Genomic DNA, 72,089 nt, shown 5'->3' with positions numbered 1-72,089 from the left:
ACTGTGGCAATGACAGGTCATGCAAAGGATAAAGGGGTTCAGCTACCGCAGCAAGTAACAGATGAATCGTTGTTGTCCTAATGCAGTAAAAGAGAGCAGGAGCGAGAGAGTGGGATTGTATCAGAATGAACAAGGGGGTTTTGCTTGCCTGGCACTTCTGAAGATAACATTGAGTCTTCATCAGTGTCAACGATCACATCGTCGGTACCACGTCTACCGAGGGGGAACAACACCGGCAAACACAGAAGAAACACAATCAATGCAATGCACAATATGATGCATGATCATGACATGGCAAAATGAATGTGTTTTGAGCTAATGCAACTAGCAACAGATTAAATGAAGTTGGTTTGAATACAAGATTCAAATTCAAACTCCATATGTGATTATTCAAATGCCATTTAATTGATTTGTGCTAAACAGCAGCTATAAGTTGTTCTAACATGCATGAAAGTGGTACAGATGGATTCCTTGAATTTTTCTGATAATTTTTTATATATAATTTATTTGATTTGGAGCTACGGTTGATTTTCTATGAATTTTAGAAGTTTTGGACATTTTCTGAAAATAATAAATCATTTAAGATTTATTTAAATTCCAGAAAGGAATTATTGCGTCAGCATGACGTTGGCATGACGTCACAGGTCAACAGGGGCTGGTCCGGTCAAACCTGACGTGTGGGGACCACACGTCAGTGACACAGTTAACTAACCTAAGTTTAATTAGAGCCTGGGCCCGCATGTCAGTGTCAGCAGGGGGGGTAATTAGTTTAACTAATTCGATTAGTGCTAATCCTAATTAGCTAATAGGGCTGGGCCCACCTGTCATTGAGTCAGGGCGTCCAACTGGGGTCAAACTCGCCGGACTTGGTCCACGGCTCGTCGCCGGTGAAGCCCGAGACGGCGGAGGGGGTCGGAATTCCTCCTCCGGCGACCAAATGGCCGGCGGAGGGCAGCTACGTGACGCTGAAGATCCCGCGCGTCGAGTGGTGCGGTCAGTTAGGCCGGGGGCGACCTATATCGATGGCGGCGAGCTCAAAGGCGGCGGCCGGAGTTCGGGCCAGCACGACGCGGTGGCTGCAGCGCGTTAGCCGGAGAGCAGAGGAGCGCGTCGGGACCCTGGGGACCTGGAGAGCACGCGGGAGCTACTGGAGCGAGCGGAAGAGCTCCGGGGCGCGAGGTTCGCCGGCCATGGCGATGGCCGGAGCTCGGTGCTTGCGGGGACGGTAGCTACGGCACGAGAACGAGCAGGGGGTCAGAGGGGAAACAGAGAGGAGCTCACGGGGGTTGCGACGGTGGCCTCGGGGAGCTCGGGGAGGCGTCAGGGAGGGCACACGGTCGCCGGCGATCTCGGCGGCCGAAGCTTGAAGAAGAGGTCGGGGAAGCAGCTGCCGGGCGCGTCCGCTCGTGTGGCTTGGCGGGAACGGTGTAGAGGTCAGCGGCGGAGCTTCTGGAACTGGCGGAGGGGCGAGGGAGGGTTGGTGGCTGCGACTATGGCGAACGGCGGCGACGGCTGCGCTCGGGGATCACAGGGAAGAGAGGGAAAGAGAGAGCCAGAGGAGGGGGAGCGGTCCAGAGGGAGAGGAAAGTGAGAGGGGGGGTCGAGGAGGCGCGTGGCGTCTCCGGGGCGTCGAGGAGGAAGCAGGAGGTGGCCAGGGGGAAGCAGGAGGTGGCCGAGGCCTCTCGGGCGCGCGCCATGCCTCGCCTCTGTTCGTCCTCCTGGCAGAGGAGGAAGATGACAAGGGGGAGGAGGTGGGCTGGGCCGGCCAGATGGGCTGGCCAGCTGGGCCAGGTAAGTGGCGCCAGGTAGGCTGCACGTAAGTGGCCCAGGTAGGTTTCCTCTCTCTCCTGTTTTATTGTTCTGTTTGTTTTATTTTTATTTAATTCTTTTGCCACTGTTTTGAATTTAAAAAAATAATTCAAACAATGCCAAAGCTCCTCTGAATATTTTTATTTTGCTAGATGGACTTTTCCAAAAGCTCATAAAATATTTCAGGGATATTTGAAATTATATTCTAATTATATGAATATAATTCAAATTCAAATAGCTAATGAATTAAATTCAAAGTCCCAAAAATAAATCCTTAAAAATGTTCAATATTTTGGTTGGGACCAGAACCCTTGCCAAAATTATCAAACATTTAGGAAGAGCATTTTGGAACAATGAATGAGATTTTTAGGGTTTTTGCCCTTCTTTTATTTAGGATTTTGAGGCTTCCAATTTTCCTCAGTTCAAGTTTCAAAATTTAAACATGATGCAAACACCAGGCAGCACCAGAAGCTAGGGATGTGACAACTCACCACCACTAAACAAAAATCTCGTCCCGAGATTCAAGCGTAGGGTAAGGTGAAGGGGAAACGCAAACTAGTACAATCTTCACGATCCAGGTTGCACTTCAAATGAACGTTGATTTGAACACCATCTTTGTCTTGTCGTCTTGCTCTGAGAACTCCAGCTAATCATGACAAGAAGAGGAAAGGAAAACTCTAGAAGGATCGGTCTTCTCGAAGGTCGAACAACTCAGGATTAACTCCCGGAATGTGACATAACAACATCTCTCGAGCTGAGAGACGAAGCACACCTCTAGAGGGATGGAGTGGAACAGATGACGAGGGTTCACTAGGTAGACAACAATTTCACGCTTAAGAGGGTGGTGAACGGTTGTCAACGTAGCGAGGAGTTGAGTTTCCATAATACCATAATGATGCACCTTAGGGAAGGTGACTCATAGAAATATCCCCTTAAGTGGCAAAAAGAATTACCTTTGATTCAGAGATCATTGAGACTCTTTAAACCAACCTAAGGCAATTCTCGACCGATCGTTTGGAGGGGGGTCGGTAGAATGGCATACTCGGACTTGGATGATGTGGATTACCTTGTTGAAGACAACGTAATGGATGAATTTGCTTACCACCGGAAATGGAAGAGACCCATGGTAGAATGGCACATTGGCGGTGCAAGCTGGGAACAAAATGCAAATGCTGGGAATGATTCTGGTAACTGGGGAAGAACCCAACACTAGAGAGTTAATTCACTGGTTGAAAAGGTCATAGCATTGCCGAGGAAACTGAGAGGAATCCCAGTTAGCGTCGATGATAACACCTAGCGCTTGAGCGTGCTCTCAAGAACTTGAGCATTTCCATATTCATCAAGGTTTTACCAACATCCGTGTCAAGGATCCTGGCAACACAACTTGCTACCATGATGAATGATGATGGATGATGCAGATGCAAAGAAAGATAACACTTTCTCAGATTTCACCTTAGCGAGGCCAAGGAAATAAAATCTGGATGATCGACCGAGAGACATTTAGCACTCCGCTTCTAATGTTCTCCTTGATGTGCTAGTGTATCCCATTCATAGATATGGTTTGATAACTAGAACATCAAGTAAAAGGTCGGACTTCGGGAGCAATAGAATCCATAAGGAACAGTTACGGAGGTAAATCCTACGAAATCCTTATGGGGAGGTGGCCAACTTCTCCAATCAAGATACTACAACATTAGGTCTCCCGGCGGGGTGTGTTGGCCACGACATCCACTTTACCGGTTTCCGAGGGACCGATATTATAGTTCTTGGGAAATGTTCCAACCATCATATCTGCCTGAGATTCAGATCTGGTTGGTGTCAGGATATTCCAGACTCATCGAGTCTAGGAAGAAAAATGAAAGTTTGCAACACAAATCGACTAAACGACGTTGCGAGAATCTCGGGGAATGAACTACGATAGCAAGCTCCAAAAACACGAGCCGGTTCTGCTACAACATGTGAACATGTTGTCCAAGACAAACATGACCACAAAGTAGTCTTATAATAAAACACTACCGAGTTCAGGAGGGGGAACCATCAACGAGGGTATCGAAATCCCTACATAAGTCCGGATTAGCTCTTATGAAGGAACTCCTTCTCCTTGAACAAATCAATCAGTGGCTTGGTGTGCTCGGGACACATATAGATTGAAGGTTGCAAGTCTTCAAACCACAGCATTCTTCGCACGTATGCATGACTGATTTGGGATGATTCCAGAGGAACCAAAACTAACTTTCTCAAATTCACGGCGGCAACTTTCACCAAATGCACGTGTATAGGAGGAAGTCACTTCTTACATCCGAACATATGCTTCATGAGCTAGCATGAACAAATGCTTTCAAAAGTTTCCAACACTAGCTTAATGTTCAACAAAATCATGGAGGAGATAAGGATGTTGTCAATGGGCTCAACAACAATTCATCTAGGTTTCCTTTTAAAAGGAATTCCATAGTTAGGTGAACACGGTGATCGCATTGGTCAGACCAAAGATGTAATGGTGTATGCTCGAGGGATCAACCACGAATAAGACAACATTACGAGCATCGTTGGTACTGATTTGATTTGACGATAGCCCACACTCAAATCAAAGGATTGATAAGACAATAGGTCCAGCAACTGATCACAAGGACCAATCGATGAAGATATCATCTTTCTTCAACACACACTACACAAGAATATCCCTTTGGAACGAACTAAGTCAGGCAAGCTTTTATCTTCCAACTCTCCAAGTTGTTGTCTAGCTTAACCAACTAGCTCAGGGATATCTAACACCGATTCTTGGAGAGAAGGTGGTTCACAAGAAACCAACTTGATCACGAGTTCAACATAACAGTCAGGGAACAACCTGGTAATACTTCCAAGAAGATATTCGGAAAATCACGAACCACCGGTATGTTACTAAGCTCGAGAACAATCTCGCTTTTGAGGGCAAGACGATATGATCAAATCAGTGAGGACTTGACAAGATCCTAACTCATCAATCGAAGGGTGCACCGAAATAAGGACTAGGTAGCACGATCAGTCTTAGAAGGATGATTCAAAAACCAACACGCTAAGAATGAAATTATTATCCTTTAACTACCAAGCAACGAGGTTGCTGGGAGTATTGATTTCACACATCACAATTCATTTGTCGGTATTCCGGTTGCATCAACACGAGGGCCGAGGAATGACTAATGATGGTGAGAAGTATCACTACGTCAAAATTCATGAGAGTTGGTGCAGTTCTCATGACAATTCTGACATAAAGGGGGTAATACTCCAAGGTAGAACAGAACCAAAAGCTGAATTGGCATTTGATCTGCGGAATACAACTACTTTGACCCAATCCTAGATATGGATGAGGTACTGGAGTTTGTTTCTCCAAGTCATTCAGGACAGAATGGCTTGACGGACCACAAGGGTAATAGGCATCGATAAACGAATGCATGCATACCCTTGACTATCAATTGATAGACGAAGGTCAGTAGACAACTAAAGAGGGACAACTCAAAGGAACATATAATTTTCTGAGTTGTGGATGCATAGATTAGTATGTCGAGCGAGATCAACATTTCTTCCAGATAACCCATGCAGAGAGGTAGGACTGGCAGAGTCACAATATAGCATGGAGAACTCATCAAGAGCACTTGGTTGTGATCGTTCAGTTCAACGAGGAACTTCTGCCATAAGTAGTTCATGGTATTTGGAAGAAGAAGATACCACGGACTTCAAGGACTATCGCAAAGGTTACTAATATCCTAAAGGCACTAGCAATTACTATTAACATGAAGTAGGTAGAGTGAATCTCGGGTTCAGAAGCCAGGAATAGAATACCTACTAACTAAATGGCATCGCGGGATGCTTTCGATAATGACGGCCAGAATCATCACACTGGGAACACAAAACATGGCTAGACTACTAGATGATCCCCTGAGACACCTAGGGTCGTAATAATTATTCCAACATAAAGGTCGAGGCAGTAGAATACCTCAACTCAACAATTAGTGTGATTGAGCTGGCATAAAGGAGCATCGAAACCAGAGGGAAAGGATTTTGCAAATGCATCAGACTATTTAGAAACCTGGAATGACTCGGACAGCATAACGGCTGTAAATGCTCAGAAGAGATTTGAGACATTCACAAAAATGGTGGCATAACCACTCAGAAGCACAATATCAAGGTTTGGAGATCAACAGTTAACATACAGAGGTAGTAGGAACTGAAACGAGGCTTAAGTCCAACAATCTTATAAGTCTACAGATTAGCAACACGTGATCCTAATAGAAAGAAGAGATAGCCTAGTTCTTAATCCCCGTAGAAGAGAAGATGATGACTCAGATCAGAAGGCCATGAGGTATAAGGAGTAAAAAGAGCCTTACGTTCCATCCCACAATCAATTCCCTTATATAACTAAAGAATTTCTAGACTCAACTTCGACCAGTTTGGCTTGGTAATCCTACAGGCAGTCAAGCTCTGATACCAACACTGTCAGGACCCCGACTCAATGCCACATCGATCTAGCATGTAACACCTCATATCACTTTGCGGCCTCACGCACGGTATTCCCACGGGTGTCGCCTTACCTTTGCCCGGGACCGTTTGCGCCTTTTGGCACACGTATATGACAGTGTCGCTAGCATCCATATGATAAGGAGCCCGGGCTGACATGGCTAGTCGTAAACCCAAAGTGGCACAGACTTACAGGGACAGGCATCCATGACCCAGCATCGAACGTGTCGGTCATCAGCGAGTGAATCCAGGTTGTAGCACTGGGCTAGCAGGACTCTGGTATTCATCGCGTGACATTTCCCCGAAGGGACAGACACAGGAACGAAGAAGGACACATGCCGGCCAGCCTAAGTGTTCCGGAGCAGTAGCAAGCTACCATGGCTCAGTGAAACACTAGGAGACATTTCCCCGTAAGAGAGGCTACTAAAGATAAACAACTAGATGGTCAGATCCCACACATACCAAGCATTTCAATAACATACACACAATATGCTCGATATGTGCAAATACAACATGGCATCACAACATGACTCTACGACTCAAGTATTTATTCAATAGGCTCCGAGGAGCGAGATATTACAAACATGGGTCTCATGACCCAACACTCAGAGCATACAAGTCAAAGCACAAGCGGAAGCTATCATGTCTGGGTACAGACATCTATAAATGAAAAAGGCTGAGAAGCCTGACTATCTACCAGATCATGCCGAGGCACAAGATCGTAGCTGAGGTAACAAGCTAAACGTCGAAGTCCACGCGAAACTACTAGTGAGACCGAAGTCTCTCTGCAAAAACATAAAATAGGCAAACGTGAGTACAAATGTACCCAGCAAGACTTACATCAGAACTAACTACATATGCATCATTATCAACAAAGGGGATGGTGGGGTTTAACTGCAGCAAGCCAGCTTTGACTCGGTGGCTATCCTAAACTACGACTGCAAGCGACTCTTTTGAGGTGGCGCACACGAGTCCACATATTCACCAACCAATACACCACTATGGAACCGCTCCCGTCTCCCTACGAGAACGCCATCCATAGCACTCACGCTTATCTTGCGTATTTTAGAGTATCCACTTTCACTTGTCTATGAACTGATATAAGCAACCCAGAAGTCCTTTTTCGCGGACACGGCTATTCGAATAGATGATGATAACCCTGCAGGGGTGTACTTCTTCACACACGCTCTCACCACTTACCGCCGTTTACATGACATGTACTCGGCAACCTTCAAGCGGAAGCCCAATGTGGGTGTCGGCCACGGCCTACCTAAACACTCGAGTCTCTAGTCCAGGTTTATCGCCTATTCGGGTTCCATCCATGAGGAGATCCGGCCGGAGTTTCGCTCACAGCCCCAAACGATGTGAACAGGGTTCCCGAGACACCAAACGGGCGCCCGGTACACCGTGCCACGTGCCTACCGCATCACAGCCCACCCCTACGGTCAGCGCTGCGCATGGCCTCCAGCATACTACAAACACCAGAAACTACTTGCAACTCCTGGACAGAGGACAAGGGTGATCAAGAAGCCGAGAGGGTCCATTGGTTTCGGGCCCAATGCGTGGTAGTAGCTGAATCATGGATCACAAACACAGAACTCAGTTCCTGAGGACGGCTGCAATGAGACAACCCACCATGTACTCCTACATGGCCTCTCACCGCTACCTTTACCAAATCGTGTTCACACACTTAGCTCACACACAGTAGGACATGTTCACATGCCTCTGATTCATCCCCGATGAATCAGACCTGACTCGACTCTAGGCAGTAGCAGGCATGACAAACAAGCATAAATGAGTAGGCACATCAGGGCTCAAACAACTCCTACTCATGCTAGTGGGTTTCATCTATTTACTGTGGCAATGACAGGTCATGCAAAGGATAAAGGGGTTCAGCTACCGCAGCAAGTAACAGATGAATCGTTGTTGTCCTAATGTAGTAAAAGAGAGCAGGAGCGAGAGAGTGGGATTGTATTGGAATGAACAAGGGGGTTTTGCTTGCCTGGCACTTCTGAAGATAACATTGAGTCTTCATCAGTGTCAACGATCACATCGTCGGTACCACGTCTACCGAGGGGGAACAACACCGGCAAACACAGAAGAAACACAATCAATGCAATGCACAATATGATGCATGATCATGACATGGCAAAATGAATGTGTTTTGAGCTAATGCAACTAGCAACAGATTAAATGAAGTTGGTTTGAATACAAGATTCAAATTCAAACTCCATATGTGATTATTCAAATGCCATTTAATTGATTTGTGCTAAACAGCAGCTATAAGTTGTTCTAACATGCATGAAAGTGGTACAGATGGATTCCTTGAATTTTTCTGATAATTTTTTATATATAATTTATTTGATTTGGAGCTACGGTTGATTTTCTATGAATTTTAGAAGTTTTGGACATTTTCTGAAAATAATAAATCATTTAAGATTTATTTAAATTCCAGAAAGGAATTATTGCGTCAGCATGACGTTGGCATGACGTCACAGGTCAACAGGGGCTGGTCCGGTCAAACCTGACGTGTGGGGACCACACGTCAGTGACACAGTTAACTAACCTAAGTTTAATTAGAGCCTGGGCCCGCATGTCAGTGTCAGCAGGGGGGGTAATTAGTTTAACTAATTCGATTAGTGCTAATCCTAATTAGCTAATAGGGCTGGGCCCACCTGTCATTGAGTCAGGGCGTCCAACTGGGGTCAAACTCGCCGGACTTGGTCCACGGCTCGTCGCCGGTGAAGCCCGAGACGGCGGAGGGGGTCGGAATTCCTCCTCCGGCGACCAAATGGCCGGCGGAGGGCAGCTACGTGACGCTGAAGATCCCGCGCATCGAGTGGTGTGGTCAGTTAGGCCGGGGGCGACCTATATCGACGGCGGCGAGCTCAAAGGCGGCGGCCGGAGTTCGGGCCAGCACGACGCGGTGGCTGCAGCGCGTTAGCCGGAGAGCAGAGGAGCGCGTCGGGACCCTGGGGACCTGGAGAGCACGCGGGAGCTACTGGAGCGAGCGGAAGAGCTCCGGGGCGCGAGGTTCGCCGGCCATGGCGATGGCCGGAGCTCGGTGCTTGCGGGGACGGCAGCTACGGCACGAGAACGAGCAGGGGTCAGAGGGGAAACAGAGAGGAGCTCACGGGGGTTGCGACGGTGGCCTCGGGGAGCTCGGGGAGGCGTCAGGGAGGGCACACGGTCGCCGGCGATCTCGGCGGCCGAAGCTTGAAGAAGAGGTCGGGGAAGCAGCTGCCGGGCGCGTCCGCTCGTGTGGCTTGGCGGGAACGGTGTAGAGGTCAGCGGCGGAGCTTCTGGAACTGGCGGAGGGGCGAGGGAGGGTTGGTGGCTGCGGCTATGGCGAACGGCGGCGACGGCTGCGCTCGGGGATCACAGGGAAGAGAGGGAAAGAGAGAGCCAGAGGAGGGGGAGCGGTCCAGAGGGAGAGGAAAGTGAGAGGGGGGGTCGAGGAGGCGCGTGGCGTCTCCGGGGCGTCGAGGAGGAAGCAGGAGGTGGCCAGGGGGAAGCAGGAGGTGGCCGAGGCCTCTCGGGCGCGCGCCACGCCTCGCCTCTGTTCGTCCTCCTGGCAGAGGAGGAAGATGACAAGGGGGAGGAGGTGGGCTGGGCCGGCCAGATGGGCTGGCCAGCTGGGCCAGGTAAGTGGCGCTAGGTAGGCTGCACGTAAGTGGCCCAGGTAGGTTTCCTCTCTCTCCTGTTTTATTGTTCTGTTTGTTTTATTTTTATTTAATTCTTTTGCCACTGTTTTGAATTTAAAAAAATAATTCAAACAATGCCAAAGCTCCTCTGAATATTTTTATTTTGCTAGATGGACTTTTCCAAAAGCTCATAAAATATTTCAGGGATATTTGAAATTATATTCTAATTATATGAATATAATTCAAATTCAAATAGCTAATGAATTAATTTCAAAGTCCCAAAAATAAATCCTTAAAAATGTTCAATATTTTGGTTGGGACCAGAACCCTTGCCAAAATTATCAAACATTTAGGAAGAGCATTTTGGAACAATGAATGAGATTTTTAGGGTTTTTGCCCTTCTTTTATTTAGGATTTTGAGGCTTCCAATTTTCCTCAGTTCAAGTTTCAAAATTTAAACATGATGCAAACACCAGGCAGCACCAGAAGCTAGGGATGTGACACTTCACGCGATGTCTTCTCTTGTCATAGTCTTCAATGTGAATGTCTTCACATACCACCTTTGACTTCAATGTCTTCATACATTTTTAGGGGTCATCTCTGGTAGGAAAACCGAATCAATGAGGGACTTGTACCTGTGTTATCCTTCAATTCTCACAAACACATTAGTCCCTTAATCAGGTTTGTCGTCAATACTTCAAAACCAACTAGGGGTGGCACTAGATGCACTTACATGAGGGAGTCTGACGCAAGTGAGCATTCTTGGGAGGTGTTGAGTCAAACTTGAATCTTTCGGTGAAGCCGTCGTCTTGCAGATCAGCTTCAGCACTAAGCAATGTCAAACTCTTCCACGACCTCCGACAGGTTTCATGAGTGACAAAGGCATTCTTGGTGGCAAGATTGTGAATGCGGTTGACATCCACCAAGAGGCTTTGCATCTGACACTTAAGCCAGTCGTGATGTTTGTCCTATTTCTGGTGTAGCGCGACGAGAAGCTCTCGGTCATTTAGAACACGAGATCGCCTTCGAGGCCTTTGCGCAATGGTGCTACCAGTGGCGTCAGTTTGAGCGCGAGGGGCACGTGTGTTGCCAGCCAAGGGATAAACGCGCGAGACTGCCTGAACTCCTTCAATGGGCTGGGTGAAGCTTTGGTGATCAACATTGTGACGATAAATGGGATCCTTAGCAGGCTCTGGGTAAATAGCTTCAACAGACAGATCAACCTCTGGCAAGAAGACAAGATGATTGCGCACAGACGGCTGATAGTTAATGGCAGAGTGAAGCTTGATAAGTCGCATTACCCATGGAGCATAGAACTTCAGACCAAAAATGTCGTAGCCTGATGCAGCCAACTGCCTGATGAAGAAGTCTTGAGCATTGAAGCTGATGTCATTGAAGATATAGAAGACCAAAGTCTTCATTGCTCCTTCAAGCATCGCTGCAGATGAATGTCCTTTGACGGGCCATAGAGTTTTTCTGATGATATGATAAATGGTGCGAGGCAGATACTCTAGGTCTTCAACAAAGAATTCAGATGGATAGTCAGCATTGAAAGTGCTAGTGATCGACTAGAGGGGGGTGAATAGGCGATTTTTATGAAAGTCTTCAAAACATGTAAGTTTCGAAGACAAACGATAGAAATAAACCTATTACCATGCAGCGGAAGGTAGACTACACTAGGCAAACCATAGTCAAGTATTCAATGAAGTGAAAGCACAATGACTAATAGCAGCTAGGCAGTAAGGATCAGGTAGGAAGATATTGTGAAGCCAATCAGAACAAGTAATCACTCAGTGAAGCCAAATGGTGATGTAATTGTACAATGACTTCACAAGGACCAACAGTAAGTAAAGGGAAGGGAAGGATGAAACCAGTGACTCATTGAAGACAATGATTTGTTGGACCAGTTCCAGTTGCTATGACAACTGTATGTCTGGTTAGGGAGGCTGAGATTCAACTCAGAAGACCTCGTCTTCACCTTATTCCCCTTGAGCTAAGGACACCCAGTCCTCGCCCAATCACTCTGGTAAGTCTTCAAGGTAGACTTCCAAACCTTCACAGACTTCGTTCACCGGCGATCCACAATGACTCTAGGATGCTCAGAACGCGACGCCTAACCGGCTGGAGGATTCACAGTCCTCAAGTGTAATAAGTCTTCAGATCACACAGACAGGAAGATGTAAGTGATGCCTAACACTCTGTGGCTCTGGGTGGTTAGGGCTTTATCCTCGCAAGGAATTCTCTCTCAAAGGCTTCGAGGTGGGTTGCTCTCAAACGACAAAATTCGTGCTTTAACTCTGAGCAGCCAACCGTTTATGGTTGTAGGGGGTGGGCTATTTATAGCCACTAGGCAACCTGACCTGATTTGTCCGAAATGACCCTGGGTCACTAAGGAACTGACACGTGTTCCAACGGTCAGATTTCAAACACACACGGCAACTTTACTTGGGCTACAAGCAAAGCTGACTTATGCAACTCTGGACAAGATTTGCTCTCATAGTCTTCACTCGAAGACATTTGGTTAAGCATCACTTCAGTCATTCTGACTGGTTCTCTTGGACCCCACTTAACAGTACGGTGGTTCCTATGACTCAACAAAGAAAAACACAGAACGACGAAACTGCTAAGTCTTCGCGCTCCATAGTCTTCACGCGATGTCTTCTCTTGTCATAGTCTTCAATGTGAATGTCTTCACATACCACCTTTGACTTCAATGTCTTCATACATTTTTAGGGGTCATCTCTGGTAGGAAAACCGAATCAATGAGGGACTTCTACCTGTGTTATCCTGCAATTCTCACAAACACATTAGTCCCTCAACTAGGTTTGTCGTCAATACTCCAAAACCAACGAGGGGTGGCACTAGATGCACTTACAATCTCCCCCTTTTTGGTGATTGATGATAAACTAGTTGAAGTTTTCAACGGGGAATATAATATGTGAAATTGTAAAGGATAGGGGATTGTCTTCATAAGTTGTAAGGGCTCCCCCTGAAGATGTGCATATAAGTAATTTGCTTTTGGAATGAAAATGCACATGGCAGGTTGTACTTGTGGAGATCCTCTTCAACTTATGATGACAATTCATCATGCATGAAAAGTATGTGGAGATAATGACATGCATAATGAAAGATGGGCGTCTGCATAATGATCTAAGTGCAGAATTTATCGTCGCACATGCGGAATTTATCATCGCATCACAGAATAGCAAATAAGTAGCAAACGACCATCGAGTTTAAGTGTTACAACTCAAAGAACCAAATGTATCAAAACGAGAGTTGTAAACACTAGGCAAAACATAAAGCAACCGCCCATATGGACCCGCTTGAAGACTATCAAACTCATATGCTTCTCCCCCTTTTGTCAGTAAGGACCAAAAAGGTTTGAAGACAGAGAGCATCTACTCGTTCCCATGAGGAGTAGGTGAAGCAGCAAGGTCGTCGGTGTTGTTCGGCGGTGCAGACGAACTCGGGGCAGTGTCGATGCGTGCAGAAGTAGGGGGCCGTGAAGTGGCATCGTCTTCGTCATTGATCACTCTGGCATTCACAGTTGTCGCGGAGGAAGAGAACTCAGAGTCTTCAAGAGACGGAGTTCGTCGCAGCACAGTCCTTCTTGGAGGTGTGGAGTCAAACTTGAAGCGTTCAGAGAAGCCATCCTCTTGAAGATCATCCTCAGAGCACATAAGCATCAGTCCTTTCCATGTACACCGACAGGTTTCATGGGCAACAAAGGCATTCTTGGTGGCAAGATTGTGAATCCTGTTTACGTCCACCAAGAGGCTTTGCATTTGGCGCTTCAGCCAGTCATGATGCCTATCCTGTTTCTGATGAAGGGCAACCAGAAGCTCTCGGTCATTGAGAACACGAGATCACTTCTTGGGCCGTTGGGCAATGGTGCTTTCAGTGGCTTCAGTGAGGGCACGATGAGGTGCACGTGTAGTACCAGCCAAAGGATAAACACGAGTGACTGCTTCAACTCCTTCAATGTTTTGAGAGAAGCTTTGATGCTCAGCATTCTGAAGACTAAGAGGCTCCTTGGCAGGCTCTGGATAGATGGCTTCAACGGACATATCAACGTCAGGCAGAAAGATCCGATGATTGTGAGCAGAGGGCTGATATGAGACAGCTGAGTGTAGTTTGATTAGCCGCATTATCCATGGAGCGTAAAACTTCAAGCCAAAAAGATCAGATCCCGATGCAGCAAGTTGGCGGATGAAGAAGTCTTGTGCATTGAAGCATTTGCCGTGAAGAATATAAAAGACCAAAGTCTTCATTGCACCTTCCAGCTTTGCATGTGGAGAATGTCCTTTGATGGGCCAGAGAGTTCGCCTTATAATGTGATAGATAGTGTGTGGTAGATACTCAAGGTCTTCAACAAAGAACTCCTTAGGATATGCAGCATCTGGAGGCAAAGGCTTCATCATGCTAAGAATCTGACTCATGTTTGGTTCAGGCTTGTGAAAGATGCTCTCATAGCTGCACTGTGAAGCTGACAACCAGGTTCATAAAGATCTCCAGGAGTGGGCAGACCAGTGAGCTCAATGATATCAAAGGCTTTGGCTTCGTGATGAACATTGCCGGTCATCCACTCAAGGACCCAAGTCTTCAGATCTCTGTTGTAGCCACGAATGTGAAGAGTGGCATAGAATTGGAGCAGCAATTCTTTGTTCCAGTGCTCTTTGTCGGTGACGAATGACAACAATCCAGACTCTTTGAAGCAATCCAGAGCTTCTTCCAAGCAAGGCAGACTAGTTATGGCTTCAGTGTCAAGACGCATATGAGGGAAAATGTGACCTTGATTGTACAGAATGCATGAGTAATAACTTCGCTGCGGATAGCTCCAGAACCGATTAGAAGATATTCTTTCCCTTGAGTAGGGGTTCTTGGCACTATTGAAGAAGGTGTTGTCTGCTTTGAAGCCGTTGACATTAAAAGATCCGGGTGCCGATGCAGGACCTGGAAACCCAACCTTGGCATTGGCTTCTGTACCTAAGGCTTGTGCTCAATGTGATAGTCAAACTGAGGACTAGCAGCAGGTGCAGGAACAGGAGCAGTGTCAACAAAGGCGTTAGGCTGCACAACAGAGGCTTCAGGAGCAGTTGCATCATTGGCTTCATTGACTTCTGGCACATTGGTTGGTGCAGGCTCGACATTTGCTTCAGCCATGACTATGTCATTGGCTTCCTTTGTGTTGGGGGTAGCAGCCTCAAGATTCTCAACCTCCACTTGATGAGCTGGAGGGTCGGGCACAGACATGTTCTCCTCGAGAACAGCTTCTTCAGTAATGGGGGGAGTAGGGACATGTTCTTCTTCTTGTGTGTCGTCGGCTGATGCAGCCGGAATGTCTTCAGCAGCTTTAGCCTGAGACTCGGAGACATTCACAGTAGGAGTGGCATCTGGAAACACTTGACGTGCAATAGATTGGTGGGGCACTTCTCCTTCTGGAACGCTTGAAAGAGGGACTTGAGACCTTGGTCCTTTGCGAAGCCTGCGTAACGCTAGTGACGCCTTTGGAGATGGAGTTGGCTGGGCCTCAAAGTCATCTTCTTCTTCTTGCCGGGGTGGTGTGACTTGTTGTTGGGGAATACTCGGGGTGTCTTGTTGTTGTGGGTGATCAGCCCATGATGCATCCTGAGCAATTAGCGTCAGAGGACAACCAATGCTGATGAGTTCGCTGTGCGTAAGCACAGGCGATGATACCAGTTGGTGCTCAATCTGAGGAAGAACTACATCATCTTCAACATTGTCATGGTGACCAATGTCTACAGCAGCGGTGGGATCAACTGCTGGAGTGTCTTCAGCTTCATGAGCCTCTGTGCAAGCAGGCTCATGGACAATCAGTTGGCGCTCTTGATGTTCAGATGCAGGGCGAACCATTGAGATAGGTTCAACAACTAATGGCTCTGTGGGAGCAGCCCGATCCTTCTTGGTTTTGCGCTTCTTCTTGGAGGGAGCAGCATCAGAGGCTTCAGGATGTTTCCTCTTTCTCGCTTCAGCCTCAGTGAGGGAATCCTGGATTAGGGGGTGTTCGGATAGCTAAACTATACCTTCAGCCGGACTCCTGGACTATGAAGATACAAGATTGAAGACTCCGTCCCGTGTCCGGAAGGGACTTTCCTTGGCGTGGAAGGCAAGCTTGGCGATACGGATGATTAGATCTCCTACCATTGTAACCGACTTTATGTAACCCTAACCCTCTCCGTGTCTATATAAACCGGAGGGTTTTAGTCCGTAGGACAACATACACATCAACAATCATACCATAGGCTAGCTTCTAGGGTTTAGCCCCTCTGATCTCGTGGTAGATCAACTCTTGTAATACCCATATCATCAATATTAATCAAGCAGGACGTAGGGTTTTACCTCCATCGAGAGGGCCCGAACATGGGTAAAACTTCATGTCCCCTGCCTCCTGTTACCATCCGGCCTAGACGCACAGTTCGGGACCCCTACCCGAGATCCGCCGGTTTTGACACCGACATTGGTGCTTTCATTGAGAGTTCCTCTCTATCGTCGCCATCAGGAAGGATGCCTCGCCCTGTCTTCAAAGACGGCACTATTGCTAGGGGAGCTTTGGCTGTCGGCCAAACCCTCCGGCTAGGTGGTTTTCTTATGACCACCTGTTCGGCTTCTACGCCGACGATGACCTCTCGAGCCATCAAAAACAATCTTCATGTCAACTCGGAACTTGCCGAGCAGTTAGATCCAATAGAGCTTTCTTCCATAGATGAGCTCTTGGATCGCTTCGCCGCCCTGGGAGTCGCTACGGATTACGACCAGATTGAGCCTAAAACCGATCTGAGAGAGATTAACTCTCCCCAAGCCACACACATCACGTTGCCGTGGTAGAAGGACAGTGCGGCGACCCTTCATCTATCTTAAGGACTTGCTACATCCGGATTCCCGATCCCTCCAAGCCGGACGTTCGCGGAGGGGAGGATATCACTCAAGACCTGAACCTAGAATCAGGCGACGGACCGGATTCATTGGGCGACATCCAGCAATCCAAATTTTCGAGTTCGGAAATTCCTCGGCCTCTGAGCCTCAGAAGGGATAAGGCTTTGGATTTAACTCCACCCACCCACCCGAACATTAGCGATCTATCCCAAATCAGGCAAGAGCCCAAAGAAACAGTACATCATTACTGCGCCAGATTCCTCATGTTTATGAACAGGATAAAGGACTACCGTGAGGAAGACGCAATTTCATTCTTCTGCAATAATTGCACGGACAAGGGAATACTCAACGCCATAAGTCGCCGCGATATTACACGCTTCGTCGACTTAGCGTCCATAGTACGAAAGTACTGTGCGATGGAAAGCGCCCGGAGAACCGAAACAAAATTTTGGGACAATCCGGCCCTTAGGGCCAGGCCAGTCCGAAATAAAAGGGTGTATCAGCGCCAGACACCCGGGTCAAACACCAAAAGGCAAAAACCCTCTATAGGGCATGGAACCGTACTGGAAGGATGGCTTAATGGACCCTGTAAAATTCATAGCATAGAGGACGCCACACCAACTCACATCCTTAGAGCATGTTGGATACTCCGACAGGTGGCCAAGATCGGCGAGAACCTCCTAATCCCGGAAGCCACAGAAAGCCACCCCAGAGACACCAATACGGTACTAACAGTCTTCGAGACCTTCGCATCAAATAATATGCAAAAAAGGACACTCCGCAGCCTTGCCGAAGTCTACCAAGTAGCAACAGTAAACCCATGGAGTGACACGGCCATTACCTTCAACGCCAGTGATGAACCTAAATTCCGAACAGCCCGAGCACCAGCTGCATTGGTCCTCAGTCCAATAGTGAACGGCTTTCGTCTCACCAAGGTACTCATGGACGGTGGCAGTGGATTGAACCTCATCTATGAGGAAACTCTTCAAAAAATGGATTTAGACTGGAACCGCATCATGCGAAGCAGCACAACTTTTAGAGGAATAATCCCCAGTCGAGAAGCGTGCTGTACGAGAAAAATCACACTAGATGTGGTGTTCGGCACGCCGGACAATTACAGGTCCGAAGAAGTCACGTTCCATGTGGCCCCATTCAGCAGTGGTTATCACGCTTTGCTAGGGCGGGAAGCATTCACAATCTTCCAAGCAATACCCCGTTACGGGTACATGAAGCTCAAGATGCCCGGGCCTAACGGGATCATCACTCTCGCTAGTGATCCGGATGTAGCACTCCACGCCGAAAACAAGACAGCCGCACTGGCCCTCGAGGCACTATCCGAAGCCCTAGCGGCTGAGGAACTGATTGCGCTGTGCTCTACCCTGAATAGGGATGATGTGGTACTCGACAAAAGAGCCAAGTCCACCTCCTTTAAACCAGCAGACGAAATAGTCAAATTCCAAGTCCATCCCACGGACCCCAACAAAACATCTTCCATTGGGGCACAGTTAAACCTTGATGCCGACGCCGCATTGCGAGAGTTCCTACGAGAGAACTGGGACATTTTCGCCTGGCATCCTTCAGACATGCAAGGAATCCCACGCAGGCTGAACAGGATTCAAACCTGTCAAACAGGCTCTTCGGTGTTTTTCTGAACCTAAGAGACAGGCTATGGGAGAGGAGCTAGCAAAGCTATTGGAGGCCGGATTCATCAGAGATATAAAACATCCGAACTGGCTAGCAAACCTGGTGATGGTACCAAAGAAGGACAAATCCTGGCGCCTGTGTGTCGATTTTAAAGACCTCAACAAGGCTTGCCCAAAGGATCCCTTCCCTCTCCCCCGCATCGATCAAATTATTGATGCCACCGCAGGACACGATTCGTTGTGTTTCCTCGACACATATTCTGGCTACCATCAAATCAAGATGGCAGAATCAGACCAAGCCGCAATGGCATTTATCACACCATATGGGCCATTCTGCTTCAACATGATGCCCTTCGGGCTCAAAAATGCCGGCGCAACATATCAGCGCATGATTCAGACATGTCTGGCAAGCCAGATCGGTAAAACAGCGGAGGCATACGTAGATGATGTGGTCGTCAAAACAAGACATGTTGAATCTCTAGTAGACGACCTGAGGCTCACATTTGATAATCTCCACACATACGACATCAAGCTCAACCCGGAAAAATGCGTCTTCGGCGTTCCAGCCGGAAAACTCTTAGGCTTCATTGTGTCCAGTAGAGGAATTGAAGCAAATCCAGCCAAGATCTGAGCTCTGTCGCAACTGGATATCCCAAAGGACCTCAAACAAATACAAAAGTTAACCGGGTGTGTGGCAGCTCTAAGCCGCTTTATCTCCCGCTTGGAAGAAAAGGCCCTTCCCCTTTACCGCCTCCTTCGGCGCACCAAACACTTCAAATGGACGGACGCAGCCACGGCCGGACTCGATGAAATAAAAGTCATACTGGCAACAAACCCAGTCCTGGCCGCGCCAAACACCGGCGAACCAATGCTATTGTACATCGCAGCAACACATCAGGTTGTAAGCGCAGTGCTCATCATCCTCACTCCCTGCAAATCACGATACCCGCATTATCAAAAGTTTGCGTACGCGGTATTCATGGCATCCCGGAAGCTACGACACTACTTTCAAGAGTGCTCGATAACAGTAGCCTCGGAAGTACCACTTAACGACATTATAAACAACCGTGACGCAACGGGCTGGATTGCGAAATGGGCCATCGAGCTCCTCCCATTCGACGTAACTTATAAGCCACGACGAGCCATCAAGTCACAAGTTTTGGCCGATTTCGTCGCAGAATCGACGGAGGCCGAACTCCCTAAAGAGTACAGCACATATTCAAATTGGATCATGCATTTTGACGGCTCCAAAATGTTGGCCGGACTGGGGGCTGGCGTCGTTTTGACGTCCCCCACAGGAGACATAGTTCAATATGTACTACAGATTCTGTACGCGGACTCCAACAACGCAGCCGAATATGAGGCCCTTCTACATGGTCTCCGGATGGCAGTATCCATGGGCATCCAACGCCTAGAGGTGCGCGGGGACTCGAACCTCGCAATATCCCAAATAAACGGAGACTTCCATGCCAAGGATCCGAAAATGGCAGCTTACCGCAACGCCGTCCTAAAAATGTCAGCTCGGTTCGAGGGGCTTGAATTTCACCATATAGCCCGGGAAAATAATCAGGCGGCAGATGTCCTGGCATGCATCGACGCAAAACGCGATGTAGTCCCCCCCCCCAACATCTTCTTGGAAAGACTTTTTAAGCCATCCGTGGCATGGGAAGGGGAGCCAAACAATAACAGCCCGGACCCAACCGCACCACCCGACTCCGAACATTCTGACACAATCGGTGGCTCTGCCATTGAAGTAACACCTTCAGCCCACGTAATAATGGTCGTCATTGCCCCATGGACGGAACCATTCCTCGCCTACCTTACTAGGTAGGTACTCCCCGAGGACCATAATGAGGCACGCTGCATAGTGCGGCGATCCAAAGCCTACAGAGTCCACGAGGGGGAGCTTTATAAGAAAAGCACTACCGGAGTCCTTCAAAGGTGCATCTCCGAAGAGGAGGGGCGGAATCTCCTGGCTGAAATCCATGCCGGACTCGGCGGTCATCACGCTGCAGCCCGATCTCTGGTAAGCAAGGCCTTCCGTACATGCTTTTATTGGCCAACGGCCTGGGCAGACGCTTAGGACTTAGTCCAGCGATGCACCGGTTGCCAGCTCTTTGCAAACCAAAGCCATATGCCACCCACCGCCCTCCAAACTATCCCCATCACTTGGCCCTTTGCGGTCTGGGGGCTTGATATGGTTGGACCTCTTAAAGGCGGAACCCACAAGCACAAATACCTACTCGTCATGGTGGATAAGTTCACCAAATGGATAGAAGCCAAGCCTGTTAAGACGGCTGAATCCGGGCCTGTGATAGACTTCATATCCGGGGTTGTACACCGTTATGGCGTCCCCCACAGCATCATCACTGATAATGGCACGAACTTTATGGCCGACGAGGTAAAACTCTGGTGCAAAAACTTGGGCATCAAGCTCGATTACGCTTCTGTCTATCACCCACAGACTAACGGCTAGGTCGAACGTGCAAACGGTCTTATCATGAGCGGCATTAAACCCAGATTAGTACGGTCCCTCAAGGAATCTAACACACACTGGGTAGAGGAGCTCGACTCCGTATTCTGGGGGCTGCGGACCACACCGAATCGCACCACCGGATATACACCATTCTTCATGGCGTACGGCGCTGAGGCAGTTTTGCCTTGCGACATAATTCATGACTCACCTCGAGTGCGCATGTATGAAGAAAGAGAAGCCAAGCTCGATCGGCAGCACAGTTTGGACGCATTAGAGGAGGAGCGTGACGTGGCAAAAGCCCGTTCCGCATTTTATCAACAACAGGCTCAAAGATACCAAAGCAGAGAAGTACGGGCCAAAAATTACAACGTTGGCGAATTAGTTCTACGCCTGCCGGACAAGAAAAAGGACAAACTCAAGCCCAAGTGGGAAGGTCCCTTCATCATCGACCAAGTCCTGACTGGTGGTGCGTACCGCCTGCGAAGTGCATCGGATAACCGACTCGAGCCGAACCCATGGAATGCAGCCCGCCTCCGAAGATTCTATGCCTAGCGCCGGATCCTGTGTTCGTCTCCTTACTCTGTCCATTTTTTATATATACCTTCTGTCTTACATTTCTCTCCTTCTCTCTCTCTCTATTTCCCTCTTATAGCCTTTAGAGGCTCACAAAGTGATGCGCTATCCGCGCTCAGCAAACCTGGGGGCTTCTTTCAACAGAAGCTTATTTCTACGGGCTTCACGCCCAACACATGTGTCAAACTTCCGCATGTACCTTTCATTCACCACTATATGCATCGATATGACTTAAGTTTTGGCCAAGCTGGGTTGCCTGGCTCCTGTGCTTACCCCTACGTTCCCGATTGTTCGGCTAGGCGGTAAAGGGAGCACCTCTATGATTGTTACTGCCGGGTCAGTCGGACGTGTACCTCAGACTGGGTGAAGCCGAAAGCTAGCGTTCTTAAGGGAATATTCAGTCGGTGAACTAAAGACGATTTTTTTATTTTTTCCACGTGCCCCCAGATGTTTTTCCTGCGTTTCTCTTCGCAGCATGGACATGCAGTTTAGGGCATGCCTCCCAGGGAAAGGAACCCCTAACCGAACTATTCTCCCTGGAAGATGTTTCTTACTAGCCATGTAATATAACATAACTAGTCGGGCACTTGTCTGTTCACGCCATAATGACCCCTACGCCTGGTCTCCACGCATTCCCCGGTTCCTATATAACTGCATGGGAATTCGTACACACTCCGGACCGTCAGGTCCCGAGGCTGAAGCGAAAAGGTCGGCCATGACAAATGATCTACAATCCGGCTAGAAAAATTATAAATATCAATTAAATTACATAGTCATTTTGACTGATTGTACTCCTCTTCAATACCATCTAACAGGCTGTCTAATTTACAGTCCTGCTGGGAATACTTTGCGGCCAACTCTACTTGGCCGTATACTAAGCTCACAGGGATCTCCTTCCCATCGGGCCCTACTGGACCAACCTCGGCCATATGGTTGGGGTCGGCCTGTGAATACCGCGTCTTCACCATGGCCCAGGCCTCCCTAGAGCCTCGACGGCAGGCTGATATCTTCCACAACTGGAAGCGCCGCCGTGCTCCCCTCAGCTTCTCCGCAAGCTCTCCAAGACCTTCGGGCGTGGAGACGGATGGCCACAGGGCCTGGGCGACGCCTCGCCTCGCCCGCCGAACTCGATCGAGCAATTGCAAGAGCTCAAGAAGAAGGTCACCCGTAGAACCGGGCATCTCCTCTGCAGGATGACCTGTTAACATACCTACGGATATTGCTCTGTTAATCGACGGCACCGCCGAACTTTCTTTCAAAAGGTTCGCTCAAGCACTTACTAAATATGCCGCGCTGAAGCCGCTGATTCTCCTTCACGGAGTCTGACAGCTGGGCACAAACATCTTTTAGCTCGACGCCCAGCCGGGTGTTGGCATCTTGAAGAACGTTCTTCTCCCCCATCACCTTTAATAGCACCCTCTCACCAGCCTTTAGTTGGCGTACGAGGTGTTGCCTTTCCGGATTCAATCTGGCGCCATCTGCAATTTTATTTGTCAGATTCGCACCAAAGCCGTGCTTCGCCACATAATTATCTTTCGGAATGTATATTACCAGAGGGGGTCTCCTTAGGCTCCCCTGCCGCGGCTAGTGCGGCCTCCAGTTGGGCTTTGCACTCTTCCAGCTCCTGGGACAGTAGGGAATTCTTTTCTATAAGAACCTGCATTTCAAATTATCCTTAAACCAGTTATTCTAACTGTTTTCAGTCTTGGGGGCTACTGCTACATATATATTTACCAAAATTTTCTTACCCGTATGTCTTTTACATATTGCTCCGTGGCTCTGGATAGACCATTTTGAGCGGCACGGAGGTGTGCATCTCCCGAATTGAAGGCATCTAATGCCTCTTGGGAGAAGCAAGCGTCGCAAAGAATTATCCGGCGACGCCTGTGGTTCATGGCACTTTCCACCTCAGAGTTGGTGGCAGATAACCCGTCCGCATCCTCCGTCGAAGGAACGTCTGGCACACGCCTTGCGTTCGCTTCTGCCCCCGGACCAGGCTTTGGAGCCTAGCTGGTGGAGGCGCGATTAGCAGCCTCTCCGGATATAGTCCGTCGAGGTCTCTTTGTCCTAAAAAGGGCACGAGTGTCAAATGTGCCTCGAAGGTATAACAACTAGGATAAAGGGGCGCGCCATACCTTCGCGCTGATGCCTCGGTCCGGACTACACCTCTTTCCTGCCCATGGGGCCCTGCGGCCCCTGGTTGGTTTGTCGCGGCAGGTTCGGCCTTCCGCCTCAAAAACCTCCCCTGCAAAGTTCGGTTGCAATCAGGAAATTGAGCACGCGTGGACGGACCCCTGTCCGGGTTACAGGGACTTCGGTCTCAGGTACCTGGGGTGTTCGGATTAGCCCTGGGTAATCGGCCGTAATGGCCACCAAGGCGTTGTCCTCGCTCAATTGATGGAACACTCCATCAATCAGCTCCACAGATATGTCCGGATCCTCTTGAGAGGCCGGGTCGAGAGACCGTCCTGGGTCCTCGGGTTGTGGAGGCGGGCTGCTTATGTCCTTAACGGCCCGGCGCAGTTCCTGCGTTGAAGTCATCATACTAAGTATTTAACAATGGGAACACTAAACGGATGAGCAAGTAAATACGGCCCCTTACCCAGCTTGGGGGATTGTGCATAGAGAATCCACCCTGTGGGTTGACGCGGAGAAATTCCTCCTCTTCTCCCTTGTACAAAGTGGACAAGATCTTTAATAGAGCGCCAACTGAATCTGGCCCTTTACGGCCGTAGCGGGTGGCGTCGTCCTCCCCGTTGAAATCCCACATGGGGTGGCTTCTGTACTGAAGCGGCTGCACCCCCCGCGTGATGCATTCGGCCATAACTCCGATCATGGTTAGTCCGAAATGGGCCAACAATCTTATTTGGCCCATGAGATAAACGATGTCCCTGTCACTTTCCCTTTGAGGGCTCCGTGGACGCCAGCTTAGGCGCTTCTTTAAAGGAGCACTATCGAACTCTGGGAGGCCGATCCGGACAGGATCCGGTAGCGGGACGTCTTCTATATAGAACCATTCCGTGGGCCAATCTTCGGACGCCTTCTTTGGGGTTCCGGACAGATATCCAGTCCCGGTGATGCGCTATACTTCGGCTCCGCCCACTTGATACATTGACCCTTTCTTGGAACGGGGCACGAGGCAAAATAGCTCCTTCCACAGTCCGAAATGAGCTTCAATACCCAAGAACAGCTCGCAGAGGGCTACAAAGCCCGCGATATGCAATACTGAGCCAGGCGTGAGATGATGTAGCTGGAGGCCGTAGAACTCCAGCAGCCCCCGGAGAAATGGGTGGATGGGAAATCTGAGCCCCCTTATTAAGTAAGGGACAAGGCACACCCGCTCTCCTTTGGATGGATTAGGGGCATTCTCTGCTTGCTCTCCGCCATTGTAGACGGCAAGACCGGCTCGGACCGGGACCATATAGGCCGGGGGGAGAAATCCCTTGGTCTGGAGCGTCACTAGCTCGCTATGCGGAGTAGAATATCTCTCCCAATATCCAGGCTTAGGGCTAGAAGGGCGAGCGGAGGAGTTGCGGCGGCTGGCCATGGTGGAATGGACCTTTGCCGGATGCGCTCTGATGAACACTCGTGGAGGGGAGAAGGTGTGGATTGGATCTAAATCCTCGTCCCCTTAAAAAGGGCAACTCATTTACGCGGCTAGGGGTGTGAACATAAAAACACTCAGGCTTTTCATATTCGTTTGACACGTGGAAAATGGCCATTATTGGGCGTAGAAGCCAAGGAGCGCAACATCTACAAGAAACCGGACTTTATTCAAATAGGTACACGGAATTTGGAGGAGAACCCGCCTTGCAATGCCGAAGACAATCTACGTGCCGGATTCATCGTCATTGAAGCCTGGTTCGGGGGCTACTGAGGGAGTCCTGGATTAGGGGGTGTTCGGATAGCCGAACTATACCTTCAGCCGGACTCCTGGACTATGAAGATACAAGATTAAAGACTCCATCCCGTGTCCGGAAGGGACTTTCCTTGGCGTGGAAGGCAAGCTTGGCAATACGGATGATCAGATCTCCTACCATTGTAACCGACTTTATGTAACCCTAACCCTCTCCGGTGTCTATATAAACCGGAGGGTTTTAGTCCGTAGGACAACATACACATCAACAATCATACCATAGGCTAGCTTCTAGGGTTTAGCCTCTCTGATCTCGTGGTAGATCAACTCTTGTAATACCTATATCATCAATATTAATCAAGCAGGACGTAGGGTTTTACCTCCATCGAGAGGGCCCGAACCTGGGTAAAACTTCGTGTCCCCTGCCTCCTGTTACCATCCGGCCTAGACGCACAGTTTGGGACCCCCTACCCGAGATCCGCCGGTTTTGACACCGACACTCAGCATTCCTCGTCTTCTTCAGTTCTGAAGCGGTTGACCTGACCTTTGGCTTCGAGCCAGTCATGCTGGCTGGGAAGAGTATGCGAGGTTCTTCCTGCCTTGAAGGTGCAGATTGATCAGTTGAGAGCTTCTTCTTCTTTGCAGCCATTCTTGGGTCGATGCCACGACGACCAAGAGCCTTGCGCTTCTCAGCCTCATTGTAGGCTTGCACACACTTGTCAGCCAGGCTCTTCATGCGTTCACGAGAACCTTGAGCTTCTGCATGTTTTTTGAGAAAGGCTTCCTTGAGCTCGTGCAGCATAATCTTGAAGTTTTTCACCTCTTGCACGCTGACCTTGGCCATGTGCTTCTTGAACTGAGCTTTCGCAAAGTCGATCTTTTGCTTTAGTTCAATGATGCGCTGAGGTAGAGCTAGCTCTGAAGCAATGGCGCCATGGAAGGCGACACTGAGGCCAATTGGAAGTTGCAGATCTTCAAAGCTGAGGTTGGGCATGTCAAACCACTCATCAATGAAGTTGTGCATGATTGCCACGTCAAAGAGAGGCAAATCATTGAAGATTTTTGCTTCTTCTTTACTCTTGATCAGTTGCTCAAGAGCATCATCTGCAAGATCTTCATCGCTGGACAGATCAATGGCGTCGTTGCGCAGAATAGCAGCAGCAGTCAGTTCTTGGCTGGTGTGTTGCAAAGGCATCTTTACTCTCGAGGGCTTGGAGATGCGTGACAAATCTTCAGACTGCACACTGTCTTCAGGAGGTGCAGTAGCCAGTGGCTTCGCCCGTGAGATTTTTGGTGCTGAGGCGGGCTTTGAAGCTTTAGGCTTCTTCAGTTTCTTTGGCTTCGGCGGTGCAGGCGCTTCATCAGATTCAGGGTCATCTGCAGGCTCATCCACGGCTGTCCCTTGAACCATGATATGAGTGATGAGACCTTCCAGGTTGTATAAGGGCCCAACAAGATTGGGTTCAGCTTCGCAGGTGCCATCGGCACGGGGAGCAGAAGGACCAGGGTTGAAGTCTAGTCCCAATGACTTCTTGTTTTGCTTAGATAAATTCTTGGCAAACTAGAAGTTGCGTTTGAACAGATTGTCGTCACGACACCATAGCAATGACGATGGGTGTGCATCCGCAGGCTGTGCTCCACTGACCATGCAGGGATAGAAGCCTTGTTCAATGGCTTCATCTTTGGACCTAGGTTGAAGATTTCTGTATAGGATGTCTCCCCATGGTCGCTTGATGGCATTTTTCTCAGCATATTCCTGGGTCACAAACCGGTACTTGAACCATTGTTCTGCCCAATATCTTCGAATCCATTGGATTTGGGTCTTGCGCTGATTGTAATCCTCTTTAGGATCTGTCTTGTAAAGCTCTAAGAGGTCATCAGGCAAATCTCTTGACGTTCCCCCACGACGCTGTCTGCCACCCTTCCTTACTGATTTCTCTGCAGCCATGAACTTCAAACTGAATGGCTTCAACACGTTCAAAGGCTTCAAAGGCTTTCGCTTGCTGAACAAACAGGAACTGGCTTCGGGAGAATTTATATGATGCTATAAGAATTCTGCAAATGAATGCAGACTATGAGAACCAAGGGATTCTCCCACGAACATGTACCTGTGACAGCATTAAGGTGCGAGGGAAGGGGAAGAGGTCATATGCATTCTCAGAAGATTTTGAAGATAAATCAGTTTAGAGGACATTGACCTCATAGTGCGAAGACATTCACTCATAGATAGAGAGTTGGTTCCAGATTTGCACGAATCCACGAATAAGTACAAGTGAGGAATCTAACTACTTTGTGAAGCATAAGTGAACATACTAGGCATATTATGAGATGCAGTATGAAATAGATCCAACTTGTGTGAACAGAAACTGCTTGTGGTAGAAAGTGATGAATCTATAGGATCAAAGGGGCCGTAAAAAGGAAGTTTTATTTACCACATGAAGAACTGCTAGACGGAGAGGGAGATGAGGCCAAGCAGTTCGATCGTCCGTGCCCTAACTTGGCGACGGAGGACACCTACGGCGACGGCGGAGAAGACGATGTCCGCGGCCGGCGTGAAGACGGTGTCAGAGAGGTCACGTCAGCTAAGCGCTTCATCGTCGGCGTCGTCGAGGGCTAGCGGTGGGGCTAGGGTTTTTGCGAGAGTGGAAGAAAGGATAATGACTATGGTGAGGCGTGTATTTATAGGGACAGGGACGGCACAGTGTTATTACACAGGTGCCCCTGGCGATTCACATCTAAAGGACACGTGGCTGTCATGCAACATATCGGAGGTTGTTCCATGTTCCCACGCACGCCTGGATTGTCGGGTGGTCGTTCCCACTTCTCCAGGTTTCAGGTGAAGGAATTAGCATTGAAAGCGGACTTAATGTTTGTCTCTGTATCTTCCGCTGACAAGGACGCAGAGAAGACATTTGACAGTTTCAAGAGAATGCATATGATTTGGAGAGATAGAGTTTGAGATATAAAGCATAGAGAGGTTAGGGTCCGATCACATTCACTTAGTTCAAAAGATTCAACAAGAAGACATAGCTATAAGTGAATGCTGTAGAGGACAGAACACTAGTATATATATATATGTGAGAAAGACAATCAAACCAACATAGTGAAGATAATCATGAAGACAAGTTGAGAATGAAGACAAACAAAATGTGAAGACATAGCAAATGTAACTCATGGGTGAAACACTTCAAACAGAAGAATTTGGTGGTGGCATTACCCACCATATAGGAAGTATTAGACCCAGACACGACGCACAATTATTGTGGCGCTCCGAAGTCAAATTCCACATTAATGTATTCACACTTAGACTGTATGTCTTCATTGATTGAAGATATACTTTACTTCGTGTGTTGCACATCTAAGTCATCAATATGCATAAGTGTTAGGATGTGTGCCTGATCACAGGACATTCGAGGATTCCAAGATATTTAGCTCACACCATAACTTGCAAAATCTCTTCTCATCCAAGGGCTTGGTGAAGATATCTGCCAATTGCTCTTCAGTGTTGACGTGTATGATATCAATATATTCCTTCACAACATGATCTCTGAGAAAGTGATGACGAATTTCAATGTGCTTTGTCTTTGAGTGCTGAACTGGGTTGTTGGCAATCTTGATGGTGCTTTCATTGTCGCAGTAGAGTGGCACTTGCTTCAGATGAATGCCATAGTCTTTGAGTGTTTGCTTCATCCACAGAAGATGAGCGCAGCAAGATCCAGCAGCAATGTATTCAGATTCAGCAGTGGAGAGAGATACACAGTTCTGCTTCTTTGAAGACCAACATACAAGTGATCGTCCCAGAAAATGACATGTGCCTGATGTAGACTTGCGATCCACCTTGTCACCAGCATAATCAGCATCCGAGAATCCAACCAGATCAAACTCTGAGCCCTTTGGATACCATAATCCTAGTGTTGGGGTGTAAGCCAAATATCGAAGAATTCGCTTCACAGCTAAGTGATGCGATTCCTTTGGTGCCGCTTGAAATCAGGACGTTCTTGAATCATCAGGGCTAGGGTGTCAAACAAACTGTCAAGTGATCTCAGGAGTGTCTTGATGACTTCATGTTTGGTGATCTCAGTAGCGCCGAGGACTTGAAGCTCATTTGTGATGTCAGTGAGTCAATCAAACGTGAGCTGGACATTCTCATTGTCATTTCTCTTAAAGCAGTTGAAGAGGTTGCGAAGGACACTGATTCTCTGATCTCTCTGGGTCGAGACGCCTTTGTTGACCTTGGAGAGCCAGTCCCAGACTAGCTTAGATGTTTCCAAAGCACTCACGCGGCCATACTGTCCTTTGGTCAGATGACCATAGATGATATTCTTGGAAGTAGAGTCCAGTTGAACGAACTTCTTGACATCAGCAGCAGTGACACCTTCTCCAGCCTTGGGAACGCCGTTCTTGATGACATACCATAGGTCGACATCAATGGCTTCAAGATGCATGCGCATCTTATTCTTCCAGTAGGGATATTCAGTTCCATCGAAGACGGGGCACGCAGCAGAGAGTTTAATTATCCCTGCAGTCGACATAGCTAAAACTCCAGGTGGTTAAACCGAATCACACAGAACAAAGGGAGTACCTTGCTCTGATACCAATTGAAAGTGCTAGTGATCGACTAGAGGGGGGTGAATAGGTGATTTTTATGAAAGTCTTCAAAACATGTAAGTTTCGAAGGCAAACGATAGAAATAAACCTATTACCATGCAGCGGAAGCTAGACTACACTAGGCAAACCATAGTCAAGTATTCAATGAAGTGAAAGCACAATGACTAATAGCAGCTAGGCAGTAAGGATCAGGTAGGAAGATATTGTGAAGCCAATCAGAACAAGTAATCACTCAGTGAAGCCAAATGGTGATGCAATCATACAATGACTTCACAAGGACCAACAGTAAGTAAAGGGAAGGGAAGGATGAAACCAGTGACTCGTTGAAGACAATGATTTGTTGGACCAGTTCCAGTTGTTGTGACAACTGTACGTCTGGTTAGGGAGGTTGAGATTCAACTCAGAAGACCTCGTCTTCACCTTATTCCCCTTGAGCTAAGGACACCCAGTCCTTTCCCAATCACTCTGGTAAGTCTTCAAGGTAGACTTCCAAACCTTCACAGACTTCATTCACCGGCGATCCACAATGACTCTTGGATGCTCAGAACGCGACGCCTAACCGGCTGGAGGATTCACAGTCCTCAGGTATAATAAGTCTTCAGATCACACAGACAGGAAGACTTAAGTGATGCCTAACACTCTTTGGCTCTGGGTGGTTAGGGCTTTATCCTCGCAAGGAATTCTCTCTCAAAGGTTTCAAGGTGGGTTGCTCTCAAACGACAAAAGCCATGCTTTAGCTCTGAGTAGCCAACCATTTATGGTTGTAGGGGGTGGGCTACTTATAGCCACTAGGCAACCCGACCTGATTTGTCCGAAATGACCCTGAGTCACTAAGGAACTGACACGTGTTCCAACGGTCAGATTTCAAACACACACGGCAACTTTTACTTGGGCTACAAGCAAAGCTGACTTATCCAACTCTGGACAAGATTTGCTCTCATAGTCTTCACTCGAAGACATAGGATTTTGGTTAAGCATCACTTCAGTCATTGTGACTGGTTCTCTTGGACCCCACTTAACAGCACAGTGGTTCCTATGACTCAACAAAGAAAAACACAGAACAACGAAACTGCTAAGTCTTCGCGCTCCATAGTCTTCACGCGATGTCTTCTCTTGTCATAGTCTTCAATGTGAATGTCTTCACATACCACCTTTGACTTCAATGTCTTCATACATTTTTAGGGGTCATCTCTGGTAGGAAAACCGAAACAATGAGGGACTTCTACCTATGTTATCCTGCAATTCTCACAAACACATTAGTCCCTCAACTAGGTTTGTCGTCAATACTCCAAAACCAACTAGGGGTGGCACTAGATGCACTTACGAGCGTCGTGAGGCAAAGGCTTCATCATGCTCAACATTTGGCTCATGTTGGGTTCTGGCTTCTGAAAGATGCTCTCCAAAGCATTCTGGTGTTGTTCACAACCTGGTTCATAGTATTCACTAGGAGTGGGCAGGCCTGTGAGCTCAATGATATCAAGAGCTTTAGCTTCATGATGTACATTGTCTGTCATACACTCAAGGACCCATGTCTTTGGATCCCTGTTGTAGCCTCGAATGTGAAGAGTTGCATAGAACTGTAGCAGAAGCTCTTCCTTCCAGTGTTCCTTATCGGTGACAAACTGCAGCAGTCTAGCGTCTCTGAAGCAATCCAACGCTTCTTCAAGGCAGGGCAGGCCAGCTATAGCTTCAGTGTCGAGACACATATGTGGAAATATGCGCCCTTGATTGTATAAGACGCAGGAATAGTAGCTGCGCTGCTGATAGCTCCAGAACCGATCTGATGAAATGCGAGGTTTTGTGTAAGGGTTCTTAGCACTGTTGAAGAAGGTGTTGTGTGCCATGAAGCCATTCACATTGAAGACCCCAGGTGAAGTTGCAGTGCCTGGGAATCATGGAAGTCTTGGCTTGGGCTTCTGGACGGGAGGTCTGTGCTCGACATGATAGTCAAATTGTGGACCCGCAGCAGGTGGAGGAACCAGAATGGGCCATCGGACCATAATAGGCTGACCATGATCAAATGCCAGCTCAATTGTATGAGGTCTTGGAGGGGGTACAGGAGCATTGACATTGTCATTGATCCGGGCTTCAGGGGCCACATTGGCTTCAGGTGCTTCAGTATTGGCTTCGGGCGCGGCAGTGGCTTCAGGTGCTTGTACTTCTGGCACCGCAGTAGCTTCAGGCGCCACATTAGCTTTAGCCATGACAACATCATTGGCTTCAGTGTTGATGTTGGTGGCCGCCTCAGGATTGTTAACCTCCACTTCAGAAGCTGGAGGGTCGGACACATTCTCCTTGAGAACAACATCTTGGTGGGATGGGGGTGTAGCAACTCTTTCTACTTCAACTCTTGTTCTTCCTTGCATCGGCTGATGCAGTCGGAATATCTTCAGCGGTTTTGGCTTCAGACTCTGACACATGCACAGTGGGAGTGACTTGGGGCCTCGGACCTTTGCGAAGCCTCCGTAATGCTGGCGACGGTTGCGGAGATGGAGTTTGCTGGGCCTCAAAGTCATCGTCGTCTTGCATGGGTGAGGTGACTTGTGGTTGGGGAGAACTTGGGGTGTCTTGTCGTTGTGGGTGATCAGCCCACGATGCATCCTGAGCAGTTGGCGTTAGAGGACGATCAATGCTGATGAGTTTGTTGTGCGTGAGCATACGCGATGATACCAACTGGTGCTCGATCTGAGGAAAGACTTCATCATCTTCAACATTGTCGTGAGGACCAATGTCTTCAGGTGCGGTGGGGTCAACAGCTGGATTGTCTTTAGCTTCATGAGCCTCTATGAAAGCAGGCTCATGAACTACCACTTGGCGTTCTTGATGTTCAGATGCAGGACGAGCCACTGAGATTGGCTCAACCTCAAGGGGCTCTGTGGGAGCATCCCGATCTCTCTTCTTGGTTTTGCGTTTCTTAGTTGGAGGAGCATCATCAGTGGTGGCCTTGGTTTTGCGCTTTCTGGCTTCAGCTTCAGCTGCCCTTGTTTTCTTCAGTTCTGAAGCCACTGTGGGGACCTTAGGCTTCGAGCCTGTCATACTGGCTGGGGAGACAATTGGATGTACTTCCTGCCTTGGTGCTTCGGGTTCTACCACAGCTGGCTTCTTCTTCTTCTTGGCCGCCATTCTGGGGTCGATGCCTGGTCGCCCCAAAGCCTTGTAATTTTTAGCTTTGTTGTATCCCTGAACACATTTAGCAGCAAGATGCTTCATGCGCTCACGAGAACCTTTGGCTTCTTCGCGTTTGGTTCGGAATGCTTCCTTGAGCTCATGCATCATGACCTGGAAGTTCTGAATGTCTTCAACATTGAGCTTGGCCATATGCTTCTTGAACTGAGCCTTTTCATAATCTATCTTATGCTTCAGCTCAACAATTTTCTGAGCTAGACCCAGCTCAGCAGTAATGGCTCCGTGGAAGGCGATGCTGAGGCCAATGGGAAGTTGAAGATCATCAAAGCTAACATTTGGGATGTCAAACCACTTATCAATGAACTTGTTGATGATTTCAACATCAAAGAGAGGAAGGTCATTGAAGATTTCTGCCTCTTGCTTGCTCTTGATCAACTGCTCAAGAGCGTCATCGCCAAGGTCGTCGTCGCTGGACAGATCAATGGCGTCATTCATGTTGCGCAGAACAGCAGTAGGGGTCAGTGCTTGGCTGGTGGATTGCATGGGCATCTTCACTTTGGAGGGCTTGGAGATGCGTGACAGATCTTCAGACTGCACACTGTGTTCAGGAGGTGCAGTGGCCAGAGGCTTCGCCCGTGAAACCATTGGTGCAGGGGCAGGCTTCGAAACCTTAGGTTTCTTCAGCTTCTTTGGCTTCGGTGGTGCAGGCGCTTCATCAAATTCAGTGTCGTCTGTAGGTTGATCCACGACTGCCCCTTGAACCTATATGTGAGTAATGAGACCTTCTAAGTTATAGATGGGCCCAACCAGATTGGGTTCAGCTTCGGGTGTGTCGTCAGCACGAGGAGCAGAGGGGCCTGGATTGAAGTCTAGTCCCCATGACTTCTTGTTTGCTTTGGCCGAGTTCTTGGCAAACTGGAAGTTGCACTTGAACAGATTGTCGTCACGGCACCATAGCAGCGAAGATGGGTCTGCATCAGCAGGCTGTGGTCCACGAACCATGCAAGGATAGAAGCCTTGTTCAATGGCTTCAGCTCTGGATCTGGGTTGAAGATTTCTGTACAAGATGTCTCCCCACGATTTCTTGATGGCATTTTTCTCAGCATACTCCTGGGTCACGAACCTGTACTTGAACCATTGTTCTGTCCAATATCTTCGAATCCATTGGATTCGGGTTTTCCGCTGATTGTAGTCCTCCTCTGGATCTATCTTGTACAACTCATAGAGGTCAGGAGGCAAATCTCTTGAGGTGTTGCCACGACGCTGTCTGCCACCCTTCCTTGCAGATTTCTCTGTGGCCATGAAGTTTAGACTGAAAGGCTTCAAAACTGTCAAAGTCTTCCGTCTACTAGTCAGACAAGAACTGGCTTCAAGAGAATTAATATGATGTTGTAAGAACTCTACAAATGAATGCAGACTATGAGAACCAAGGGATTCTCCCACGGACATGTACCTCTGACAGCATTAAAGGTGCGAGGGAAGGGGAAGAGGTCATATGCATTCTCAGAAGGTTTTTGAAGATAAATCAGTTTAGAAGACATTGACCTCATAGTGCGAAGACATTCACTCATAGATAGAGAGTTGGTTCTAGATTTGTATGAATCCACGAATAAGTACAAGTGAGGAATCTAACTACTTTGTGAAGCATAAGTGAATATACTAGGCATGTTATGAGATGCAGTATGAGATAGATCCAACTTGTGTGAATAGAAACTACTTGTGGTTGAAAAGGATGAATCTATCGGATCAAAAGGACTGTAAAAAGGAGGTTTTATTTACCACTCGAGGAACTACTAGACGGAGTGGGAGAGGAGGCCGAGCAGTTCGATCGTCCGTGCCCTAACTTGGCGACGGAGACACCTACGGCCATGGCGGAGAAGACGATGTTCGCGACCGGCGTGAGGACAGCGTCGGTGAGGTCGCGACAGCTAAGCGCTTTGTCGCCGGCGTCGTTGAGGGCTAGTGGTGGCGCTAGGGTTTGTGCGAGAGTGGAAGAAGAGATAATGACTGGGGTGAGGTGTGTATTTATAGGGACAGGGGTGACACAGTGTTATTACACAGGTGCCCCTGGCGGTTCACATCTGAAGGACACGTGGCTATCATGCAACACATTGGAGGTTGTTCCACGTTCCCACGCACGCCTGGATTATCGGGTGGTCGTTCCCACTTCTCCGGGTTCCAGGTGGAAGGATTTAGCATTGAAAATGGATTAATGTTTGTCTCCGTGTCTTCTGCTGACAAGGACGCAGAGAAGACATTTTGACAGTGTCAATAGAATGCATATGATTTGGATAGATAGACTTAAGAAAGAAGCATAGAGGGCTTAGGGTCCGATCACATTCACTTAGTTTAAAAGATTCAGCAAGAAGCCATAGCTATAAGTGAATGCTGTAGAGGACAGAAACCAAATCAGTACATTGAAGATAAACATGAAGCTGTGTTAACATTGAAGACAAACAGAAAGCGAAGACTTTGCAAATGTAATGCCATGTGAGAAACACTTCTTAGGGAAGAATTTTGTGGTGGAGTTACCCACCGTATAGGAAGTATTAGACCCAGACACGGCGCACAACTTTCGTGGCGCTTCGAAGTCAAATTCCACGTTAATGTATTCACACTCAGAATGCAAGTCTTTATTGATTGAAGACATACGTTACTTCGTGTGTTGCACACCTAAGTCATCAACATGCACAAGTGTTAGGAAGTGTGCCTGATCACAGGACATTTGAGAATTCCAAGATATTTAGCTCAAACCATAACTTGCAAAATCTCTTCTCATCCAAGGGCTTTGTGAAGATATCTGCCAATTGTTCTTCAGTGTTGACGTGTATGATATCAATATCTTCCTTCATGACATGATCTCTAAGAAAGTGATGACGAATTTCAATGTGCTTTGTCTTCGCGTGCTGAACTGGGTTGTTAGCAATCTTCATGGCGCTTTCGTTGTCGCAGTAGAGTGGCACTCGCTTCAGGTGAATGCCATAGTCCTTGAGTGTTTGCTTCATCCATAGAAGCTGAGCGCAGCAAGATCTAGCAGCAATGTATTCAGATTCAGCAGTGGAGAGAGATACACAGTTCTGCTTCTTTGAAGACCAACATACAAGTGATCGTCCCAGAAAGTGACATGTGCCTGATGTAGACTTGCGATCCACTTTGTCACCAGCATAATCAGCATCCGAGAATCCAACTAGATCAAACTCTGAGCCCTTTGGATACCATAATCCTAGTGTTGGGGTGTGAGCCAAATATCTAAGAATTCGCTTCACAGCTAAGTGATGCGATTCCTTTGGTGTCTCTTGGAATCGGGCACATGCAAACACTAAGCATGATATCTGGCCTAGATGCACATAAATAAAGCAAAGAACCAATCATGGAGCGGTATACCTTTTGATCGAACTCTTTACCATTGTCGTCGGGACCGAGATGGTGTTTAGCTGGCATTGGCGTCGTGTAGCCTTTGCAGTCTTGCATTCCAAACTTCTTCAGGCAATCTTTGGGGTATTTCTCTTGAGATATGAAGATGCCATTGCGTTGCTGTCGTATTTGAAGACCAAGGAAGAACTTCAGCTCACCCATCATGGACATCTGATATTGCTCTTGCATCATATATCCAAACTCATCACTGTATTTCTGGTTAGTGCAGCCGAAGATAATGTCATCCACATATATTTGGCACACAAACAGTTCACCATCATATGTCTTAGTGAAGAGAGTGGATCCAGTGAACCAGGTTTGAAGCCTTTGCTCTTCAGGAAGTCTTTGAGTGTGTCATACCAAGATCGAGGGGCTTGTTTAAGGCCATATAGTGCCTTGTTGAGCTTATAAACCATGTCAGGATGTTTTGGATTTTCAAAGCCGGGCGGTTGTGCAACATACACTTCTTCTTCAATCTTGCCATTGAGAAAGGCGCTCTTCACATCCATTTGATATAGAAGAATGCTATGATGATTTGCATAGGCCAGCAGTATGTGTATAGCTTCAAGCCTAGTCACAGGAGCAAATGTTTCATCGAAGTCAATTCCTTCAACTTGAGTGTATCCTTGAGCAACGAGACGAGCTTTGTTTCTGACAACTTGACCATGCTCATCTTGCTTGTTGCGATATATCCATTTAGTGCCTATGATATTGTGCTTACGAGGATCAAGACGCTTGACCAGTTCCCATACATTATTCAAATCAAACTGTTGAAGCTCTTCTTGCATAGCTTGAATCCATTCAGGTTCCATGAAGGCTTCATCAACTTTCTTGGGTTCAGATATTGAGACGAATACGAAGTGCCCACAGAAATTTGCTAGCTGTGTTGCCCTTGAACGAGTGAGTGGACCTGGTGCATTTATGCTATCAATTATTCTCTCAATCTGTACTTCATTTGCAACATGAGGATGTACAGGACGAATATTTTGCTCTTGCTGATCATTGTCATCGTTAGAGGGATTGTCTTCAGGCTGAGCATTGTCTTCAGGTTGATCAGGTGCGGGGATGATAAGTTCCTCTTCAGGCTGAGCTTCAGACGGTATGATTTCTCTAGTTCCCATAAGTTTGATTGATTCACTGGATGGAACTTCATCTAGCACATTTGGCAGGTGCTCTCTTTGTGAGCCGTTCATCTCACCAAACCGCACATCCACTATTTTAACCACTTTATAGTGAAAAAGGTTGAAGACTTTGTAGGAGTGCGAATCCTTTCCATATCCAAGCATAAAACCCTCATGTGCTTTTGGTGCAAATTTTGAAGTGTGATGTGGATCCTTGATCCAGCACCTGGCGCCAAATACTCTGAAGTAACTGACATTTGGCTTCTTGCCAATAAGGAGCTCATAGGATGTCTTGTTCAGAAGCTTGTGAAGATAAACATGGTTGATGATATGGCATGTAGTATCAATGGCTTCCGGCCAGAATTTTCTTGGAGTCTTGTATTCATCAAGCATCGTCCGGGCCATCTCAATAAGTGTTCTGTTCTTGCGTTCGACGACGCCATTCTGCTGTGGCGTGTACGGAGCTGAGAATTCATGTGTGATGCCTAAGGTATCAAGATATGTATCTAGGCCAGTGTTCTTGAATTCAGTGCCATTATCACTTCTGATGTGCTTTATCTTGGCGCCATAGTTGTTCATTGCTCGATTGGTGAAGCGTCTGAAGACATCCTGCACTTCAGTCTTGTAGAGGATTATATGCACCCAAGTATATCTTGAATAATCATCAACAATGACAAAGCCATAGAGACAAGCAGTAGTAGTAAGAGTTGAGTAATGAGTGGGACCGAAAAGATCCATGTGGAGCAGTTCGAAGGGTTGATTCATTTTCATGATTGTCTTCGAGGGATGCTTGGCCCTCGTCATCTTTCCTGCTTCACAGGCACCGGATAAGTGATCCTTCTTGAACTTGACGCCCTTGATGCCTATGACATGCTTCTTCCTTGCAAGGGTGTGGAGGTTCCTCATGCCAGCATGTCGTAGCCTCCGATGCCAGAGCCAGCATTCAGAAGCTTTTGCTAGAAGACATACGGCAAGTTGTGGTCCTGCTGAGAAATCTACCACGTACAAATCATCTTTCCGATACCCTTCAAACACTAGAGACTTGTCAGATTCCATTAGAACAAGGCAACAATATTTTCCAAATATCACAATCATGTTTAAATCGCAAAGCATTGAGACAGACATTAAGTTGAAACCAAGGGATTCAACAAGCATGACTTTATCCATGTGTTGATCCTTTGAGATTGCAACTCTACCTAGACCCAATACCTTGCTTTTACCAGTGTCAGCAAATGTGATGTGACTTTTGTCAGATGGACGTAAGGTTGAGTCCATGAGAAGGCTTCGCTTGCCAGTCATGTGATTGGTACACCCACTATCAATAATCCATTCTGAAGCTGCTGGTGTCGTACCCTACAGTGCAGTTAGGGGGATAGGCTTCACGAAGAGAATTGTGACGCATAAACATTTGACGAGCAAGTGGATTATGAAAGCTTAGATCGAGGTTAGGACTGATAGGGCAACTAGCAAGCGATTCACGAACAAAATACATAATAAGACCATTTGGGCATTTGATCTTGCGCCCTACAAGATGTTTAAGGTCCCCAGGAATAGCTTCAGACGAATTTGATTTTCCGATGGAGACCCTTCCTTGCAAAAGAGAGTTAAGCTTTCTTAGCCACCCACATCTTCAAGGGTGGCTTCGAAGCAATGAGTCTAAGTGCAGCATCTGAGAACTTTGGCTTTGGAGCCCTAGCAAATAGTCTTGCAGGTGGACAATAGTACTCATAAGAATAAGCAGAGTAGTTATTGGTCTTATGAACATGGCGGTTTGATGAAACGCACTCATATTCATAGGCCTGAGTATGGTTTCCCTGCAAAACATTTGTGTTAGTGAGACTTAGGTGAGTCCTTTGTCTGTATGAAGCCTTTGGACCATATGAAGCCTGTGGTCTGGGGTTTTTCTTCTTCACTTGTGGTGTCATGACGACATTCACAGGAAGATTCTCCAACCATTTTTTCGGCACCCAGACTTTCTTCATAGGTGGCCCATTCCTGCAGTTAGTACCAATATACCTGGCAAACACTTCACCATTCTGATTCTTAAACAGTTTATAGTTTGCATCAAAGGATTCATCAATAACAATGGGATTAGCACAAGTGAAGCCAGACAGTGTGGATGGATCCACTGAAGGTTCCTTTGCAGCAACCCATGTGGTTTTGGGGTACTGCTCAGGTTTCCAGTAAGAGCCATCAGCATTCATTTTCCTTTCGAACCCAAGACCCTCTTTCCTAGGGTTTCGGTTTAGGATCTGCCTTTTGAGGACATCACATAGTGTCTGATGCCCTTTGAGACTTTTGTACATCCCTATTTCAAGCAATGTCTTCAACCTAGCATTTTCATCAGCAATAGCAGTGGTATCCTCAGCAGAGGGGTTAGTTACCACATCAACAGTTGAAGATATTGCAATAGTAGCAGCAGTAGAACATCCAGCAACAAAAGTAGCGTTGTCACGCTCAATGCATTTAAGACATGGTGGTTCAAATCCTTCCTGAGCGGAACTGATCTGTTTGGCGTGAAGTGACTCGTTTTCCTTTTGAAGATCTTCATGAGCCGCTCTCAATTTCTCAAGATCTTGCTTCCTTTGAAGATAATCATAGGATAGCTTTTCATGAGTTGTTGAGAGCGTTTCATGACGACTTTCAAGTTCCTCATACTTAACATGAAGATTTTTTATGTCTTCAATTAAGGACTGAGATCGAGTCATTTCAGTGTCTAACATGTCATCGCTTTTGTCTAACAGTTGTTGAATATGTTCCATAGCTTTCTGTTGTTCAGTTGCAATTTTAGCAAGTGTTTTGTAGCTGGGTTTGGAACCACAATCAGAGTCATCTTTACTGGATGTTTGATAGTGAGTAGTGCGTGTGTTTACCCTGGCACCGCGTGCCATGAAGCAGTAGGTGGGAGCGGAGTAGTCCTTGTCATTTGCATCGGTGTCGGTGATGAAATCATTGTCTTCAGTGTTGAAGATGGACTTGGCAACGTATGCTGTAGCCAGACTTGCAACGCCAGAATTGGACTCCTCCTCCGACTCCACCTCCGCCTCCTCAGAAGCGGACTCCTCCTCTGAATCCATTTCCTTGCCAATAAACGCACGAGCCTTGCCAGATGAGCTCTTCTTGCGTGATGAAGACTTTGAGGAAGACTTGGAAGAAGACTTTGAGTATTTCTTCTTCTTCTTGTCGTCAGAATCATACTCCTTGCTATTCTTCTTCTTGTTGTTCTCATTGTCCCACTGCAGACACTCAGAGATGTAGTGGCCAGGTTTCTTGCACTTGTGGCATGTTCTCTTCTTATAGTCATGAGCAAAAGTTTCATCATTCCTTGAGCTTGATCGTGAAGACTTTCTGAAGCCTTTTTTCTTGGTGAATTTTTGGAACTTCTTCACAAGCATAGCAAGCTCCTTTCCAATGTCTTCAGGATCATCAGAACTGCTGTCAGATTCTTCTTCAGATGAGGAGACAGCTTTTGCCTTCAAGGCACGAGTTCGCCCATAGTTGGACCGTAGATGTCTCTTTTCTCAGAAAGCTGAAACTCATGTGTGTTGAGCCTTTCAAGTATGTCAGACGGATCGAGTGTCTTGAAGTCAGGACATTCTTGAATCATCAGGGCTAGGGTGTCAAATGAGATGTCAAGTGATCTCAGGAGTGTCTTGACGACTTCATGCTTGGTGATCTCAGTAGCGCCGAGGGCTTGAAGCTCATTTGTGATGTCAGTGAGTCGATCGAACGTGAGCTAAACATTCTCATTGCCGTTTCTCTTGAAGCGGTTGAAGAGGTTGCGAAGGACACTGATTCTTTGATCTCTCTGGGTTGAGACGCCTTCGTTGACCTTGGAGAGCCAGTCCCAGACTAGCTTAGATGTTTCTAGAGCACTCACATGGCCATACTGTCCTTTGGTCAGATGACCATAGTTGATGTTCTTGGTCGTGGAGTCCAGTTGAACGAACTTCTTGACATCAGCAGCGGTGACACCTTCACCAGCCTTGGGGACGCCATTCTTGACGACATACCAGAGGTCGACATCAATGGCTTCAAGATGCATGCGCATCTTATTCTTCTAGTAGGGATATTCAGTTCCATCGAAGACTGGGCACGCAGCGGAGACTTTGATTATCCCTGCAGTTGACATAGCTAAAACTCCAGGTGGTTAAACCGAATCACACAGAACAAGGGAGTACTTTGCTTTGATACCAATTGAAAGTGCTAGTGATCGACTAGAGGGGGGTGAATAGGCGATTTTTATGAAAGTTTTCAAAACATGGAAGTTTCAAAGACAAACGATAGAAATAAACCTATTACCAGGCAGCGGAAGGTCGACTGCACTAAGCAAGACATAGTCAAGTATTCAATGAAATGAAAGCACAAAAACTAATAGTAGCTAGGCAGTATAGATCAGGATGGAAGATAGTATGAAGCCAATCAGAACAAGCAGTCACACAGTGAAGACAAATAGATAATGCAAACAGGCAATGACTTCACTAGGACCAATCTGCAAATAAAGAGATGAGAAGGATAGAACCAGTGGCTCGTTGAAAACAATGATTTGTTGGACCAGTTCCAGTTGCTGTGACAACTGTACGTCTGGTTAGGGAGGCTGAGATTCAACTCAGAAGACCGCGTCTTCACCTTATTCCCCTTGAGCTAAGGACACCCAGTCCTCGCCCAATCACTCTGGTAAGTCTTCAAGGTAGACTTCCAAACCTTCACAAACTGCGTTCACCGGCAATCCACAATGACTCTTGGATGCTCAGAACGCGATGCCTAACCGACTGGAGGATTCATAGTCCTCAAGTGTAATAAGTTTTCAGATCACACAGACAGGAAGACTTATGTGATGCCTAACACTCTTTGGCTCTAGGTGTTTAGGGCTTTGTCCTCGCAAGGAATTCTCTCTCAAAGGCTTCGAGGTGGGTTGCTCTCAAACGACAAAAGCCGTACACTAACTCCGAGCAGCCAACCGTTTATAGTTGTAGGGGGTGGGCTATTTATAGACACTAGGCAACCCAACCTGATTTGTCCGAAATGACCCTGGGTCACTAAGGAACTGACACGTGTTCCAACGGTCAGATTTCAAACATACACGACAACTTTACTTGGGCTACAAGCAAAGCTGACTTATCCAGCTCTGGATAAGATTTGCTCTCATTGTCTTCGCTTGAAGACATAGTATTTTGGTTAAGCATCACTTCAGTCATTCTGACTGGTTCTCTTGGACCCCACTTAACAGTACGGTGATTCCTATGACTCAACAAAGAAGAAAAAGAACGACGAAACAACTAAGTCTTCGCGCTCCATAGTCTTCACGCGATGTCTTCTCTTGTCATAGTCTTCAATGTGAATGTCTTTACATACCACCTTTGACTTCAATGTCTTCATACATTTTTAGGGGTCATCTCTGGTAGGAAAACCGAATCAATGAGGGACTTCTACCTGTGTTATCCTGCAATTCTCACAAACACAATAGTCCCTCAACCAGGTTTGTCGTCAATACTCCAAAACCAACTAGGGGTGGCACTAGATGCACTTACAGAGGCATACTAGTGACACTCCGTTTGTCTATGTATTCACAGATGTATCATGTTTCCGGTTAATACAATTCTAGCATGAATAATAAACATTTATCATGAAATAAGGAAATAAATAATAACTTTATTATTGCCTCTAGGGCATATTTCGTTCACTATGCTCCCCGGCAACAGCGTTAGAAAATAGTCTTGATAACCCACAAGTATAGGGGATCGCAACAATTTTTGAGGGTAGAGTATTCAACCCTAATTTATTGATTCGACACAAGGGGAGCCAAAGAATATTCTCAAGTATTAGCAGCTGAGTTATCAATTCAACCACACCTGGAAACTTAATATCTGCATCAAAGTTTTTAGTAGCAAAGTAATATGATAGTAGTGGTAACGGTAGCAAAAGTAATATTTTTGGTTTTATAGTGATTGTAACAGTAACAACGGAAAAGTAAATAAGCGAAGAACAATATATGAAAAGCTCGTAGGCGTTGGATCAGTGATGGAGAATTATGTCAGATGCAATCGATCATGTAACAGTTATAACATAGGGTGACATAGAACTAGCTCCAGTTCATCAATGTAATGTAGGCATGTATTCCGAATATAGTCATACATGCTTATGGAAAAGAACTTGCATGACATCTTTTGTCCTACCCTCCCGTGGCAGCGGGGTCCTATTGGAAACTAAGGGATATTAAGGCTTCCTTTTAATAGAGTACCGAACCAAAGCATTAACACATTGTGAATACATGAACTCCTCAAACTACGGTCATCACCGGTAATGGTCCCGATTATTGTCACTTCGGGGTTAACAGATCATAACACATAATAGGTGACTATAGACTTGCAAGATAGGATCAAGAACTCACATATATTCATGAAAACATAATAGGTTCAGATCTGGAATCATGGCACTCGGGCCCTAATGATAAGCATTAAGCATAGCAAAGTCATAGCAACATCAATCTTAGAACATAGTGGATACTAGGAATCAAACCCTAACAAAACTAACTCGATTATATGATAAATCTCATCCAACCCATCACCGTCCAGCAAGCCTACGATGGAATTACTCACGCACGGCGGTGAGCATCATGAAATTGGTGATGGAGGAAGGTTGATGATGACGATGCGACGGATTCCCCTCTCCGGAGCTCCGAACGGATTCCAGATCAGCCCTCCCGAGAGAGTTTAGGGCTTGGCGGCGGCTCCGTATCGTAAAATGCGATGAATCCTTCTCTCTGATTTTTTCCCCGAACACGAATATATGGAGTTGGAGTTGAGGTCGATGGAGCGTCAGGGGCCCACGAGGCAGGGGCGCGCCCAAGGGGGTAGGCGCGCCCCCACCCTCGTGGACAGGGTGTGGGCCCCCTGACGTGGATTCTTCTTCCAGTATTTTTTATATAATCCAAAAATAATCTCCGTTGATTTTCAGGTCATTCCGAGAACTTTTATTTCTGCACAAAAATAATACCATGGCAATTCTGCTGGAAACAGTGTCAGTCCGGGTTAGTTCCATTCAAATCATGCAAGTTAGAATTCAAAATAAGGGCAAAAGTGTTGGGAAAAGTAAATACGACGGAGATGTATCAGCCACGATTAGGTGTTTCTACAAGTTCTGTCGGGCAGTGGTGGCAGTGTTTGGACTGCAATACTTGCGAACACCCAATGCGGAAGACACTGCTTGGATCCTAGCACAGAATGCAGCAAAAGGATTTCCTGGGATGCTTGGAAGCATCGACTGCATGCATTGGAGATGGAAGAACTGTCCATTTGCTTGGCAGGGGATGTACAAAGGCGCCAAAGGCGGTTGTAGTGTGATAGTTGAAGCGGTGGCAACACATGACCTCTGGATTTGATACTCCTTCTTTGGTATGTCAGGAACTCACAATGACATCAATATGCTGCAGTGCTCCCCTGTCTTTGCCAAGCTTGTTGAAGGTCATTCTCCTACAACAAGGGGTACTACCTAGCTGACGGCATCTATCCGAGATGGTCTATATTTGTGAAGACTATCTCAAACGCTGTGCCAGAAGGCAAGAAGTCCCACTTTGCCAAGGTGTAGGAGGCTTGCAGGAAGGATGTCGAGCGGACATTTGGTGTGCTCCAATCTTGATTTGCTGTTGTCCGGTACCCTGCTCAGACCTGGTCGAAAGATCAAATATGGGACTTCATAATTTGTTGTGTCATCTTGCACAACATGATCATCAAAAGCGAGCAGGAAGATCCAGTATTTGACACTGAACCATACTACAGGCAGGGTCCTCTAACCGAAGTTGATCATCAGCTACCGGCAACCTCGACTGCCTACCTTAGTATGCGTCAGGAGATCCGGGACCCATAAGTGCATCATCAACTGCAGCAGGATCTGGTGGAGCATCTATAAAGGATCAAGGGCGACGCCGGGCTCGACGTATGATGAAATATGAGTTTTTATTTGTTGAACTATATAATTTGTATTGAACTATTTGTTGTTGAATTATTTAATTTTCTGTGATGAACTATGTGATAAAAAATGTATTTATGCTAAGAATTCAATACCAAACCACCCTGAACCATGCCGAATATAGGCCATTTCTCGTCGATATCGGGCCATTTTTTTATTTATCTGACCGTAAAGTGGCCATGAATGGATCAAGGGGACAATCTAAAGGCGACGGCTGGATGTCCAATCGCTCTAGCGCCAGTTGTATCGCCGGCTCGTCCCCAGCGGTGATTTTTATGTCTGCTGGGCCAACCGCGGGAGATGCTCTAATCACCGGGAGGTTCTACCGCTCACTTGTCGGCGGGCAGGCCTCCCTGCCCCGTCCACCACCAACATCGTCCCGTCCCGCGTCATCGCGAACGCGCGGGAGGCAGCAATGGCACGCCACCCGTTCTGGCGTGCCCCACGAGGCCCAATTCTTGTTGAGCTTATCCATTCAATTCCTATTGGCGATGACGAGGCTGCAGCTCGCGGTCGCTGTCGCGGTCGCCGTGGCGCCCGGTCCTCCGGGTCCCTGTTCCACTTCCAGAGCAGTTCGACGACCCCCGCGCCATATCTCGCGCTGCCGCGGCCTACTTCGAGGCGCAATGTCGGTCGTCGCCGCTGCCGCCTCCACTCATCCCAGCGCCACCGCCGACGGGTCCCCGCCGCAGATGGCGACGACGCGTCTCGAGCGCGGGTCCCTGCTGGTCGGCGGCCGCGAGCTCATCTCCCAATGCCCGCCCGAGGTCACCCTACGCGCGGGCGTCGCCCTCGCCGCTCCGGGCGCCGCGTTCCTCGGCGCCCGGGCAGCGGCGCCGTCCAGCCGTCACGTCTTCTCCCTCGGCACCATCCCCAAGTAGGTGGCCACATATGGCTTATTATGCTTGCGCAGCGCGCGCGTCGGTCCGAGATACTAATGTTCGTTCGTGATGGTTGCTGTGCAGAGGATGGAGATGGCTGTCGCTGTTCAAGTTGAAGATCTGGTGGATGGCCCCGAAGACGGGCGCGGAGGCGGCGGGCGTGCCGGCGGAGACGCAGATGCTGCTTCTGGAGAAGACGGGGAATGGGGCCGAGGACACGGTGTACGCTCTGATGCTGCCAGCCCTCGATGGGGATTTCCGGGCCAGCCTCCAAGGGTGTCCCGAGAATGAGCTCCAATTCTGCTTCGAGAGTGGTAGGCAGACTTCACCTTGTCTTATGAATGTTATGGTGCTTGGCTCAAATTGTGCAATGCTTGGAATCTTAGTGGAATGGTTGTCTCTTTGCTAGGTGATCCTGATGTGCAGACGAAGGATGCTGTTGATGCGGTATTCGTCAACTCAGGGGACAATCCTTTCAAGCTTATGAAGGAATCAATCAAGTAATGCCGCACTACTACAACGGCATGGATTTTCTTTCTTTCTATGTGGCAGTGGCTTACTTATATCTTCTGTAGGATACTGTCCAAGATCAAAGGAACTTTCAGTCATATTGAGAGCAAGGAGGTATATATAAGCAGGTTTTTACACTTTTATCACCTAACTAGACTATGGTTGTTGATCTTGGACATATCTCAATTTATTTGATTGTGACAAGTCTTTTGTAAATTTGCTACAAATGTCAGACCCCTGCAAACTTAGACTGGTTTGGATGGTGCACTTGGGATGCATTTTATAAAGCTGTCAACCCAGTAGGGATTGAAGAGGGCCTTCAAAGGTATACAAGAATTGAGTTGATCTTTGATTTGCATGTGTTCTTTATGTAATTTGCCGCACCCTTCATTTTTATTTTTATTTCCTGAAATACACCTCCTTCATTTGATAATTGTCATTTACTGATGATGCATTCCCTGTAAAATAGTTTGCGTGAAGGAGGCGCACCACCAAGGTTTCTGATTATAGATGATGGTTGGCAAGAAATAGTTAACGAATTCAAGGAAGTGAATGGAGCTCTTCTTGAAGAGACTGTGTATGTATATCAACCTTTGCTAATACATACAAAAAAGAGTGTACTGCATCTGATTTTCATCGTAACATTGCCAGGTTTGCAGAGAGGCTGGTTGATCTGAAGGAGAATGACAAGTTTAGGGGAGAAGCCTGCAAGAATCTGGGAGATCTTGTCAAGAAAATCAAAGAGACACATGGAGTCAAGTACTTGATTCTTATTGCAATAGTTTACTATATGCCTAATGTATATGTAAGGGTCATCTTTTGCTGAGCAAAATGTTGCATGTGGAATTTCAGGTACGTCTACGCATGGCATGCTTTACTTGGGTATTGGGGAGGTGTCTGCACATCATCGGACGTGATGGAGAATTACAATCCAAAACTAGTTTACCCCGTCCAGTCTCCTGGTGATGTTGCAAATTTGAGGGATGTAGCCATGGACAGCTTGGAGAAATATGGAGTTGGTATCATTGATCCTGAGAAGATATATGAATTCTACAATGATCAGCACAGTTACCTTTCTAGTGTGGGTGTGGATGGTGTGAAGGTAGATGTGCAAAGTGTGATGGAGACTCTCGGGCATGGCTTCGGTGGTCGTGTTGCATTAACTCGAAAGTATCAACATGCTCTTGAGGAATCTATTGCTCGGAACTTCAAAGGAAATAACCTAATATGCTGCATGAGTCACAGTTCAGACCACATCTATAGGTAAATAATCCATATTTGTGAACAGTATGAGCTATGTACATAGAATCTGACATGATCCTTCACTGTTTGTAGTGCCTTGAAGAGTGCAGTTGCTAGAGCATCAGAAGATTTCATGCCTCGGGAGCCAACACTGCAAACTCTGCACATTGCTAATGTAGCATTCAATAGCCTTTTATTGGGAGAAATTTTCATCCCGGATTGGGATATGTTCCAAGTAAGATTATTCTGCACCCTTTAGTTTGATTAGCCATATTTCTGTACTTTAGTATCAGCTAATTTTCTCTCTTTTTCCCACAAAAAAAATAATTTTCTCTCTTTCTTTCTGATGTAAAGAGCAAGCATGAAACAGCGGAATTTCATGGAGCGGCTAGGGCTCTAAGTGGAGGTGGTGTTTATGTCAGGTGATTTTTATAGCGCATTTTCTTCAGGTGTGGTGTTTGATTTTAACCAAATCGTGCTTGCTGTATAAATTTCTCCCCATATTGATATGCAGTGACAAACCAGGAGTGCACGATTTCACTGTTCTGAAAAAGCTCGTTCTACCAGATGGCTCGATTCTAAGAGCAAGGTATGCTGGTCGTCCTACTCGCGATTGCCTGTTCAATGATCCAGTCATGGATGGCAAAAGGTATATTTACACTAATACACACCCCAATTTAGCTTATCCGGTTTGTCCGATGCTATCTATTTGACGAAGACTAATTCATTAACTCTTGGGCAGTCTTCTGAAAATATGGAACCTGAACAATTTGTCTGCTGTCGTCGGAGTATTCAATTGTCAGGGAGCTGGAAACTGGACTTGGTTAGTCGAAGAAATTTCACATGTTCCCACCGCCGTTAACATAACGGGTCATCTCTCGCCATCAGATGTAGAGTCTCTCGAGGAGATTACTGGTGATGAGTGGAATGGAGAGACTGCAGTATATGCTTTCAATTCATGTAATTTTTCTTTAGCTACTCATTTCTTCTTCGCAATTGCATCTTATCTATTGTACGGTCAAGATCTTAGTTAACCTTCTGTTTTGTATTGCAGGTTCTCTTTCAAGGCTCCAGAAGCACCAAAGTTTGGAGCTTTCATTGGTCACTATGACATGTGAGATCTATACCATATCACCGATACAGGTCAGATTTCTGTCCACCCCTTGCTTACATTTGTTGAGACTGTATGGGTGCATTGGTTTCATTCTGGTTAATGGAGCCGGGGAGAGCCTCCCTGTTATTCTAAAAAACACATTTGTTGAGCCTAGTTTACTTCATATTCTCACAGAAACAGTCATTTCTGCACCAGGTTTACGGTGGGGCTGTTCGGTTCGCGCCGCTTGGACTGCTCAACATGTTCAACTCCGGTGGCGCACTCGACAGTATCACAGGCACAGTTGATTCTTCAGCTACGACAGTTCAGATCAAATGCCGAGGGCCAGGACGTTTTGGGGCGTATTCATCTGCTAGACCGGCACTCTGTAGAGTTGATGCGCATGAAGTAGAGTTCAGTCATTCTGATGATGGCTTGCTAGCATTTGATCTCTCAGATGGATCTTCCCACAGCAGCCTCTGGAACATAGAGATTCTCTACACAGCCTCCTGAAGACCTGAACCTGTATGTGACCTTGATGTCTCTTGTTGCAATTTCTGCTCTGCGCCATTCATTTCTCGGAGACCAACTACTGATGTTTATACCGTGGTGGTTTCTCCGTAATTGCTGCCTCCCAGCTTCAGAAATAATTACTCTGCTCGCCGTATTTAGAAGTATGTTCTTTCTTACCATGCCGCGTCGTGTTTTCGTGTGCGTTTGCGTGTGTGTTTTCTGTGTCGTTATGGCTATTATTTTCTGTTGGACACAACTCCAAATTGGAGATTTATATATGTAGATCACTTTTATGAGATTATTTGCTGGAATGAACGGACGGATTTTGCAAGCTTGGGGCCATCAGGCTCCAGTGCCCCAACATTCATTCAGTTATCTGAACTCTGAAGGATATTATTCCGGTTCTAGAGCAGCTTCTCTCGTCCATCCCGGCGCCTTTGCAGCTAGTACAACGGATGCGTGCACCTATACAATTATATATGTCGGTCCTACTGGCGCCGATCAAAGCGAGCGAATCTTCGAGCTCCCGAGCTTCACAGGCAGCTCCGCGAGCATGCTATTGGCGGCGACGCTCCTCGTGCTGCTCACCATCTTGAACCACTGGCTCTCCGGGTCGCAGCTGTTGTCCGCGCTCAGGCAGCGGCACGGGTTGGTGACCACGCTCTGGCCGTCCGCGCCGACGTCCAGGCAGAGCATGCCACGGCCATCGCCGGAGCCGGATGACGACGCAGACGATGCGTTGACGGCGACGTGCAGCTTGGAGTCCGACACGAGGCGCCACCGGGACATGTCGTCGTCGCAAGGCGTGCCGAGGCGCACGGGCCGGCCGGCGCCCTGCGCGTGGAGGCACATCAGCGGGCCGTCCCGCAGCGCCAGCCGCCCCTGCTGCGGCGCGTACTCCCAGGCCTCCGTCCCGGCGCACGCGCCCAGCTCCAGTGGCTGCGCCAGCGACCGCCGCAGCACGCACAGCCCCGTCGCCGGGTGGAACAGCACCGTGTACGGCGCCGCCTCCGCGTAGCCAGGCCCTGCAAACACACGCACCAACATCATGAAATCAGTCGCAAGCTCACAGGCCGGCCAGGGTAAGACGAACAGAGCAGATCGCGGCGGGTGCGAACCTCGGAGCGGGCGCTGCAGGGGCTGGACCCTGCGGAGCGCGGTGACGTTGCGTGGCCTGGACCAGGCCCGGTCGAGCACGCCGTAGACCTCGTCGAGGTCCAGCACGCCCTGGCGGAGGTAGTAGCTCCCCTGCAGCGTCCAGAGCGCCCAGTCGAGGTCGAGGTCGGCGGCGACGGCGGCGGCGCAGCCGTAGTAGCGGTTGTCGTTGGCGTTCCCACCGCGGTTGTCGACGCCGAACTCGCTGAGGAAGACCGGCCAACCCTGGTCGAGCAGGTAGAGCGCGCGGCGGGACACGCTGGCCCCGATCCGCGCGCACACCTCGTTGGGGTTCCCCGCCGCCCACTCCTGGCCGTTGGAGAAGCTGTACCAGTGCACCTCGAACGCCGCCTTCCGGGCGAAGCTCAGGCTCACCTGCCGCGAGTTGAGGAACGCCAGGTCGTTGTCGAAGCTGAGGCCCGAGAGGATCACCAGCACCCGCGGGTTCGCCGCGTGCACCGCCTCCGCGCCGCGCTGCATGTACCTGCGTTCGTGCATCGTCAGTGTCAGCCCTCAGCTGCATGTGCCATGACGGGGCTGGCGCCATGTGTGGGAGTAACTAGGCTTTGTCCCTTTTGCAGTTTTGTTCGAGGCATTGAAAGCTCATGCCTCCGGAGCACACGAAGGAGGAAGGACTACTGTCTACTGGTGGTTCACTGAAAGACTGATGCTGCCTGCTGGACGGCTACCCTATCACTTGCAGTGAATGCCATTACTGTCTCTCACATGCTGTGCAGGAGCAGCAGTTGGAGATGTAAAGCCAGCGGCCAACTACCACTAGGTTCTTGTTCAGGCTCATTTACTCGTCCAGGACATGCACATGAACAAAATCTCAATGTCGTTGGTGGCTCGACGCGTATTGCCACACGCATTTGAGACTTTTATCACCGGCATGGTCGACATTAGGAATAGGATCGTCAGTTCAACGGTGTTTACTGGTGGTGATAATTTTGGTTTGGTTTTAGTGATCGATCTAATCAGGATAGGAGAAAAAGCACTACTTACTTGTACCAGTCGTTTGAGTTCTGCCTGGGGCCTCGGAGCTCGTTCCTGAGGCTCATGCCGACGACGTGGGGGACGCCGGCGAACATGGTGGCCATCTTGGTGAGGCCGTCGACCCAGACGTCCGGCTCGAAGTAGCCGTCGCCGAAGAACCCGTTGCCGTCCGCGTTGTCGCAGCACCACCCGGGCTTGCTCACGTGGTTGTCCAGGATCACCATGACGTTGTTCTCGCCGAGGCTGCTCACCACGGCCTGTATGTATGCCATGCACACATCAACAGTTTGACACCAACACAAATTAAGTGCACTATTATATATACACTAAAAAGATTTACGAGCTTGCCTTGAACGCGTCGATGAGCTTGAGGTCGACGACGGCGGGGTTGTTGGCCCTGATGCCGGCGAGCGACTCGGTGAGGTTGAGCCTCTGGAAGGACTGCTCGACGGTGAGGGACGAGTAGGAGGCGTTGGTCACCAGGAACGTGGGCCAGGTGAGCCGGACGCAGTTGAACCCCATGGTGGCCACGTCCCCGGCGATGGCGCCCACGGGCCGCTTGCCCAGCCCCTCCGCCAGCATCGGCTCCAGGTGCGACGGCCAGTTCACGCACGCCAGCTTCACGCGGTCCCCGGCCTCGTCCACGACCCACCGGGACGCCGTCGACAGCGTCACGGCCGCCGCCGGAGCATGGTGAAGCGCGCAATGCCACGCAAAGCCGAGAGCCAGCCACGCCGCGAGGAGAGGAGAAGGCCTCACCCTCCCCGTCGTCGCCATGGCGATGGAGACCGGGATGGCACGGAGGGCCGGTGGGCGTATATATAATGCCACACGGTACGTGGTGCAAGCTAGCTAGGTTGGCTTCGTCATGGGCCTGTGGAAGGAGGGCGGGGCTTCAAAGGAATAACTTGGTGGTGACATCTGAGACGGGTCTTGACATGTGTGAAGGAAGGGCTTCAAGAGGGTGACTAGCGCTTGCCGATGTTTCAAGAATGCAACAACTATTTTATACTGCTTCAAGGCACTGCAACGAGACCGGTGCTGTACTGCTCCTAATTCGCAACCCGGCTGAAAAGAAGGAGATAAATAATATAGGAGGTCGGTAGAGGGTTGGGGGGAAATGGCCACCTAACTGCTACAGTTTGTACTATATGTTTTGGGATGCCTAATGTCGAGCGGTGCTTGTGTCCAGTAAAATGTACTTTGCCCGACAGTTGATTTATGCGTGGGTTTTGGAAGGAAGCACCCCGGAGGACATTTCATACAGTGTTGGATGATTGAAGCTTTTGGCTTCTCATTAACGAGGATTATTTTTTAATAAGAGGCAACATTCCCGTCGATAACTAGGTGTTCATGGTGACTTTCTCAACCTTAAAGCTCCGCACTATCGATCCAGCCTTCCATAGGTGATATATGAGTGCATGCGCGTGGTGTTGTTAGTGCGTGTCCAATGGAGGAGCTTTGGGGGCGGAGGCGGCAAACAAAATGAGATTTGGGAAGAAACTTATGAGTTGGGGGGCGACTACAAATTATGACCTAGCTAAGCTCCGCCATTATGTGTGCCTATGTTATGATCGATGTTTCTGAAAGAACATCACGTGAAAAACGTTGAGGACATTTCACATCGAGCGCTTCAAACAGTCTTCAAATGCTCGAGCGGACGGCCCGGTCAGTGACCGGTAAGAGAAGGATCCAAACGGACGCCTCAAACACCCGGGCTGACCGGCACCCCACATATCCAGCCCAAATCTGGGGCGAATATGGGGTGGCCCGGGCACGACCGAGTGTGTCTGCCACATCGGACCAGATAACCCGACACCACCACAAATTGGATCAAATTCACCGAGCGTAAAGACTACGAGGCAAGGATGGCCGTGGAGCAAGAGGCAAGGATGGCCTCAGAGGAGGAGGCAAGGATGGCCATGGAGGAGGATGCAAGGCTCCTCGCGGAGCAGGACGCGTGGATGGCATCCGACGTTTAGTCCAGCCAGCGAGTGATCCGGCACGCTCGGACTTTAATTTCATTTCGACATGTCCGGCCTGTTGAATTATGATTTATTTTGCTTTGTCACATTTCATAAACTGTTGAACTGTGATGAATCTGTATTATTTGATCGACGTGCATGCATTGCATGGATTTAGAGTTTCAAATTTGAGGTGTGCGGCGCCTGGTACAACATATGAGGGGCTGCCTGACTACGTCCGTGGGAATGCCCGAGCGTGTCCGTGGGCGTATAGGGGGTGGATTTGTTAGGTCCAGCTGTAGAGGCTCTTATGTTAAGAAAAACAAACGGTGTTGGTTGATTGACGCTTTTGGCTTCTCATTAATGAGGATTTTTTTAGTGAGAGGCAACATTTCTGCCGCTAACGAGGTATCTGTGGTGACTTCCTTAACCTTGAAGCTCCGCAACTTCGATCCGGTCTTCCATAGTTCATATGTGAGTGCATGTGTGTGGTGTTGTTAGTGCATGTCCCAATGGTGGAGCTTTTTTATGGGGGGAGGCAAACAAAACGAGATTTCGGAAGAAACATCATGAGTTGGGGGTCAGCTGCCCATTATGGCCCAGCCGAAGCTCCGCCACTATGTGGGCCTATGTTATAATCGGTGTTTCTAAAAAGACATCACATGAAAAACGTTGAGGGCCTGTTTAATTCAAAGGATTTCTAATTACTAGGATTTTTTTCTTACTGCATTCTTTGATTCATAGGATTGCAATTCACAAGGATTTTTGTTAGGATTTATTTGTACAAAATTTCATAAGAAAATTTACATCCACTCCCACTTTATATGCAGAATCTTGTATTTTCCTTGTGCACAAGTAGAAATACATAAAATCATGTAGTATCAAAGATGGCATGACACTTTGTTCCTGTGTTTTGTTCTATTCTCGCATTTTAGAAATCATGCGAGTCAAAGTCATAGAGGCCCTAGTATTGGAAAACACAAGTGGGGCCCAATGGAGCAAGAATTTCAATGTAAGAACGGGAACACAATTTAGATAAGAGAAATTATGAATTTTTTGTCCATGCAGATATTCACTATGGATTAGGAATTCTTGAAGAAAATGCAGGATTTCGTTTTAAAAAATTTATGAAACTTGTAAACATGATATTTTAACTTTTGAAATTCCCACTTCTGTAAAATGACTGCACTTTAATGATCCTTCCAAAATGGAAAGCTTCCTGGCAGACGCCCAATAGAAACGATTTGCTAAACAGTCGAGAGTCGACATCGATGCATTTTTTCTCACGGGTGAATTCATTCAAAAATACGTTTATTTGTTCAAAACAGCCTGATTTTCTAGCACGTCCTCGCCATAATGCCTCCCTCATTACTCGTACCTTCCTCAAACTCACCCTCCCCTCGTTCCCATCCCCATCATATCCTCCCGAATCACCTCTGTCTCTGTGCCGAAGCTCGCCTCTCCCTCGCCACCCCACATCAATTCACCATGATTTAGTCATCCCCCTCTGGACCTAAGATTCACTGTCCCGGTGTGCCATACCATATCGTGGTTGTGAATGGTATTATCCACAACACGCCAAGGAAGCAACTCCCCCCCTCCCCGCGGTCGTCCCGCGCATCTACAATACCTTTGTGCCTCGCCTCTGCAGTCCACTGTCGAACATCACGGAAGGCCACGAGGGGAGCAACAGGCGTTCATGTGGCCCCGTCAACTTACCATGCATGGTTGTGTTATGCTTCCAACATTGTAGATGTCCCCATGGCATCCCTGCATGGACACTCAACATGCATCGCGGAGGATCACGAACGTACAGGACCTCGTGCGGTTGCCTACATGAAACCACGGCTCGCATCCTAACCTGAACTACTTTATTGTTATTGGAAATATTCCCTAGATGCTAGAGGCAATAATAAATTATTGTTTTATTTCCATGTTCATATTTAATGTTTTTATTTCCGTGATAAAATCACAATGGTTCTTGAATGTGAGATTCGGATGAAAACTCGGTTGCATGTGTGGAAACATAAACACCAAGTAGTTCCCCAGTCTCGTCTCATATGTTGCATGATGATCTTGTTGTCCTAATCATAGGGCATTGTTAAAGTAACAAGGATGTTGACAACAATAGGAGCACATTGTTAGCATAACAATGGTGTTGGACAGACCCAACTAATGACGAAATCACATCTTCACTCTGTTATAAGTATATAATCAAATGACCCGCAAAAAAGTATAATTATATGAAGTTTTAGCATATATTTGAAGGAAATATGCCCTAGAGGCAATAATAAAATTGTTATTTATATTTCCTTATATCATGATAAATGTTTATTATTCATGCTAGAATTGTATTAACCGGAAACTTAGTACATGTGTGAATACATAGACAAACAGAGTGTCACTAGTATGCCTCTACTTGACTAGCTCGTTGAATCAATGATGGTTATGTTTCCTAACCATAAACATGAGTTGTCATTTGATTAACGGGATCACATCATTAGAGAATGATGTGATTGACTTGACCCATCCGTTAGCTTAGCACGATGATCGTTTAGTTTGTTGCTATTGCTTTCTCCATAACTTATACATGTTCCTATGACTATGAGATCATGCAACTCCCGAATATCGGAGGAACACTTTGTGTGCTACCAAACGTCACAACGTAACTGGGTGATTATAAAGGTGCTCTATAGGTGTCTCCGATGGTGTTTGTTGAGTTGGCATAGATCGAGATTAGGATTTGCCACTCCGATTGTCGGAGAGGTATCTCTGGGCCCTCTCGGTAATGCACATCAATATAAGCATTGCAAGCAATGTAGCTAATGAGTTAGTTACGGGATGTAGCATTACGGAACAAGTAAAGAGACTTGCCGGTAATGAGATTGAACTAGGTATTGAGATACCGACGATCGAATCTTGGGCAAGTAACATACCGATGACAAAGGGAACAACGTATATTGTTATGCGGTTTGACTGATAAAGATCTTCGTAGAATATGTAGAAACCAATATGAGCATCCAGGTTCCGCTATTGGTTATTGACCGGAGAAGTGTCTCGGTCATGTCTACATAGTTCTTGAACCCGTAGGGTCCGCACGCTTAACGTTCGGTGACAATCGGTATTATGAGTTTATGTGTTTTGATGAACCGAAGGTTGTTCGGAGTCCCGGATGTGATCACGGGTATGACGAGGAGTCTCCAAATGGTCGAGACATAAAGATCGATATATTGGATGACTATGTTTGTGTTGGAAATATGCCCTAGAGGCAATAATAAAATGATTATTATATTTCCTTGTTCATGATAATTGTCTATTATTCATGCTATAATTGTATTATCCGGAAATCGTAATACACGTGTGAATACGTAGACCACAATGTGTCCCTAGTGAGCCTCTAGTTGACTAGCTCGTTGATCAACAGATAGTCATGGTTTCCTGGCTATGGACATGGGGATGTCATTGATAACGGGATCACATCATTAGGAGAATGATGTGATGGACAAGACCCAAACCTAAGCATAGCACAAAGATCGTGTAAGTTCGTTTTGTGAGAGCTTTTCTAATTTCAAGTATCATTTCCTTAGACCATGAGATTGTGCAACTCCCTGATACCGTAGGAGTGCTTTGGGTGCATCAAACGTCACAACATAACTGGGTGGCTATAAAGGTGCACTATGGGTATCTCCGAAAGTGTCTGTTGGGTTGGCACGAATCGAGACTGGGATTTGTCACTCCGTATGACGGAGAGGTATCTCTGGGCCCACTCGGTAATGCATCATCATAATGAGCTCAATGTGACCAAGGGGTTGGTCACGGGATCATGCATTACGGTACGAGTAAAGTGACTTGCCGGTAACGAGATTGAACAAGGTATTGGGATACCGACGATCGAGTCTCGGGCAAGTAACGTACCGATTGACAAAGGGAATTGAATACGGGATTGATTAAGTCCTCGACATCGTGGTTCATCTGATGAGATCATCGAGGAGCATGTGGGAGACAACATGGATATCTAGATCCCGCTGTTGGTTATTGACCGGAGAGGCGTCTCGGTCATGTCTGCGTGTCTCCCGAACCCGTAGGGTTGACACACTTAAGGTTCGGTGACGCTAGGGTTGTAGAGATATTAGTATGCAGTAACCCGAAAGTTGTTCGGAGTCCCGGATGAGATCCCGAACGTCAAGAGGAGTTCCGGAATGGTTCGGAAGTAAAGATTTATATATAGGAAGTCCAGTTTCGGCCAGCGGGAAGGTTTCGGGGGTTACCGGTATTGTATCGGGACCACCGGAAGGGTCTCGGGGGTCCACCGGATGGGGCCACCTATCCCGGAGGGCCCCATGGGCTGAAGTGGCGTGGGGACCAGCCCCTGATGGGCTGGTGCGCCCCACCCAAGGGCCCAAGGCGCCTAGGGTTGGAAACCCTAGGGGGCCGTTGCCCCCCGAGGGGGCATGCGCCCCCCTGGTTGGAAACCCTAAGGGGGCCGTTGCCCCAGGGGCCGCCCCCCCCCCTTTAGATGGGATCTCCAAGGGGGCATGCGCCCCCCTAGCCCATATATATAGTGGAAGGGGGGGAGGGCAGCCATACCTTGCTCTTGGCGCCTCCCTCTCCCTCCGTAACACCTCTCCTCCCCGCTTGTGCTTGGCGAAGCCCTGCCGGGACCCTGCTGCATCCACCACCACGCCGTCATGCTACTGGATCTTCATCAACCTCTCCTTCCCCTTGCTGGATCAAGAAGGAGGAGACGTCTTCCCAACCGTACGTGTGTTGAACGCGGAGGTGCTGTTCGTTCGGCACTTGGTCATCGGTGATTTGGATCACCGCGAGTACGACTGCATCATCCCCGTTCACTTGAACGCTTCCGCTCGTGATCTACAAGGGTATGTAGATGCACTCCTATCTCCCTCGCTGCTAGATGACTCCATAGATTGATCTTGGTGATGCATAGAAAATTTTAAAATTCTGCTACGATCCCCAACAGTTTGGACATCAGAATGGTTCCAAATGAGTTTGGACATTAACCGGAGTACCGGGGGGTTTCTGGAACCCCCCCCGGGAGTATATGGGCCCTAATGGGCTTTAGGGGAGAGAGGGAGGGGTTGCCTAGGGCAGGCCGCGCAGCCCCACCCAAGGAGTAGTCCAAATTGGACTAGGGGGGAGGGGCGGCGCCCCCTCCTTCCTTCTCTTCTCTCTTTCCTTTCCTACTCTCCTACTCCTACTACATGGAAAGGGGGGAATCCTACTCCTGGTGGGAGTAGGACTCCCAGGGCGTGCCATAGTAGAGGGCCGGCCCTCCCCCCTCCTACACTCCTTTATATACGGGGAGGGGGGCACCCCATAGACACACAAGTTGATCATTGATCCCTTATCCGTGTGCGGTTCCCCCTCCACCATAATCCACCTCGGTCATATCGTAGTGGTGCTTAGGCAAAGCCCTGTTCCGGTAGCATCATCATCACCATCATCACGCTGTTGTGCTGACGAAGCTCTCCCTCGACACTCTACTGGATCGTGAGTTCGTGGGACATCACCGAGCTGAACGTGTGTAGATCACGGAGGTGCCGTACGTTCGGTACTAGGATCGGTCGATCATCAAGACGTACGACTACATCAACCACGTTGTCATAATGCTTCTGCTTAGTCTTCCCTCTCGTTGCTATGTATCACCATGATCTTGCGTGTGCGTAGGATTTTTTTTGAAATTACTGCGTTCCCCAACGGTGGCATCCGAGCCAGGTCTATGCGTAGATGTTATATGCACGAGTAGAACACAAAGGGGTTGTGGGTGTGGGTATATACATATTGCTTGTCGTCACTAGTTGTTTCTTGATTCGGCGATATTGCTGGATGAAGCGGCCCAGACCAACATTACGCGTACGCTTACGCGAGACTGGTTCTACCGACGTGCTTCGCACATAGGTGGCTGGTGGATGTCAGTTTCTCCAACTTTATTTGAATCGGATTCAATGAACATGGTTCTTTCTGAAGATAAAAAAGCAATCACTATACCGTGTTCTGGTTTTTGATGCGTAGGTAAGAACGGTTCTTGCTCAGCCCGTAGCAGCCACGTAAAACTTGCAACAACAAAGTAGAGACGTCTAACTTGTTTTTGCAGGGCATGTTGTGATGTGATATGGTCAAGACATGATGCTAAATTTTATTGTATGAGATGATGATGTTTTGTAAACACAGTTATCGGCAACTAGCAGGAGCCATATGATTGTCGCTTTTATTGTATGAGATGCAATCGCCATGTAATTGCTTTACTTTATCACTAAGCGGTAGTGATAGTCATAGAAGCAATAGTTGGTGAGATGACAATGATGCTTCGATGGAGATCAAGGTGTCAAGCCGGTGACGATGGTGATCATGACGGTGCTTTGAAGATGGAGATCAAAGGCACAAGATGATGATGGCCATATCATATCACTTATATTGATTGCATGTGATGTTTATCCTTTATGCATCTTATTTTGCTTAGTTCGACGATAGCATTATAAGATGATCTCTCACTAAATTTAAAGGTATAAGTGTTCTCCCTGAGTATGCACCATTGCTACAGCTCGTCGTGTCGAGACATCACCTGATGATCGGGTGTGATAAGCTCTACGTTCACATACAGCGGGTCCAAGCCAGTTTTGCACACGCAGAATACTCGGGTTAAACTTGACGAGCCTATCATATGCAGTTATGGCCTCAGAACACTGAGACCGAAAGGTCGAGCGTGAATCATATAGTAGATATGATCAACATAGTGATGTTCACCATTGAAAACTACTCCATCTCACGTGATGATCGGACATGGTTTAGTTGATATGGATCACGTGATGACTTAGATGATTAGAGAGATGTCTATCTAAGTGGGAGTTCTTAAGTAATTTGATTAATTGAACCTTAATTTATCATGAACTTAGTACCTGATAGTATTTTGCATGTCTATGTTGTTGTAGATAGATGACCCGTGCTGTTGTTGGGTTGAATTTTAATGCGTTCCTAGAGAAAGCTAAGTTGAAAGATGATGGTAGAAACTACACGGGCTGGGTCCGTAACTTGAGGATTATCCTCATTGCTGCACAGAAGAATTACGTCCTGGAAGCACCGCTAGGTAACAAACCCGCTGCAGGAGCAACGCTAGATGTTGTGAACACCTGGCAGAGCAAAGCTGATGACTACTTGATAGTTCAGTGTGCCATGCTTTACGGCTTAGAACCGGGACTTCAACAACATTTTGAACTTCATGGAGCATATGAGATGTTTCAGGAGTTGAAGTTAATGTTTCTAGCAGCCCGGATTGAGAGATATGAAGTCTCCAATAAGTTCTACAACTGCAAAATGGAGGATAATAGTTCTTTCAGGGAACATATACTCATAATGTCTGGGTACCACAACCACTTGACTCAGCTGGGAGTTAATCTTCCTGATGATAGTGTCATTGACAGAGTTCTTCAATCACTGCCACCAAGCTACAAGAGCTTCGTGATGAACTATAATATGCAAGGGATGGATAAGTCGATTCTTGAGCTCTTCGCAATGCTAAAGGCTGCGGAGGTAGAAATCAAGAAGGAGCATCAAGTTTTGATGGTCAACAAGACCACCAGTTTCAAGAAAAAGGGTAAAGGGAAGAAAGGGAACTTCAAGAAGAACAACAAGCCAGTTGCTGCTCAACTGAAGAAACCCAAGTCTGGACCTAAGCCTGAGACCGAGTGCTTCTACTGCAAAGGGACTGGTCACTGGAAGCGGAATTGCCCCAAGTATTTGGCAGAGAAGAAGGATGGCAAAGTGAAAGGTATATTTGATGTACATGTTATTGATGTGTACCTTACTAATGCTCGCAGTAGTGCCTGGGTATTTGATGCTGGTTCAGTTGGTAACATTTGCAACTCGAAATAGGGGCTACGGATTAAGCGAAGATTGGCTAAGGACGAGGTGACGATGCGCGTGGGAAATGGTTCCAAAGTCGATGTGATCGCCGTCGGCACGCTGCCTCTACATCTACCTTCGGGATTAGTTTTAGACCTAAATAATTGTTATTTGGTGCCAGCGTTGAGCATAAACATTATATCTGGATCTTGTTTGATGCGAGACGGTTATTCATTTAAATAAGAGAATAATGGTTTTTCTATTTATATGAGTAATATCTTTTTATGGTCATGCACCCTTGATGAGTGGTCTATTTTTACTAAATCTTGATAGTAGTGATACACATGTTCATAGTATTGAAGCCAAAAGATGCAGAGTTGATAATGATAGTGCAACTTATTTGTGGCACTGCTGTTTAGGTCATATTGGGGTAAAGCGCATGAAGAAACTCCATTCTGACGGACTTCTGGAATCACTTGATTATGAATCACTTGGTACTTGCGAACCATGCCTCATGGGCAAGATGACTAAAACTCCGTTCTCCAGAACAATGGAGCGGGCAACCGAGTTATTGGAAATCATACATACTGATGTATGCGGTCCATTGAACATTGAGGCTCGCGGCGGATATCGTTATTTTCTCACCTTCACAGATGATTTGAGCAGATATGGGTATATCTACTTAATGAAACATAAGTCTGAAACATTGGAAAAGTTCAAAGAATTTCAGAGTGAAGTGGAAAATCATTGTAACAAGAAAATAAAGTTTCCACGATCTGATCGTGGAGGATAATATTTGAGTTACGAGTTTGGTCTTCATTTAAAACAATGCGGAATAGTTTCGCAACTCACGCCACCCGGAACACCACAGAGTAATGGTGTGTCCGAACGTCATAACCACACTTTACTAGACATGGTGCGATCTATGATGTCTCTTACTGATTTACCGCTATCATTTTGGGGTTATGCTTTAGAGACGGCTGCATTCACGTTAAATAGGGCACCATCTAAATCCGTTGAGATGACACCTTATGAACTGTGGTTTGGCAAGAAACCCAAGTTGTCGTTTCTTAAAGTTTGAGGTTGCGATGCTTATGTGAAGAAACTTCAACTTGATAAGCTCGAACCCAAATCGAAGAAATGTGTCTTCATAGGATACCCAAAGGAGACTGTTGGCTACACCTTCTATCATAGATCCGAAGGCAAGATATTCGTCGCTAAGAATGGATCCTTTCTAGAGAAGGAGTTTCTCTCGAAAGAAGTGAGTAGGAGGAAAGTAGAACTTGACGAGGTAATTGTAACTTCTCCCTTATTGGAAAGTAGTTCATCACTGAAATCAGTTCCAGTGATTCCTACACTAGTAAGTGAGGAAGCTAATGATGATGATCATGAAACTTCTGATCAAGTTACTACCAAACCTTGTAGGTCAAACAGAGTAAGATCTGCACTAGAGTGGTACGTTAATCCTGTTCTGGAAGTCATGTTACTTGACCATGACGAACCTACGAACTATGAGGAAGCGATGATGAGCCCACATTCCGCAAAATGGCTTGAGGCCATGAAATCTGAGATGGGATCCATGTATGAAAACAAAGTGTGGACTTTGGTTGACTTGCCCGATGATCGGCAGACCATAGAGAATAAATGGATCTTCAAGAAGAAGACTGACGCTGATGGTAATATTACTGTCTACAAAGCTCAACTTGTTGCAAAAGGTTTTCTACAAGTTCAAGGAGTTGACTATGATGAGACCTTCTCACCCGTAGCGATGCTTAAGTCCGTCTGAATCATATTAGCAATTGCCGCATTTTATGATTATGAAATTTGACAAATGGATGTCAAACTGCATTCCGTAATGGATATCTTAAAGAAGAGGTGTATATGATGCAACCAGAAGGTTTTGTCGATCCACAAGGTGCTAACAAAGTGTGCAAGCTCCAGCGATCCATTTATGGACTGGTGCAAGCCTCTCGGAGTTGGAATATACGCTTTGATAGTGTGATCAAAGCATATGGTTTTATACAGACTTTTGGAGATGCCTGTATTTACAAGAAAGCGAGTGGGAGCTCCGTAGCATTTCTGATATTATATGTAGATGACATATTGTTGATCGGAAATGATACTTAATTTCTGAATAGCATAAAAGGTTACTTGAATAAGAATTTTTCAATGAAAGACCTTGGTGAAGCTGCTTATATATTGGGCATCAAGATCTATAGAGATAGATCAAGACGCTTAATTGGACTTTCACAAAGCACATACCTTGATAAAGTTTTGAAGAAGTCAAAATGGATCAGGCAAAGAAAGGGTTCTTGCCTGTATTGCAAGGTGTGAAGTTGAGTTAGACTCAATGCCCGACCACTAAAGAAGATAGAGAGAAAATGAAAGGTGTTCCCTATGCTTCAACCATAGGCTCTATCATGTATGCAATGATGTGTACTAGACCTAATGTGTGCCTTGCTATCAGTTTAGCAGAGAGGTACCAAAGTAATCCAGGAGTGGATCATTGGACGGCGGTCAAGAATATCCTGAAATACCTGAAAAGGACTAAGGATATGTTTCTCGTATATGGAGGTGACAAAGAGCTCGTCGTAAACGGTTATGTCGATGCAAGCTTTGATACTGACCGGATGACTCTAAGTCACAAACTGGATACGTGTTTTTACTAAATGGTGGAGCTGTCAGTTGGTGCAGTTCCAAGCAGAGCGTCGTGGCGGGATCTACGTGTGAAGCGGAATACATACCTGCTTCGGAAGCAGCAAATAAAGGAGTCTGGATGAAGAAGTTCATATCCGATCTAGGTGTCATACCTAGTGCATCGGGTCCAATGAAAATCTTTTGTGGCAATACTGGTGCAATTGCCTTGGCAAAGGAATCCAGATTTCACAAGAGAACCAAGCACACCAAGAGACGGTTCAATTCCATCCACGATCAAGTCAAGGAGGGAGACATAGAGATTTGCAAGATACATACGAATCTGAATGTTGCAGACCCGTTGACTAAGCCTCTCTCACGAGCAAAACATGATCAGCACCAAGACTCCATGGGTGTTAGAATCATTACAATGTAATCTAGATTATTGACTCTAGTGCAAGTGGGAGACTGAAGGAAATATGCCCTAGAGGCAATAATAAAGTTGTTATTTATATTTCCTTATATCATGATAAATGTTTATTATTCATGCTAGAATTGTATTGACCAGAAACTTAGTACATGTGTGAATACATAGACAAACAGAGTGTCACTAGTATGCCTCTACTTGACTAGCTCGTTGAATCAATGATGGTTATGTTTCCTAACCATAGACATGAGTTGTCATTTGATTAACGGGATCACATCATTAGAGAATGATGTGATTGACTTGACCCATCTGTTAGCTTAGCATGATGATCGTCTAGTTTGTTGCTATTGCTTTCTCCATAACTTATACATGTTCCTATGACTATGAGATCATGCAACTCCCGAATACCGGAGAACACCTTGTGTGCTACCAAACGTCACAATGTAACTGGGTGATTATAAAGGTGCTCTATAGGTGTCTTTGTTGGTGTTTGTTGAGTTGGCATAGACCGAGATTAGGATTTGTCACTCCGATTGTCGGAGAGGTATCTCTAGGCCCTCTCGGTAATGCACATCAATATAACCCTTGCAAACAATGTAGCTAATGAGTTAGTTACATGATGTAGCATTACGGAACGAGTAAAGAGACTTGCCGGTGACGAGATTGAACTAGGTATTGAGATGCCGACGATCGAATCTCGGGCAAGTAACATACCGATGACAAAGGGAACAACGTATATTGTTATGTGACACGTCTCCAACGTATTTATAATTTTTGATTGTTCCATGCTATTATATTATCTATTTTGGATGTTAATGGGCTTTATTTTACACTTCTATATTATTTTTGGGACTAACCTACTAACCCAAGGCCCATTGCAAATTGTTGTTTTTTGCCTATTTCAGTGTTTCGCGGAAAAGGAATATCAAACGGAGTCCAAAAGGAATGAAACCTTTGGGAGCATGATTTTTGGAACAAACATGATCCAGAGGACTTGGAGTAGACGTAAAGCAACCAATGAGGTGGCCACGAGGCAGGGGCGCGCCTACCCCCTGGGCGCGCCCTCCCCCCTCGTGGGCCCCTCGTGGCTCCACCGACCTACTTCTTCCTCCTATATATGTTCATATACCCCGAAAACATCCAGGAGCACCATGAAACCATATTTCCACTGCCGCAACCTTCTGTACCCAAGAGATCCCATCTTGGGGCCTTTTCCGGAGCTCCGCCGGAGGGGGCATCAATCACGGAGGGCCTCTACATCAACTCCATGGCCCCTCCGATGATGTGTGAGTAGTTTACTTCAGACCTTCGGGTCCATAGCTATTAGCTAGATGGCTTATTCTCTCTCTATGAATCTCAATACAAAGTTATCCTTGATCTTCTTGGAGATCTATTCGATGTAACTCTTTTTGCAGTGTGTTTGTCGAGATCCGATGAATTGTGGGTTTATGATCAAGTCTATCTATGAACAATATTTGATTCTTCTCTGAAATATTTTATGTATGATTGGTTATCGTTGCAAGTCTCTTCGAATTATTAGTTTGGTTTGGCCTACTAGATTGATCTTTCTTGCAATGGGAGAAGTGCTTAGCTTTGGGTTCAATCTTGCGGTGCTCGATCCCAGTGACAGAAAGGGAAATGACACGTATTGTATTGTTGCCATCGAGAATAAAAAGATGGGCTTTATATCATTTTGCTTGAGTTTATCCCTCTACATCATGTCATCTTACCTAATGCGTTACTCTGTTCTTATGAACTTAATACTCTAGATGCATGCTGGATAGCGGTTGATGTGTGGAGTAATAGTAGTAGATGCAGGCAGGAGTCAGTCTACTGATCACGGACGTGGTGCCTATATACATGATCATACCTATATATTCTCATAATTATTCGCTTTTCTATCAATTGCTCGACAGTAATTTGTTCACCCACCGTAATACTTATGCTATCTTGAGAGAAGCCACTAGTGAAACCTGTGGCCCCCAGGTCTATTATCCATTATATTAATCTCTCATCAACAAGTTATTTCTGGCACCATTTATTTTGCAATCTTTACTTCAAATCTATATCATAAAAATACCAAAAATATTTATCTTATCATTATTATCTCTATCATATCTCACTCTCATAAGTGACCGTGAAGGGATTGACAACCCCTTTATCGCGTTGGTTGCGAGGTTCTTATTTGTTTGTGTAGGTACGAGGGACTTGCGTGTAGTCTCCTACTGGATTGATACCTTGGTTCTCAAAAACGAAGGGAAATACTTATGCTACTTTGCTGCATCACCCTTTCCTCTTCAAGGGAAATCCAATGCAGTGCTCAAGAGGTAGCATTATGCGGTTTGACCGATAAAGATCTTCGTAGAATATGTAGGAACCAATATGAGCATCCAGGTTCCGCTATTGGTTATTGACTGGAGACGTGTCTTGATAACCCACAAGTATAGGGGATCGCAACAGTTTTCGAGGGTAGAGTATTCAACCCAAATTTATTGATTCAACACAAGGGGAACCAAAGAATATTCTCAAGTATTAGCAGCTAAGTTGTTAATTATACCACACCTGGAAACTTAATATCTGCAACAAAGTGTTTAGTAGCAAAGTAATATGATAATAGTGGTAACGGTAGCAAAAGATAACGGTAGCAAAAGTAATGTTTTTGGTATTTTGTAGTGATGATAGCAATAGCAATGGAAAAGTAAATAAGTGCAGAACAATATATGGAAAGCTCGTAGGCAATGGATCGGTGATAGAGAATTATGCCGGATGTGGTTCATCATGTAACAGTCATAACATAGGGTGACACAGAACTAGCTCCAATTCATCAATGTAATGTAGGCATGTATTCCGAATATAGTCATACGTGCTTATGGAAAAGAACTTGCATGACATCTTTTGTCCTACCCTCCCGTGGCAGCGGGGTCCTAACGGAAACTAAGGGATATTAAGGCCTCCTTTTAATAGAGTACCGGACCAAAGCATTAACACATAGTGAATACATGAACTCCTCAAACTACGGTCATCACCGGTAAGTATCCCGATTATTGTCACTTCGGGGTTAACGGATCATAACACATAATAGGTGACTATAGATTTGCAAGATAGGATCAAGAACTCTCATATATTAATGAAAACATAATAGGTTCAGATCTGAAATCATGGCACTCGGGCCCTAGTGACAAGCATTAAGCATAGCAAAGTCATAGCAACATCAATCTCAGAACACAGTGGATACTAGGGATCAAACCCTAACAAAACTAACTCGATTACATGATAAATCTCATCCAACCCATCACCGTGAAGCAAGCCTACGATGGAATTACTCACACACGGCGGTGAGCATCATGAAATTGGTGATGTAGGAAGGTTGATGATTACGATGGCGACGGATTCCCCTCTCCGGAGCCCCGAGCGGACTCCAGATCAGCCCTTCCAAGAGGTTTTAGGGCTTGGCGGTGGCTCCGTATCGTAAACCGCAATGAATCCTTCTCTCTGATTTTTCTCTCTCTGAAACCAAATATATAGAGTTGGAGTTGAGGTCGGAGGAGCTCCAGGGGGCCCACGAGGTAGGGGGCGCGCCCTAGGGGGGAAGGCGCGCCCCCACCCTCGTGGCTAGGGTGTGGGCCCCCTGGTCTTCATCTTTTGCAAGGATTTTTTTATTATTTCCGAAAAGATGTTCAGTGAAGTTTCAGGTCATTCCGAGAACTTTTGTTTCTGCACATAAATAACACCATGGCAATTCTGCTGAAAACAGCGTCAGTCCGGGTTAGTTCCATTCAAATCATGCAAGTTAGAGTCCAAAACAAGGGCAAAAGTGTTTGCAAAAGTAGATACGACGGAGATGTATCAACTCACCCAAGATTAAACCTTTGCTTGTCCTCAAGCAATTCAGTTGACAAACTGAAAGTGATAAAAAAAACTTTTACAAACTTTGCTTGCTCTTGTTGTTGTAAATATGTAAAGCCAGCATTCAAGTTTTCAGCAAAGATTATGAACTAACCATATTCACGATAACACATAGGTCTCATGTTTACTCCTATCAATGGCATAATCAACTAGCGAGCAATAATAATAAATCTCGGATGACAACACTTTCTCAAAACAATTATAGTATGATATAACAATATGGTATCTCGCTAGCCCTTTCTAAGACCGCAAAACATAAATGCAGAGCACCTTTAAAGATCAAGGTCTGACTAGACATTGTAATTCATGGTAAAAGAGATCCAGTCAAGTCATACTCAATGTAAACTAATAGTAATGAATGCAAATGATAGTGGTGCTCTCCAACTGGTGTTTTTTGATAAGAAGATGATGGCTCAACATAAAAGTAAATAGATAGGCCCTTCGTGGAGGGAAGCTGGGATTTGTAGAGGTGCCAAAGCTCAGTTTTGAAATAGAGATGAATAATATTTTGAGTGGTATACTTTCATTGTCAACATCACAACCAAGAGATGGCGATATCTTCCATGCTACACACATTATAGACGGCTCCCAAACAGAATGGTAAAGTTTATACTCCCCCTTCCACCAACAAGCATCAATCCATGGCTTGCTCGAAACAACGAGTGCCTCCAACTAACAAGAGTCCCAGGGGGAGTTTTGTTTGCAATTATTTTGATTTAGTTTGCATAGAGCATGGGACCGGGCATCCCCGTGACCAGCCATTTTTCTTGTGAGTGAGGAGCGGAGTCCACTCCTCTTGAGAATAATCCGCCTAACATGGAAGATACGAACAACCCTAGTTGATATATGAGCTATTCGAGCATACAAAACATGATATTTATTTGAAGGTTTAGAGTTTGGCACATAGAAATTTACTTGGAACGGCAGGTAGATACCGTATATAGGTAGGTATGGTGGACTCATATGGAATAACTTTGGGGTTTATGGAGTTGGATGCACAAGTAGTATTCCCGCTTAGTACAGGTGAAGGCTAGAAAAAGACTGGAAAGCGACCAGCTAAAGAGCGACAACAGTCATGAACATGCATTAAAATTAATCAACACCGAATGCAAGCATGATAGGATATAGTCCACCATGAACATAAGTATCGTGAAGGCGATGTTGATTTTGTTTCAACTACATGCGTGAACATGTGCCAAGTCAAGTCACTTAAATCATTCAGAGGAGGATACCACCCTATCATACCACATCAAAACCATTTTAATAGTATGTTGGCACGCAAGGTAAACCATTATAAACTCCTAGCTAATCAAGCATGGCACAAGAAACTATGATCTCTAGTTGTCATTGCAAACATGTTTATTCATAATAGGATGATATAGGAACGATGAACTAATCATATTTACAAAAAACAAGAGAGGTTGAGTTCATACCAGCTTTTCTCATCTCAGTCAGTCCATCATATAATCATCATTATTGCCTTTCACTTGCACGACCGAACGATGTGGATAATAATAATAGTGCACGTGCATTGGACTAAGCTGGAATCTGTAAGCATTCAATAAACAGGAGAAGACAAGTCAATATGGGCTCTTTTGTCAGATCAACAATAATGCATATAAGAGCCACTTCAACAATTTAATCATGGTCTTCTCCTATCGACCCCCAAAGAAAAGAAATAAAATTATTTACATGGGAAAGCTCCCAACAAGCAAAAGAAGAACAAGAAATCTTTTTGGGTTTTCTTTTTAATTACTACTACAAGCATGGAAAGTAAACTAATTAAAAGCTACAACTAATTTTTTTTGGTCTTTCTTAAGGTTTATTAAACACACAAGAAGAAAGCATAAAAAGGAAAATAAACTAGCATGGATGATACAGTGAAAAAGTATGAGCACCGACATCTAGCAATGAGTGTGTGTGAACATGAATGTAATGTCGGTGAGAAATACATACTCCCCCAAGCTTAGGCTTTTGGCCTAAGTTGGTCTATGTCCACGGTTGGTCTGGCGGATATCCATAATAATAGTTGGGGTCGTACTGCGAAGAAGAAGACTCTGATTGCCACTGGTTGGCAATCATCTCCGGTTCCCAATAGTAATTAGACTGTCATGGAGGATCAACTTGTGGTTCCGACTCTTGCTCTGTGGCTGATGTAGGGTTCCGGTAGGCGTGAATAGCCTCTAACGGGACAAGGTACTTACTGTTCGCGTCGGTCGTGGAGGAAGGCGGTGAGGCCTGCATTCTCATCCAATTCATAAAAATCTTCATAAATCCCGGCTGCTCTCAAGAAATCATCGGAAGGCCATTCACACGATCGAACCTCTGCGCTGCGAGGCAGATTATATTTGGGCTTCTGTGCCTTTTCCTTAGAGCTTCGGCTCGATGAGCCCCTCAAAAATCTCTTCATTATTTTCTGAAAAATTCTGAAATTTTTAGTAACTTCAAAATAAAAGTGAACAAAGCTCAATAATATTGACAGCAACTACTCCTACAAGTGCCTAGATCCTATATCATGCATCAAAACTACTTGGAACCATATAAATTTGACATGCAAGCTCAAGAACATGGTCACCTAGTCAGCATAAATTTGCAATGAATAAAGCACTAGAACAAAAACTAATTGGACAAATGGAGGAGTCACATACCAAGGAACAATCCCCCAAGCATTTTTGTGAGAGGTGCTTTGCGCAAGGAGATCAAAAATGGCAGCAAAATGAGTTAGAACTCGTGCTTGAGCTGGATATTCGTGTTTGTGAGAGGAAGAAAAAGTGTGTGGGTGCAGGAATAAGTGGAGGAGGGCCACCATGGGCCCATGAGGCAGGGGGCACGCCTAGGGGGGTAGGGCGCGCCCTCCACCCTCGTGGCCAGGTGGATGACCCCCTGCTGTGTTCTCAGTGCCAAATATTCTCAAATATTCTAGAAAAAATCATATTTAAATTTCAGGGCATTTGGAGAACTTTTATTTTCGGGGTATTTTTGTATTGCACGGATAATCAGATAACAGACAGAAAAATACTTTATTTAATATAAATAATAGAAAGTAAAAGGAGGGTACAAAAGGTTGTGCCTTCTAGTTTCATCCATCTCATGTTCATCAAAAGGAATCCACTAACAAGGTTGATCAAGTCTTGTTAACGAACTCATTCCGAATAACATGGAACCGGAGAAATTTCGAATAACACTATGTTACCTCAACGGGGATATGCACATCCCCAATAATAAGAATATCATATTTCTTCTTGACAGTAGGAAGAGGAAATTCAAAACCTCCAAATATAATCG

At 46.7% G+C, this 72,089-nt stretch overlaps 2 protein-coding genes across 2 annotated transcripts; one reads left to right on the top strand and one right to left on the bottom strand.

Moving 5' to 3' along the window:
- The first annotated feature begins 46,136 nt into the window (after nucleotides 1-46,136).
- LOC119355495 (probable galactinol--sucrose galactosyltransferase 2) lies at nucleotides 46,137-50,177 on the top strand. Its single transcript, XM_037622305.1, has 14 exons — nucleotides 46,137-46,500; nucleotides 46,589-46,818; nucleotides 46,914-47,004; nucleotides 47,080-47,128; nucleotides 47,248-47,339; nucleotides 47,484-47,591; nucleotides 47,666-47,773; nucleotides 47,867-48,277; nucleotides 48,350-48,491; nucleotides 48,611-48,678; nucleotides 48,771-48,905; nucleotides 48,999-49,216; nucleotides 49,311-49,399; nucleotides 49,566-50,177. Exons 1-14 carry the CDS (start codon nucleotides 46,250-46,252, stop codon nucleotides 49,860-49,862), a joined length of 2,289 nt encoding a protein of 762 aa, XP_037478202.1. The 5' UTR covers nucleotides 46,137-46,249; the 3' UTR covers nucleotides 49,863-50,177.
- An 18-nt stretch (nucleotides 50,178-50,195) lies between these two features.
- Nucleotides 50,196-53,022, bottom strand: LOC119355496 (glycosyl hydrolase 5 family protein-like). Its single transcript, XM_037622307.1, has 4 exons — nucleotides 52,362-53,022; nucleotides 52,023-52,270; nucleotides 50,981-51,501; nucleotides 50,196-50,887 (listed from the first exon to the last, which is right to left on the bottom strand). Exons 1-4 carry the CDS (start codon nucleotides 52,788-52,790, stop codon nucleotides 50,364-50,366), a joined length of 1,722 nt encoding a protein of 573 aa, XP_037478204.1. The 5' UTR covers nucleotides 52,791-53,022; the 3' UTR covers nucleotides 50,196-50,363.
- Between the last annotated feature and the right edge of the window lie 19,067 nt (nucleotides 53,023-72,089).

This window comes from Triticum dicoccoides, chromosome 2A (assembly GCF_002162155.2).
Source record: "Triticum dicoccoides isolate Atlit2015 ecotype Zavitan chromosome 2A, WEW_v2.0, whole genome shotgun sequence".
Classification (NCBI taxonomy): domain Eukaryota; kingdom Viridiplantae; phylum Streptophyta; class Magnoliopsida; order Poales; family Poaceae; genus Triticum; species Triticum dicoccoides.
This window is presented reverse-complemented; position numbering and strand designations above follow the sequence as displayed.

What these genes read in the sequence shown, in the direction of transcription:
- LOC119355496 (XM_037622307.1), bottom strand. Translation starts at nt 52,790, where the DNA reads ATGGCGACGACGGGGAGGGTGAGGCCTTCTCCTCTCCTCGCGGCGTGG. An exon ending in AGCTCATCGACGCGTTCAAG is followed by an intron (nt 52,271 to 52,361) that starts GCAAGCTCGTAA and finishes GCATACATACAG; the next exon opens with GCCGTGGTGAGCAGCCTCGG. An exon ending in AACTCAAACGACTGGTACAA is followed by an intron (nt 51,502 to 52,022) that starts GTAAGTAGTGCT and finishes GCACGAACGCAG; the next exon opens with GTACATGCAGCGCGGCGCGG.
- LOC119355495 (XM_037622305.1), top strand. Translation starts at nt 46,250, where the DNA reads ATGTCGGTCGTCGCCGCTGCCGCCTCCACTCATCCCAGCGCCACCGCC. An exon ending in GTCATATTGAGAGCAAGGAG is followed by an intron (nt 47,129 to 47,247) that starts GTATATATAAGC and finishes TACAAATGTCAG; the next exon opens with ACCCCTGCAAACTTAGACTG. An exon ending in ATACCATATCACCGATACAG is followed by an intron (nt 49,400 to 49,565) that starts GTCAGATTTCTG and finishes TTTCTGCACCAG; the next exon opens with GTTTACGGTGGGGCTGTTCG.